At 39.9% G+C, this 72,089-nt stretch overlaps 2 protein-coding genes and 1 pseudogene across 2 annotated transcripts; 2 read left to right on the top strand and 1 right to left on the bottom strand.

Moving 5' to 3' along the window:
* The first annotated feature begins 15,606 nt into the window (after positions 1-15,606).
* Positions 15,607-20,452, top strand: IL22 (interleukin 22). The gene is made up of 5 exons (XM_059183632.1): positions 15,607-15,829; positions 16,262-16,327; positions 16,452-16,595; positions 17,523-17,588; positions 20,052-20,452. Exons 1-5 carry the CDS (start codon positions 15,647-15,649, stop codon positions 20,127-20,129), a joined length of 537 nt encoding a protein of 178 aa, XP_059039615.1. The 5' UTR covers positions 15,607-15,646; the 3' UTR covers positions 20,130-20,452.
* A 24,846-nt stretch (positions 20,453-45,298) lies between these two features.
* On the top strand, positions 45,299-62,727 carry IL26 (interleukin 26). Its single transcript, XM_059183631.1, has 5 exons — positions 45,299-45,538; positions 45,624-45,680; positions 45,853-45,987; positions 62,371-62,436; positions 62,523-62,727. Exons 1-5 carry the CDS (start codon positions 45,368-45,370, stop codon positions 62,607-62,609), a joined length of 516 nt encoding a protein of 171 aa, XP_059039614.1. The 5' UTR covers positions 45,299-45,367; the 3' UTR covers positions 62,610-62,727.
* On the bottom strand, positions 57,766-57,897 carry LOC131839964 (U4 spliceosomal RNA; annotated as a pseudogene).
* Positions 62,728-72,089: the final 9,362 nt, after the last annotated feature.

Raw genomic sequence — 72,089 nt, 5'->3', positions numbered from 1 at the left:
ATATATATGTATATATATAGAAAATAAATAAATCTTAAATGCATAGCTTGATATATTTTCACCAGATAAACAGACCCATACAATCAGTCAGATAAAGAAATGCATTGTTATGATCACCCCAGAAATCCCCTTTAATTCTTATTTCAGTGTCTAACCACCCCTGGAGGTGGTTGCTCTGTTCAACTTTGGTAGATATTTCAAAAACAATTTTCTAAAGTGGCTGTACCTGTAATGAGATATTATGTCAGAATGACTAGTATAAAAAAGGAGCAAAATAGCAAGTATGATGAGGATATGGAGAAAAACGAATCCTTGTGTACTAATGGTGGGGATGCAAACTGGTGCAGCCACTGTGGTAAACAGTAGGGCGTTTCCTCAGAAAGTTCAAAATAGAAATACTATATAATCTAGTAATTGCACCACTAGGTATTTACCCCAAGAAAATGAAAATATTGGGGCACCTGATGGTTCAGTGGGTTAAAGCCTCTCTGCCTTCAGCTCAAGTCATTGTCCTGGGGTTCTGGGATCGAGCCCCACATCAGGCTCTCTGCTCAGCAGGGAGCCTGCTTCCTTCTCTCTCTCTCTGCCTGCCTCTCTGCCTACTTGTGATCTCTCTCTGTCAAATAAATAAATAAAATCTTTAAAAAAGAAAATAAAAATATTAATTCAAAAAGATAGATGCACTTCTGTGTTTATTGCAGCATTACTTACAATAGCCAAGATATGAAAGCAACCCAAGTGTCCATCCATAGATGAATGGATAAAGAAGATGTGATACATATACACAATGGAATATTATTCAGGCATAAAAAATAATGACATCTTGCCATCTACAGCAACATGCTTGGATCTAGATGGTAAAAGTCTAAGTTAAATAAGTCAGACAGAGAAAGACAAATACCATATAATTTCCCTTATATCTGGAATCTAGAGAACAAAACAAACAAACAAAAACAGAAACAGACCTATAAATACAAAGAACAAACTGATGGTTGTCAGGGGAGAGGAGGTCAGGTGATGGACCACATGGGTGAAGGGGAGTGGGAAGTACAGGTTTCCAGTTATGAATTCAGTGAGTAAATCATGAGAAGAAATGGTACAGCGAAGGGAATGTAGTCAATGGTATTGTAATAGCATTGTATGGTGACAGTTGGTAGCTACGGTTGTGGTGAGTATAGCATAACATATAGACTTGTTGAACTGCTATGTTGTACATCTGCAGCTAATGTAGCATTGTGTGTCAACTATGCTTCAATAAAAAAAAAAATGACCCGGTTGTAGCAATGTATACTTCTAAAGTGGTTTACGTGAGTTTCATTTGCTCTAGTGCTTACCAACAATTGGTATTGTCTATCTTTCTCATGTTAGTCATTTTGGTGGGTGTGTGGCTTTAGTTTTGCCTTTCCTTATGCCTACTGAGGTCTAACCCCTTTCATGTTCTCTTTTGAAAAGCATCTGTTCAAGCATTTGTTTGTTTGTTCCTCTAGGGTCATTCTTATTTATTTGCAAGAACTCTTCATATATTTTGGATTTGAATCTTTTGTTAGATATGTTATGAATATTTTTTTTCTGGAGTTGTTTTTAAGAGCAATTCACACTTATGGTGGTCATACATTAAGTGGCAGTAGATATTCATGAAAAGATATTTATGAAAATAAGAGATGTTTCAAAGAAAAAAAAAAAAAAGGAAAGATTTAGGACAGTTTGACCATACTGGATGAAGGAGAAGAGATACTTATGCTAAAATCTAAAGTCAAGAGCAATATATATTAATTCATTCAACAGATTTGGTTTCTGCAAGGTAAACAAGTTACAGGATCTCTGTTTCCTAACTCTTGGCTACTTTATAACTATCGCCATTCCTTTCTCTTCCGTGTTCCATATTTTGTCCATGAAGAGGCTTGTTCTTGTTAATAACAAATGTTTTCTGAATATTACTGGGTTTCAGGCACTAGCCTAAGCACTTCAGATTTTTAAAGCTGTATGTAGTAGGTACAATTATTATTCTCTTTTACAAAACATTTGGCTAACTTAGCTAAGGTTATCTAGTTACTAAGTAGCAGAGCTAGATTCAGACCTAAGCAATCTGCCTGGAGAGACCATACTCTTCATGGCTGCCTCCCTGCTACACTATGTTGACCTCATGGGACTTCAGTTCTTTAATTCAAATTAAATATCAGTCTTATTACATGTATGGCCCAAAGTCATCATCAGCAATCAACTTGAAGAAACCAGACTTCAGAGGATGGAAAAAGAAAGAGGTAGATAAAGAGTAAAATCAGTGGTCATTGTATCAGAACAACTGACCTCAAATTCTGGCTTTTTTCATGATGACTCTGTGGCTTTGGGTACGTCACAAAGAAATCTTACTCTTCCCGGCTGTAAAGAGGGGGTACAACCACTTGTCTTTTCTACATTAGGGTGGCTTGGGGGTGGCTGCAAATATGAGAAGAGATAAAAGTGGTGAGAGTTATTGTCTCAATAAATATTCATTTGTCCCCTCAACTAAAAGAACAATTATTAAATGCCTACTGGATGCTAGGCACTGTGCTAGGAGCTTAATAAATTGAAAGGTCAAAATATAATGATGGCAAAAATAATCAGGTCACTGTTGCTTATAGTTCATTCAATCAATTGACTAGAATTTATCAAGGGCTTATGGTGGTCTAAGGATTATGCCAGATGGAGTCTGTGCTCTTATGGAGTTAATCTTACAGGGAATGAATGAATGAGTAAATGAATGAATAAAGCTTATTGCCCTCTTTTCTCTCATCCAGCACCCAATGGGCACCCTGTGAATATCTCTTTGATTCTGTTTTATTTCCTGGCAAACCTCACACAGACATTTCCTCTTACACTCCTGCCTTTAAGCTGTATATTCTAATAGATGATCCCACTTGTCTATGACTTAATTATTTATTGTAACTCCTCCCTTTGTCAGCCTGTTAAGTATTCCAAGCACCATTTCCATCCAGCTCTTATATTTAATTCCCTCTCTATTCATCCAAGGTCTTATAGATCTTCTAATTTTTTAAAAAATCAGGTTCATTAACTAATATGAGTGCAGTTTAAATTTCAGTTCTCTAATCAGTATTTAGGGACATTCTAGCTTTTCTCTAAAAAGTGAGCCCACTTCAGATTAACCCTAAGGCTGCTACAACACAATTACTATGTTACCTATTACTGTATTTCTTTGAGGTGTTAAACATGAGTCCAAAAACAGCTATGTGGTAAAATATTCAAACAGTAAAAAAAATAGGTATTTATTAAAAAGAATGAGATAGTATTAGCCTAGTTGATTTAGTTGTATGAGTTTGGAAGTGGTAACAAAATTCTACCTCTTTTAAAACATGCTTCACTTTGAACTTGCCATTGTTCAGAAGGACATATTTTTCCAACCAACTTAAATTACTGATACTTCACCTGATGCATAGCTCGCACACAACTTTTGAATTAGGACAGTGACAAAGAGAAAAGGAAAAAAGGCATTTCCTTAGGATGATGTTTATGATATTTTAAAACCAGTTAACTTCAGGATTGGAACTGTGTTTGATCACATGTTTTTTTTAAAAAGTTCAACAGGGTAGTGGAACCATAGGAAATACTGAGCTTACTTGGCCCCCAATTTTCCTCCAGAGACTAAGAGGATCTGGTAAATCTGCACCAAGAAACACAGTTTTGAAAAGGAATTTTTGAAAGTTATGCTTTAAAATAGTATTTAACCTATGCGAATGATTGTGAGAAACAGTAATAATTCTAAAATAGGTTAGAGAATTGGGATAAAAGCTATACTGATATTGGTTGATTAATGATGACTGAATATCTGGTGTTATAAGCAAGTGTGAATTATGATTTTTTAAAAACTTATTTACTTGTCAAAATAACAAATGAAATGAGAGCCTGGGATAGTCCCATCGATTTAAAAAAATATATGACAGCAGAGGGCAGACATCAGGGGCCCAATGCCAAATTCTGTTTGTATGTACTAGTGTAGGGAGACATTTGAATAAACATTGCTTTCTTCTATCATTCAAATTGATCTCAGGTCTTGGTTTTACTAGAGAGGAAAATAAACTCATTTATAGTACGACATATTGCTGTGGGTATAGTCTTCACCTTGAAAATGAGATCCAGTACAGATTCACAAGATTTCGTCCTCAGGAAGGAGAGAAAGTTGGCTATGGTTGACAAGTATCTTTGTGGGCAGGGTGTTAGCGGGGGTGGTAGGCATGGAAGAAAGTCAGCCTGGGTGTTGTCAGGGTCAACTTTGAACATAAGAAGAAAATAAAGTATCTCGGGCTTTGTTGGGGGCTACCTCTAACTCTCTGCTCTGCTGAACCTGAAAAAAGAAACACGTGCTCTTCATTTTCCCAGGGGATGACTGTCCCAATAACCCCAACTTGGTACTCTTTCACACCAAGATGAAAGAGATTAATAACAGTTTAAAATCTTACTTTTCCTATAAAGTGATTAGGAACTAAAAATAATGCACAAAGGGCACCAGGGTGGCTCAGATGGTCAAGCGTCTGCCTTCAGCTCAGGTCATGATCCCAGGGTCCTGGGATCAAGTCCCAGATCCAGTTCCTGCTCAGCAGGGAACCTGCTTCGCCCTCTCCATCTGCCTCTCCCTGGCCACACAATCTTTCTTGCTCTCTCAAATAAATGAATAAAATCTTTAAAAAAAAATAATACGTAAGACTCAATGAAGAAAATTTTGAAACACTATTAAAGGATATAAAAGATCTTAAGTAGCAGATAATAAATGCTCTTAGATGGAATGAGTTACTATTATAAAGATATTAATCCTCCTCAAGTTAAGTGATAGCCCAGAGTCTCTTCTGCATTTTTTTTTACAGGAACTTGAGAAATTTATTATAAAATTTCTGTAAAAAATATATGAAAAGTCCATAAATAGCTAAGTCAGCCTTATAAAAGAGCAAAGAGGGCAGACTTCCCTGTCCAGATATAAAGACATTCCTCATTAAAAAAACATTATGAAACTGGCTCAAGAACAAAAATAAAAATAAAATAAACCAATGGAACAAAACAGAGAGTTCAGAGATAGCTATTTGTATATGGAAATTCACATACAATAAAGGGCTCACTGGTGAACTGTGTTAGGAAAACTGGCTCACTATGTGGAGGAAAATAAACTGATTCCCTAATTTCCATGATATACAAAAAGTCATTAAAGACCAATTGTAAAAGGTAAAACCATAAATAGAGGAAAAGTTAGAAGAATACCTCTGTGACCTGGAGGCAGAAAGAGACTTTCTAAATAAAGCCTTGAAAAATACAAACCATGAAACAAAATAATGTCTTAGATGACATCCAAATTAAGTTTCTGTTAAAAAAAAAAAAAAAAAAAACCCAAGCAAAGTTAGTAGAATACAAATTGGGAGGAGAGTTTGTTATGCCTACAAGCAAAAAGAGAAGAATTACATAAAATATACAGAAAACTCTTATAAATCAACAACAATAAAAGACCAAAGCCCGCTGGAACAATGGGCAATTGATAAAAACAATCATTTCATAGAAGGGGAAACTCAAGTGGCTCCAAGTGTATTAAAAAAAAAAATCAAATCGCGACAATAATAAGATAGTATTTTAAACCTCCAAAAGCCGGCAAAAATCTGAGCTAGATAGTGGGTGTGGATGTAAGGAAACAAACCTGTATTCAATGATTTGAGAGAGTAATCACTGCCGTCTTTTGGAGAGCGGTTTGACAGTATCTAGGAAAAAATCAGTCAACTTTAAGACCCAGTGTACCTACTGATTGGGTAATTATTCCAAAAATATCCTCAAAAATATGCCATGACATGACTTGGATGAGGTTGCTTATGGCTGCAGGGTCTGTAGCGTGCTATTCGAGATGGATTAGGTGCCCATAGAAGGCAGAGCAAAAAGGTAAAATATGGAAACACTAAGGAATGGCATGTTAGAGAAAGGATCTACTTATGGTAACATGGACAGATTGCAAGAGCACAGTCCTGAAAGAAAGATTAAGAAAGAGAACCATTCCTATAAAATCAAATGACACTTTATGTTTTACAAGGATTCAGAAATGTATATAAATACATTAGAGCAGTGGCCAATGGCAGGTATAGAGGGGGCGGTGTGTGGTGGAGAAGGAAGGAGGGTAAGGAAAGTGAGGTCTCTCACACACACAGGGGACGAGGGAGACAGAGAGAAGGAATTGGCAGAGAACCATGATCATGTGTCTTGTACTGAAGAGTATGATGAATGTAAAGCTTTTTACCTGAGTTGCCTGACGTTGAATTTCTCCTGGAGAGATGTGTACTTCAAATGAATGCTGGGCACCTGGGTTGTTCAGTCAGTTAAACATCTGCCTTCGGCTCAGGTCATGGTCCCAGAGTCCTGGGATCCAGCCCTGCGCTGAGCCCCACATCAAGCCCCAGTTGGCCCCACAGTTGACTCCCAGCTCAATGGGGAGCCTGCTTTTCTCCCTCTCCCCTCTACTTGTGCTCTCTCTCACAGCTCTCTGCAACTCTCCTAATAACAAATGTTTTTGAGACTTCTTGTATCACTCTTCAGAAATCCCAGTGCAGATTTTCACTTGAGCGGGTTTGGTAAAAGCTCATGGAAGCCTAAGATCTTGTCTCCACTAACACTATCTGTCTGATGTTGGTCCATCAGGAGTTTATAAGGAATCAGACTGCTGCTGTTAAAGACTGGTTTGCAAAGTTCTGGCATTCTATTTTTGTTTCGCAGCTATTTATTCCCTATTCAGGAATGATAATGATGCTGGCAAGGAGGACCAAACCCTCACTTTAAAAGTACCATGGGGGGAGGAGTCAAGATGGCGGAGAAGTAGCAAGCTGAGACTGCTTCAGCTAGCCGGAGATCAGCTAGATAGCTTATCTAAAGATTGCAAACACCTGAAAATCCATCGGCAGATCGAAGAGAAGAAGAACAGCAATTCTGGAAACAGAAAAACAACCACTTTCTGAAAGGTAGGACCGGCGGAGAAGTGAATCCAAAGCGACGGGAAGATAGACCCCGGGGGGAGGGGCCGGCTCCCGGCAAGCGGCGGAGCAACCGCGCACAAAATCAGGACTTTTAAAAGTCTGTTCCGCGGAGGGACATCGCTCCAGAGGCTAAACCGGAGCGAAGCCCACGCGGGGTCAGCGTGGCCTCAGGTCCCGCAGGGTCACAGAAGGATCGGGGGTGTCTGAGTGTCGCAGAGCTTGCGGGTATTGGAACGGGAAAGCCGGCTACAGAGACAGAGCCGACAGTAAGCTCGCAGCTCCGTGTTACCTTGAACCGGTCGCAGGCTCGGTGAGCTCGGAGCGCGGCCGGAGGTCAGGCAGACGGGAGTAACTGGGCGCTGTTCTCTGAGGGCGCACTGAGGAGTGGGGCCCTGGGCTCTCGGCTCCTCCGGGCCGGAGACCAGGAGGCCGCCATTTGTATTCCCGTCCTCTGGAACTCTACGGAAAGCGCTCAGGGAACAAAAGCTCCTGAAAGCAAACCCGAGCTGATTACTCACCCCGGCCCCGGGTAAGGGCGGTGTAATTCCGCCTGGGGCAAAGACACTTGAAAATCACTACAACAGGCCCCTCCCCCAGAAGATCAACAAGAAATCCAGCCGAGACCAAGCTCACCTACCAAGGAGTGCGGTTTCAATACCAAGGAGAGCAGCAGAATTCCAGAGGAGGAGAAAGCCAAGCACGGAACTCATGGCTTTTTTCCTGTGATTTTTTTTAGTCTTGCAGTTAATTTAATTTTTTCTTTTTCATTTTTTTTTTTTTTTTTTCTCGCCTTCGGGTAAAACTTTTTTTTTTTTTAACTGTTACCTTTTTCTTTTTTAACGATTTTTTACTAGTTTATCTAATATATATATATATTTTTTTACATTTTTCTTAGGTGTTTTCTTTTTTAAAAAAAAATTCTTTTCTTTTTTTTTTTTTTTTTTCTTTTTTCTTTCTTCCTTTTTGAACCTCTTTTTATCCCCTTTCTCCCCACTCACGATTTTGGATCTCTTCTAATTTGGCTAAAGCATATTTTCCTGGGGTTGTTGCCACCCTTTTAGTATTTTACTTGCCCCTTCATTTACTCTTATCTGGACAAAATGACAAGACGTAAAAATTCACCACAAAAAAAAGAACAAGAGGCAGTACCGAAGGCTAGGGACCTAATCAATACAGACATCGGTAATATGTCAGATCTAGAGTTCAGAATGACAATTCTCAAGGTTCTAGCCGGGCTCGAAAAAGGCATGGAAGATATTAGAGAAACCCTCTCGAGAGATATAAAAGCCCTTTCTGGAGAAATAAAAGAACTAAAATCTAACCAAGTTGAAATCAAAAAAGCTATTAATGAGGTGCAATCAAAAATGGAGGCTCTCACTGCTAGGATAAATGAGGCAGAAGAAAGAATTAGTGATATAGAAGACCAAATGACAGAGAATAAAGAAGCTGATCAAAAGAGGGACAAACAGCTACTGGACCACGAGGGGAGAATTCGAGAAATAAGTGACACCATAAGACGAAACAACATTAGAATAATTGGGATTCCAGAAGAAGAAGAAAGTGAGAGGGGAGCAGAAGGTATACTGGAGAGAATTATTGGGGAGAATTTCCCCAATATGGCAAAGGGAACAAGCATCAAAATTCAGGAGGTTCAGAGAATGCCCCTCAAAATAAATAAGAATAGGCCCACACCCCGTCACATAATAGTAAAATTTACAAGTCTCAATGACAAAGAGAAAATCCTGAAAGCAGCCCGGGAAAAGAAGTCTGTAACATACAATGGTAAAAATATTAGATTGGCAGCTGACTTATCCACAGAGACCTGGCAGGCCAGAAAGAGCTGGCATGATATTTTCAGAGCACTAAACGAGAAAAACATGCAGCCAAGAATACTATATCCAGCTAGGCTATCATTGAAAATAGAAGGAGAGATTAAAAGCTTCCAGGACAAACAACAACTGAAAGAATTTGCAAATACCAAACCAGCTCTACAGGAAATATTGAAAGGGGTCCTCTAAGCAAAGAGAGAGCCTACAAGTGGTAGATCAGAAAGGAACAGAGACCATATACAGTAACAGTCACCTTACAGGCAATACAATGGCACTAAATTCATATCTCTCAATAGTTACCCTGAATGTGAATGGGCTAAATGCCCCTGTCAAAAGACACAGGGTATCAGAATGGATAAAAAAACAAAACCCATCTATATGTTGCCTCCAAGAAACACATTTTAAGCCCGAAGACACCTCCAGATTTAAAGTGAGGGGGTGGAAAAGAATTTACCATGCTAATGGACATCAGAAGAAAGCAGGAGTGGCAATCCTTATATCAGATCAATTAGATTTTAAGCCAAAGACTGTAATAAGAGATGAGGAAGGACACTATATCATACTCAAAGGGTCTGTCCAACAAGAAGATTTAACAATTTTAAATATCTATGCCCCCAACGTGGGAGCAGCCAACTATATAAACCAATTAATAACAAAATCAAAGAAACACATAAACAACAATACAATAATAGTAGGGGACTTTAATATTCCCCTCACTGAAATGGACAGGTCATCCAAGCAAAAGATCAGCAAGGAAATAAAGGCCTTAAATGACACACTGGACCAGATGGACATCACAGATATATTCAGAATATTTCATCCCAAAGCAACAGAATACACATTCTTCTCTAGTGCACATGGAACATTCTCCAGAATAGATCACATCCTCGGTCCTAAATCAGGACTCAACCGGTATCAAAAGATTGGGATCATTCCCTGCATATTTTCAGACCACAATGCTCTAAAGCTAGAACTCAACCACAAAAGGAAGTTTGGAAAGAACCCAAATACATGGAGACTAAACAGTATCCTTCTAAAGAATGAATGGGTCAACCGGGAAATTAAAGAAGAATTGAAAAAAATCATGGAAACAAATGATAATGAAAATACAACGGTTCAAAATCTGTGGGACACAACAAAGGCAGTCCTGAGAGGAAAATATATAGCGGTACAAGCCTTTCTCAAGAAACAAGAAAGGTCTCAGGTACACAACCTAACCCTACACCTAAAGGAGCTGGAGAAGGAACAAGAAAGAAACCCTAAGCCCAGCAGGAGAAGAGAAATCATAAAGATCAGAGCAGAAATCAATGAAATAGAAACCAAAAAAACAATAGAACAAATCAACGAAACTAGGAGCTGGTTCTTTGAAAGAATTAATAAAATTGATAAACCCCTGGCCCGACTTATCAAAAAGAAAAGAGAAAGGACCCAAATAAATAAAATAATGAATGAAAGAGGAGAGATCACAACTAACACCAAGGAAATACAAACTATTATAAGAACATACTATGAGCAACTCTACGGCAATAAATTTGACAATCTGGAAGAAATGGATGCATTCCTAGAAACATATAAACTACCACAACTGAACCATGAAGAAATAGAAAGCCTGAACAGACCCATAACCAGTAAGGAGATTGAAACAGTCATTAAAAATCTCCAAACAAACAAAAGCCCAGGGCCAGACGGCTTCCCGGGGGAATTCTACCAAACATTTAAAGAAGAACTAATTCCTATTCTCCTGAAACTGTTCCAAAAAATAGAAATGGAAGGAAAACTTCCAAACTCATTTTATGAGGCCAGCATCACCTTGATCCCAAAACCAGACAAGGATCCCACCAAAAAAGAGAGCTATAGACCGATATCCTTGATGAACACAGATGCGAAAATACTCAACAAAATACTAGCCAATCGGATTCAACAGTACATTAAAAAGATTATTCACCACGACCAAGTGGGATTTATTCCAGGGCTGCAAGGTTGGTTCAACATCCGCAAATCAGTCAATGTGATACAACACATCAATAAAAGTAAGAACAAGAACCATATGATACTCTCAATAGATGCTGAAAAAGCATTTGACAAAGTACAACATCCCTTCCTGATCAAAACTCTTCAAAGTGTAGGGATAGAGGGCACATACCTCAATATCATCAAAGCCATCTATGAAAAACCCACCGCAAATATCATTCTCAATGGAGAAAAACTGAAAGCTTTTCCGCTAAGGTCAGGAACACGGCAGGGATGTCCATTATCACCACTGCTATTCAACATCGTACTAGAGGTCCTAGCCTCAGCAATCAGACAACAAAAGGAAATTAAAGGCATCCAAATCGGCAAAGAAGAAGTCAAATTATCACTCTTCGCAGATGATATGATACTATATGTGGAAAACCCAAAAGACTCCACTCCAAAACTGCTAGAACTTATACAGGAATTCAGTAAAGTGTCAGGATATAAAATCAATGCACAGAAATCAGTTGCATTTCTCTACACCAACAGCAAGACAGAAGAAAGAGATATTAAGGAGTCAATCCCATTTACAATTGCATCCAAAACCATAAGATACCTAGGAATAAACCTAACCAAAGAGACACAGAATCTATACTCAGAAAACTATAAAGTACTCATGAAAGAAATTGAGGAAGACACAAAGAAATGGAAAAATGTTCCATGCTCCTGGATTGGAAGAATAAATATTGTGAAAATGTCTATGCTACCTAAAGCAATCTACACATTTAATGCAATTCCTATCAAAGTACCATCCATCTTTTTCAAAGAAATGGAACAAATAATTCTAAAATTTATATGGAACCAGAAAAGACCTCGAATAGCCAAAGGGATATTGAAAAAGAAAGCCAACGTTGGTGGCATCACAATTCCGGACTTCAAGCTCTATTACAAAGCTGTCATCATCAAGACAGCATGGTACTGGCACAAAAACAGACACATAGATCAATGGAACAGAATAGAGAGCCCAGAAATAGACCCTCAACTCTATGGTCAACTAATCTTCGACAAAGCAGGAAAGAATGTCCAATGGAAAAAAGACAGCCTTGTCAATAAATGGTGCTGGGAAAATTGGACAGCCACATGCAGAAAAATGAAATTGGACCATTTCCTTACACCACACACAAAAATAGACTCAAAATGGATGAAGGACCTCAATGTACGAAAGGAATCCATCAAAATCCTTGAGGAGAACACGGGCAGCAACCTCTTCGACCTCTGCCGCAGCAACATCTTCCTAGGAACAACGCAAAAGGCAAGGGAAGCAAGGGAAAAAATGAACTACTGGGATTTCATCAAGATCAAAAGCTTTTGCACAGCAAAGGAAACAGTTAACAAAATCAAAAGACAACTGACAGAATGGGAGAAGATATTTGCAAACGACATATCAGATAAAGGACTAGTGTCCAGAATCTATAAAGAACTTAGCAAACTCAACACCCAAAGAACAAATAATCCAATCAAGAAATGGGCAGAAGACATGAACAGACATTTCTGCAAAGAAGACATCCAGATGGCCAACAGACACATGAAAAAGTGCTCCATATCACTTGGCATCAGGGAAATACAAATCAAAACCACAATGAGATATCACCTCACACCAGTCAGAATGGCTAAAATCAACAAGTCAGGAAATGACAGATGCTGGCGAGGATGCGGAGAAAGGGGAACCCTCCTACACTGTTGGTGGGAATGCAAGCTGGTGCAGCCACTCTGGAAAACAGCATGGAGGTTCCTCAAAATGTTGAAAATAGAACTGCCCTATGACCCAGCAATTGCACTATTGGGTATTTACCCTAAAGATACAAATGTAGTGATCCAAAGGGACACATGCACCCGAATGTTTATAGCAGCAATGTCCACAATAGCCAAACTATGGAAAGAACCTAGATGTCCATCAACAGATGAATGGATCAAGAAGATGTGGTATATATACACAATGGAATACTATGCAGCCATCAAAAGAAATGAAATCTTGCCATTTGCAACAACATGGATGGAACTAGAGCGTATCATGCTTAGCGAAATAAGTCAAGCAGAGAAAGACAACTATCATATGATCTCCCTGATATGAGGAAGTGGTGATGCAACATGGAGGCTTAAGTGGGTAGAAGAATAAATGAAACAAGATGGGATTGGGAGGGAGACAAACCATAAGTGACTCTTAATCTCACAAAACAAACTGAGGGTTGCCGGGGGGAGGGGGTTGGGGAGAAGGGGGTGGGATTATGGACATTGGGGAGGGTATGTGATTTGGTGAGTGCTGTGAAGTGTGTAAACCTGGTGATTCACAGACCTGGGGATAAAAATATATGTATATAAAAAATATATGTTTATAAAAAATAAAAAATAAAAAATAAAAAATAATAATAAATAAAAAAAAAAAAAAAAAAAAAAAAAGTACCATGAAGGCAGTCCCAAATCACCTCCATGCATGTTCCCAAAGATACATAGTATGTTATTTAAATTGACAGATCTATATATCTATATATATCTATTCACTTGACATCTTTTTGTTGATTTCTTTCTATATGTCTGGCACTGTTTTAAGTGTTGGAGATAGAAAGATAAAAAAGACTAAGACTCTTGCCTGGAAAACACATAATTTGATGATGTCAAACTTATTTTCCATGGGAACAAAATTATGTGTGCTTGTCAGGTTCCCAGGCAAACCAACAAAAAGTGTATTTAATCCACAGGATAGCTTAACCCTAATGCTAATATAATTATTCAGAGTTTTAGACAAAAATGGCCATATCTGAGGCCCCTGGGTGGCTCAGTGGGTTAAGCCTCTGCCTTCAGCTCAGGTCATGATCTCAGGGTCCTGGGATCGAGCCCCGCTTTGGGCCCTCTGCTCAGCAGGGAGCTTGCTTCCTCCTCTCTCTCTCTCTGCCTGCTTGTGATCTCTCTCTCATTCTGTGTCAAATGAATAAATAAAATCTTTTTTAAAAATGGCCATATCTCGGGGCGCCTGGGTGGCTCAGTGGGTTAAGCCGCTGCCTTCGGCTCGGGTCATGATCTCAGGGTCCTGGGATCGAGTCCCGCATCGGGCTCTCTGCCCATCAGGGAGCCTGCTTCCTCCTCTCTCTCTCTGCCTACTTGTAATCTCTATCAAATAAATAAATAAAATCTTTAAAAAAAAAAAAAATGGCCATATCTCATATAATAGAAAATCGGATGAGAAAGCGTTTCCTCACCTTGAGCTCATTAACAACCTCAAGCAAGTGTTTGGAATGGGCCTTGCTTTTATTTACTTTCCTGAATCTTCCCTTTTGCATTTGTCTCCTAAGCCCCCTTCCCAAATGCTCAATGTCATCACGTTGTTCTAATCCTTCACTGTGGCTCCCCACCTGGGTATCTGCCATCTCACCAATGCACAAGATTCTATAATCATTTGCTTTCCTTCTTACAGTTCAAGACTCGTGATCTTGACTAGTTTTGAGGAGAAAAATCTGATCAAATAAATTTGCACATTCCCTCCCCTAGCAATAGGTCGGTGCACATGCTCCTTATTGTGGACACCCCTGGGGGAGAGTTTCCAGTCTAGTTTTTAGCTGTTGTTTAGAATTCAATGTATTTTTAATAATTCAAAGTCAATATATAACCACCTTATTGCCAGATTCTCTTCCATAGACATCCATGTACATAATAAAAATTGTTATAAGAATTTTGGGAATATTATTTTGAGACTTAATTTGTGTGCTGTTTAGAATGAGCACAGGTAAGATTTTAAGATGAGCCACTATAGCCACTATATTCTTAAAATACTCATATGTTAAAAAAAAATAGTGATTAGGTGGTTTAACTTTAGTATTTCCAAATCTAATTTGATTTTCTAAATCTAGATTGATGCTGGTAATAATTCAATAAAAAAAATTGTAAGTAATCTCTACACCCAATGTGGGGTGCAAACTCATCCCCCCAACATCAAGAGAGTCATATGCTCCACTTACTGAGCCAGCCAGGTACTCCCAATAAAAAAATGTTAAGATCTATTTGCATCCACCATAATTGTTTAGATCACATTAGAAAGTTACAGAATGAGAAGAAACCAGTGCTTAGATTAGTTAACACTGTTCTTTAAAAAATGTGAGTCTTCCTCAGGATTCAGTGTATTTAAAAAAAGATATAAAACTATTTTTAAAAATAGAGTTACCTCCAAATATCACTACTATGTATTTTAAAGCAGGGTATACAAACACGGGTCCTTTATTTCTGATCACCTTTAATGAGATAAGAATCTATGAAGCTGGTGGGAAAATGAGTCCATGACCAAACTGTTTACTCAGCTACTGCAGAAGATCAAAAAATATTATACAGAATCTGGAATCTACGAAGACAAAGCAATTGTTGTTGTTGTTGGTTTTTTTTTTTTTTTTTTTTTTTTGAAAAATAAGTGGGTTTTAGACAGTTTCTGGGATTTATCTGTAAAAACACCTTCAGGGCCCTAATAGTGACGTTTTAGGGAAACACTCGCATTTCAAAGTGGGAAAAATAGGAGGTGGCGTTTTGTGGGCTCCTGTGGTGGTTAGGTAGTTCTCAGAAGACAGTACTGGAAATTAGATATTTGCTGATGTCATATTTTTCACCAAAAAAATGTGTATTCTGGGGGCTATAAAAAGCAGCAGCTTCTACCTTCCCCTCACAAGCAGAATCATCGGAACAGTAAGTGTTTCTACACACTTGGGATGATGGGTTCATTTGAGGTGCTATACTTCTTGATACCTAATGGTTTGCCTTTATGTTTTTGCTTCTTGTTCTCTTGATACTAGGTTTTCCTTTTCTAGTCAATATTTGTTCCAGTTAGAGTTGTCTGCAATGGCTGCCCTGCAGAAATCTGTGAACTCTTCCCTTCTGGGAGCTCTGGCTGCCAGCTGCCTCCTCATTGCCCTGTGGGTGCAGGGAGGAGAAGCTGTGCCCATCGGCTCTCACTGCAGGCTTGCCAACTCCGACTTCGAGCAGCCCTATATCACCAACCGCACCTTCATGCTGGCTGGGGAGGTACTCATCTCAGTGTCTATCTCTCTTTCGCATCTTCTTTACTTGGAACCTGATAATAGTTACTCAAATTTTCTCCAAAGTGTTACTGAGATCTTTAAGAACCCATCATCTAGCCTTGCTGGTAGACCAGAAGATTATTTTTCTATGTCTCTTTAGAGACTCTTTGGAGATTGGTCTTTACCAGAAGACCTTCTGTTTTGGCCTTGATATGTACATTGAGTTTTACTCCAAAGAGGCCATTTATGAGCCCACCTGACTGTTTTCCCTCTTATTCCTCTGTGCATTATTTTAAACTCATGCATACATCTGAATTTTTTTTTTTTAAGTCTTCATGGGGTTGCTCTGGGGAGAGTGGATAGAGAGCATCTCTACTCACAGACTTTTCTACTAGCTCCTTGATGTCCAGGCACTTAGTCTTTTCTTCTCTTCCAGGCTAGTTTGGCAGATAACAACACAGATGTTCGTCTCATTGGGGATACACTATTCCACGGAGTCAATGTAAGCCATACTCATGATAAACAGGACAGTATGTCATCCTTGGTTATTTGGATACTGGTGATGATGGTTTGGGTCTTCTGGATGCCCTCTAATATGACCCCTGCTGTTTCACTTTTGCCTACAGAAAGAAGACCACTGCTATCTGATGAAGGAGGTATTGAACTTTACCCTTGAAGAAGTCCTGCTCCCCCAATCCCATAGATTCCAGCCCTATATGCAGGAGGTGGAGTCCTTCCTGACCAAGCTCAGCAACAGGCTAAGCCAATGTGTGAGTTCTTTTCTTAGCCTAACTCCAGACTCTCCTGCTTGCTTGCCTTCTTCCCTTCTCCTCTTTAGAGCCCTTCTCCACCAGCATTCCCTGCACCTTCCAAGGCTTGCAGCAAGAGGTGCCTCGGCAACACCATCACAAGTGATTTTGAATCACAGATATTTGTTTTTGCTTTAATTCAGTCACATTTTGAATATATGGTGGTGAAGGGGGTCTAATAGACAAGAGCACAGAAGGCTCCTTGTCCCTGGGAAAAAGCACCTCAGGTTATGTGAGATGAGAAGGGTGTTAGGAACTGTAGAGAAAAATGCCTAGATGCGGAAATGGATGCCCCGAGTATAGATAGAAGAGAAAAGAAAGAGAGACAGTAATAGGAAGATTTAATGTTCGGCACTGGGTAGGCAAAGATAGTTGCCTTTTGGATGGCGTGAGAAGTGACAATGGCAGAGGAATGTGACCTTGATGGCTCTAAACATTTTAAAATTATGAAAAAAGACTGGAGTGGAGTGAGCAGAGTGAAGGGACCTAGTATTTATGGAGGAGGGCCTCCTGTTCACACAAGACATTCTATGTCCATTTCTTGTTCTGAGAATGAATTTTTTTTTTTTTTTATAGAGTTAGGGTTTTATTCTTCACAGCATTTACAAAAACCACTCCACTCTTTCTATAAACTTAAACCTCAGTAGGATTTCCCAAAGTTGAAGAGAGGTCCCATGTAAGGGAAATGACTGGATTTTGGCGTCCAAGGGAATTCAAGAGTTCTGAATTCAAAATCTAGGTCACTGGTGAAATCTAGGTCATTGTGGGTAAAATTGCTAAGAACTTTTAACTCCAGGTGCATCGTAACACACCTCAGTTAGGGACGCTGAAGTTCACAAAACTTCAGTACAACAGTGTTAAAGTAAGTACTCTGTTTTCATTTTGTAGCATATCGACAGTGATGACCAGCATATTCAGAGAAATGTGCAAAATCTGAAGGACACAGTGAAAAAGGTACTACTAAAACTACTAATGCTAGCCTATTAATAGGAGAGACAAATGTTGTTTTTCTTTTCTTCCCTTTCTTTCTTTCTTTCTTTTTTTTCCCCTATGTATAATTTTCTACTTGATTCACCTGCATCAGTTTGATTATTTAGGTACATATGTATATATATCTGTATATTTATAAATAAATCTCCGAATTTTGTGAATTATAGAATGACCAGGAAGTTAGGTCCTCTAATCTCATCATCGCATGCTCTGGGCATGACCAGTAGCAGAGCCAGCGCTGGAATGCAGGTCTCTTGAATCCTGTCCAGCATTGTTTCCAGCAGCAATTTGTGTTAGTTTTACTATTATTAATTCTTCAGGAAATTTGAGATTTTTACTGATTCATGTAATATAAATAAGTAATTGTTCAAAAATAGAGAAGTACCTGGGGACAAATTTATTTGAAGTAATATTGGAAGCCATTGACTTGATGGTCTAAAACTTGGAGAAATAAATCCAGAACAACCATAACAGAAGAGTTGGACTTACCTATAAGATGAATTTCTGGAATGACTGATACTTCTGTTTAATTATTATAATATAATACCTAACAGCAATTGGTTTTAATTTAGAAGCAAGAGGGAGTCACCCCAATTTCTTTTATGCAGTTTTAATAGCATGGATTTATTAGAATGAACGCAAGTCTGAACTAAAAATCCTCTTTCATTCCTTTCCTTTCTAGTCTCCTCCTTCCCTCAACATATCCCCAGTGAGCATCTATCTGGTGTAGGTTAGTGTGCATTTGTACAGAGAATGATACTGTCACGTGGTCTATTTGGGGAAAGGAACACTAGTAGAAGGCTCAGACTAGCAATTGTGACTCATCCAAAAACCAGAGGAATGATTGCTAGCAGCGAAAGTGATGCTCTTGCAAGTGAGTACAGTTAAACCTCAGCAGCATCAAGGGTCTAGCTGACGGAATTTTTAGTAACAGGTGTAACCTCAATCTTCCCTTTTTTTCCACCTTGATATTTCTTTACAAAAAAACTATTTCTTCCCAATCATGATTTAATGAATGACCGTTTCTTTGATCATTGAAAGCTTTGTAGTCTTCCACTGTGAAGATAAATTCTCTTGTCATGGATCTCTTACTCAGGTGTGGAGGGCTGAATATTAGAATGCCATTGCCAAGAAGTGCTTTGCACTTCCAGTGTGAAGAATTCCTGATGTCAGTTAACTTTGTTGGTCTTAGAAAAATGCAGCGTGAGAGAGAAACATCTGAGGGGGATCCACATGGGGAAATAGATTTTAAAGATATTAACACATTTTGAGAGAATCGATTTTCACATTTGCAATAGGGTGTCATGTGGAAGAGTGGTTATGCTTTAAAACAAAACAAAACAAAACAAAACAAAAAAACAAAGAACAACAACAACAACAAAAACAAAGCAAAAACCAGTAGCTCCAGAATGCATAGGTGAGAGAGGAATGTTACTCCGGGGAAGCTCAACCTGAGGGGAAACTTGTCAGCACAAATTGAAATGGGAGGGTGGGCTTGGAGGTGTTAATTCCCGGCCACTGGAGGTAATAGCAGAGAGCAGGCTGTGGTAGAATGCATGATAGACAGTAGGGCAAGAGAACTGAGACATTCTTTATGCTCTTTGGCATCTTTGAGATATAAAATGTCTCGTTTGGCATTATGTGCAAGGGGGAAAGATGGAAGACAATAGGAAGAGAAAGGAGAACAAAGCATTGAGAACGATGATGGCTTACAGTTTTCCTTGAAAGAATCTAGAGCAAATTTAATAGATTAGAGAATTTCAAAGGAGGATGCTTTGGACTTGAATTTGCCTTCCCATCTTATGTAGTTGGAAAGCCTCTTTAGCATAGGACTTGGAAGGAGGAGGAGAGAAGAGGTGTTTAGAATGTGTACTCGGCTTTCTACTAATTTGAGCAACTGGATGGGACTTACTTGGTATATTCCCCACAAAAGTGAAAATCTGTATTTTTTCCCTTTGTTAGGGAGGTGGGAACAGAAAAAAAAAAAAAAAAAACACGTGTACTGGTAAATGTGCAGTTTTGATTCAATGCTGTGTGAGCTGAGCTGTTATAATTAGTTGGTCATAGATCATCGTGAAGGGGTGAGGCAGGGCACCAGCGGGGACGAGGGGGCAGCACTTGTTTCTGCAGATGCCTGCACAGCTTCAGTCCCCTTGCTCTAGTGAGCAAGTGACTTGAAACAGCTTGATACGTGTAGATCAGTGGAGAGTGGTGCTTGCTGGTGTTCTTTTCAGTTCAGTTAACCATAATTCTAAGGTCTATGGCAAATCATATTATTTTCTTGGTAAAAGGGTATTATTAGTAATCTTACAAAAGGCAAAAAACTCGGTTTCTGTCTCCAACAACCTAACCATCTTTTTCTGACTTGATCCTCTTTAAAAAGCATGGTATAAATGCTCAAATACTCATTTGTTCTTATTTTTACAGCTTGGAGAGGATGGAGAGATCAAAGCAATTGGAGAACTGAATTTGCTGTTTATAGCCCTGAGAGATGCCTGTATTTGACCAGAGCAAAGCTGGAAAATGGATGACTAACCCTTCTTGCCTGTTAGAAATAACAACAAGATCCCCTACAGGTTTTCTTTTACCAAAAGGAAAATGGGAAGCCAACATTTACAATCATGCGTGGATTCTAAATTAACCCCTGCTTAGCTTAAAAAAGAGAAAAATGTCATCTGTGTCTGGAAGACCAGAAGGCCAACCCTCCAAGCTTAATGAGAATTGCTGATAACATTTTATTGTAGTCGGTGTTTTATACGCAGAAATTTATTTTTTTAAAGCAATTGTCTATTCCCATCAAAAAGATTACTTCCTCTTCCTTTAGGAACAAAAAATCTTAAATAACTTAATATCCAGGATCAATATTTTGTATTTATGAATTTATTTATTATTGTCATTTTAATAATATAGACTTATTTATAGAAGCATTATATGGTATGTTACTTAAGTATAAAGCTAATATTTATATTTATGATAGTAATTATGGAGGTATGTTTATTTGACCTCAATAAACATTTCATTATCCTACATCTTGTGTCTTTGTGATTTGTGTCCCTTTTCTATCATCATCATCCTCATCATCACCTCCATCATCATTACCATCATCATGTAAACATTACCACTTGGTAAATGGGCCAAGGATCTCCACTTTGTTCTTGACTCTAAGTCAATGAGGTGACTGTTAGTATGAGCTCTATTTTAAAGATGAGAAAACAGTATCAGAGACATGTTACAAACATTGGGGTAACTACACATGGTAGACCTGTATCCAGAAGGTCTATCTGATTTCTGGGCTCTCTGCTATATTATTGCCTGTGTAGATGTATTATGTTGACTTAGCATGTAGTTCTGAAAGAAATACAGTAAGATACTGAAAAGAATCCATTGGCCTTATTAACAGTTGTGGATAAAAGAACAGAATGTTACTGTCAGCAGAGAAATACACATATAGTAGTTCTTACTGTGGAAGAATACTTTAACTCTAGTCTGAATCTATTAGGGCAGGCATTTTCAGTTTTCCTGTAAGTCAGGAAATAAAATAAAGGGGAAGTTGATGGAGTCTGGGGAGTCTTAAAATTTGTTCAGTGATAGAAGGAGTAGAGATAGTTGGACTGGTTCTATCTAGAAGAATGGACAAGTGACATTAGCATTTGGGAGTGTGCATTTTTTTTCCACAGAAAGTGAAAGTCAGGGTTCAGGAGAGGTCAGTGGGTCAATGGTCTACTGTCTATGGTGTTTTCTTCTCTGAAGAGTCAGGAACCCCAGGTTTATTGTACAGGTCACTCACCAATTGTTTGTCAAGTTCCTGCAGGAGTAGGTCAAGTCTGGTGGTTAAGGTGAGTGTATACGTAAATTGCAGTTTCACTCTTGGATAAAGGGAGTTAACATTTTTGAGTGCGGGTTCCAAATGCTGACAGGTCCCAAAGATAAGCTGCTTAGGTAATAGAATTATAATTATTTCTGGGAAGGGTTTAGGACTCTTTCCTCTCTTCTTCCGAATGCATCTCAGTGTAATAACTTAGCAGAAATTGGGGTTGTACTTATTTTTGGCTAATTACGGAGCAATCTTCTAGAAATTGAGCCTTAAATGGAAGAATGTCCTCAGAATTGGTTTCATGAATGCTTCCATCTGGGGCAAGGAGTCTGAAATGAAGAGATTTTAAAAATTCTGGTTGCTAATGAACATAAAACAAAAGGTAGCAGAATCTTCTTCAGTTCCGAAGGGCAGTGCTGGCAATTTTTTTTTTTTAAGATTTTATTTATTTATTTGACTGACAGGGATCACAAGTAGTCAGAGAGGCAGGCAGAGGCTTAACCCACTGAGCTGCCCAGGCGCCCCAATGCTGGCAAATTTTGCAACTATATGAGATAGTCCGAATTCCTCATAGGGAATCTTGACATAATCATCGGTACCTGCTGTAGCAATTCCTTTACACCAGTGGCAGAGGGCACCATTTAGCTGGTACTATCAACACTGGTCTTGTTCTTGGCATTGGCAGAGGCCTTGGGTATCTCCTCCCCCAGTAGCAGACGACAGCACCCAGCTGTTCAGGAAGACTAATCTGTGAGGTTGCATGAGACATAGGCTCCCAGGGACATCAACCAGCATGTCGGACCGATGAGAAGCCACTGCAGGGTTTCGAATGTGGGACAAACTTATTATGACTCATGTTCGAGAAAGAGCACTTTGGTGTTGGGTGGAAAGTAAGTCTAGGAGGGTTAAAACTAGAAGCAACTTCAGCACAATCCTTTATGGGGAAGGTGGCGATCACACTGGAGTGAATGGGAATGGAGCCAGAGAAAACTGGCATATGACCCTTTCTGTGACACTCAGTTTGGGTTGCCTGGGAAATAAGAGCTACATGTAGGTCAGATTCACTAAGAGGAATCATTTACACTGTATTATTCACTAGCATGCTGTTCTTCATATAAGTAAGGACATACAGGTAGTTCTGTTCTGAAAAGAGGTCAAGATTTTAAAGTTTGAGTGAAGATGCATATCAGATGAGAAACAGTGATACCAAAGGTTGAAAACTGTGGTCCTATTGTCTCTGAAGCAACCACAGCAATAGTGGCTTTATCTTTAAAATATACTTTCGGGGCACCCAGGTGGCTCAGTTGGTTAAGCGTCGGACTCTTGATTTCAACTTAGGTCATGATCTTAGGTCATGATCTCTGTGCTGAATGTGGAGCCTGCTTAAGATTCTCTCTTTCTCTCCCTCCGCTCCCCTCCTCCCTCTGCTTAAGCTCTTTTTCTCAAAAAAAAAAAAAAAAAAAAAAAAAAACCCCAAAACCAAAAAACAAAAAAAACCCTATATATATATATAATATACTATACATATATGTAAAAACTATATATATATATTTAGTTTCAATGAATGTTTAATGTTTATGGTTGAAAAAACAGGTGGAGGTTCCCAGGTGGCTCAGTTGGTTAAGCATCTTCCTTCCACTCAGATCATGATTCCAGAGTCCTGGGATGGAGTCCTGCATTGAGCTCCTTGCTCAGCCAGAAGTCTGCTTCTCCTTCTGCTCTTCCCCCTGCCCATGCCCTCTCTCACTGTATGTATCTTAAATAAATAAATAAAATATTTTAAAAGAAGAAAAAAACCAGGTGGAGAAGACTGGGATGATGGATCCTGATCACCAAAAGAAAATTGTACTGCTGCTACACCATGAGGGCTGGGTAGACAGTAACTAGATCAAGGACATGGACTAAGATTCAATAGGCTCACCAGTGGAGAACTGCGTCAGTTGAAAAAGACAGGATTGGGGCGCCTGGGTGACTCAGTTGTTAAGAGTCTGCCTTTGACTCAGGTCATGATCCTGGGGTCCTGGGATCAAGCCCCGCATCGGACTCCCTGCTCAGTGGGGAGTCTTCTTCTCTCTCTCCCATTCCCCCTGCTTTGTTCCCTGTCTCACTGTATCACTCTCTGTCAAATAAATAAATAAATAAATAAATGAACAGACAGGATCATCAAGAACTCCATTTCTATAGGAATGAGGGTTTAAGTCTCTATAGCCAGTAAAAACCCCATCCAATGGAGGAGAGGCAGAGAGTAAAGGGAAAATGGAATGAGCAGTGGAAGAAAGAATTCATGATTATTAACTTAGGTTATGTGAACAGCTATAAAAATAGAAACTGTAGCACATAAGCCAATAACGAGCTTAGTGAATTAATAGGATCTTGGCTCACTCTCCTGCTTTGGCCCTTCATCTAATATGAACTGGTAAGACAACTGCCTCTACACTCTGTACTCTAACTTTCTCTTTTTTGAGTTTGGGTGGCTGCCATCTACTAACACGTCCCACCACCAGATGTCTCACAAGAATTATGGGAAATGTGATGTTGCTAATGGCAGGGAGTGAAATCCATTCAAAAAGCTAAATACAAAACAATTAAATCGTTTTTGACACAAGCAGACAAGAGACCTCCAGAAGGATATACCCACTGTAAGAGACGCATCCACAGCCTACCTGGCCCATTTTGTTGATAACCTCTGACATGTGAAGTTTGCTAGAGAACCCTTGTTTCAAAGCCATGGTAGTATCATTCTGCATTCTCTGTCAATGGTTTTGTCAAAATCTCCATGTTTTGTTTTCATAGGGTGGTTCTAATGGACTGGGGCATGTCCCCAGAGTACGTGTAATCTGCTCTTCATCATCTCCACAGTCTTTGAACTGCAGATTCCTTGTTCTTCAAATGAGGAGAGTGATACCTACCTTCATGAAAGAATGATCACTCCATCAGGGCTAGAAGGAGAATTTTCTGAATTGAATTTTTTTAAATAAAGATTTTTATTTATTTATTTGACAGAGAGAGATCACAAATAGGCAGAGAGGCAGGCTGAGAGAGAGGAAGGGAAGCAGGCTCCCTGCTAAGCAGAGAGCCTGATGCAGGGCTCAATCCCAGGACCCCAGGATCATGACCTGAGCTGAAGGCAGAGGTTTAACCCACTGAGCCACCCAGGCACTCCCTGAATTGAATTTTTTTTTTTAAATTTCATTTTTATTCTTTTTTTATTATTAATTTTTTAAATTAACATATAATGTATTATTTGCTCCAGAGGTACAGGTCTGTGAATCATCAGGCTTACACACTTCAGACTTTTTTCTTTTTTTAAGTAGGTTCCATGCACAGTGTGGAGCCCAACATGGGGCTTGAATTCACGACCTTGAGCTCAAGACCTGAACTGAGATCAAGAGTCGGCCACTCACCTGACTGTGCCACCCAGGTGCCCCTAAATTGAATTTTAGTGATGTTCAGGAAAGAGAAATAAGGTGCAGCACCCTCTAATTTCCTTCTCTCTCCCCAAGTGTGGAGCCCAAAGAGGCACCTCTCTGCCCCACCTAAAAATTAGACACACCCCAAGCAGCCAGCTCTTGGGGTTTATAAAAATTATCTGTGAGTTTATAAAAACTCTTGGGGTTTATAAAAACAATGCGTGAGTCAGATTTGGGCTATAATTTACCAACTGCTGGGTTAGCTCATTCACACCTCATTTTCCATCATTAGGTACAAACAAAATTCTGTGTGAGTGGGATTAAAAGGGAATGGTTTTCTGGGCAACTAAAAGATCTGCTCTGAGCAACAGAATGGCCAATGTATTCAGCATTGAGTATAACCCGAAGTCAACAAAAATTATATTTAAAATTAAATTTCCCTGTCAACCATGAGTTGTTATAGCAAAACCATGAACTGTGATCATTACTATCGTACTGCTTTATCTTGCTAGCCATTACAAAAATAGACTTTATTTTATTAGAGTTTAGGTTCACAGCAAAATTGAGAGGAAGGTACAGAGATTTCCAATATAGGTCCTGTCCCCGCTGTTGGCATCCACAACTGGTTATCTACATTCTTATTAGCTATTTCTTGATGACAAAGAATATCCTTTATTACAATAAAAAGTAAATCTCTGTCTCCCATTTTATGGGCCATTTCAGAGTCTCTTGGCTTCTTTTGTTCCCAGCCGCTACTAGGGTGACCATTTCTGGTTCCTTTTGCAAACTTAGGCTCAGAAAAAGTGCCCTGGGGCAGACTCTGGAGTCTTTCTTCCCCTAAAGTGCTGAAGATGCCAGGTAATACTCAGAGGCACGGGAAGTTAATTCTCTGTTCCGAGAAAACATTTGCATATATATTGCATTTGAGAAGAATAAAAGAACCCATTGATTCAGGGCAGACCTCTGTAAGACATTAGCAACCAAACAAGTTTGTGGGAAGGATGAGACCCCTTACTAGCTGATTCTTATCATCAGACGGCACCCAGCCTTGCAATACAAAAAACAGAGGTGTGTTTTTTTGTATTGTGGTAAGGTGAAGAGCTGGTGTGTAGGAAGTAATGAGAAAAGATACAGAGCAAAAAGGAGTAGCCAGTGTTGGGTCCATGGTCAAAGGAGCGAGACTGATACAAAGCGAAGGTCAAGCAAAGCTTTATTTCGCGCCAAGCATTGAGAATCAAACTGACCGGCCAGGGATGTCTCTTGCAAAGAGGCGGCCCCTCCCAGCCTCACAGACTAACTTTTATAGAGTAAAGGCCATGTGGTTGAGCCTGGTCACACACAGGTGGCCAATTGAATTACAATTTACCCTATAGTAGTTATTTGAACTAGCCTATCACTTTGGTCAGAATTGGTGCCTAAAAGGCAGGGCCCACATTCTTGGGTGGTTAGGGAGGTGCTCTCCTGATTAGATGTCTCCACCTGGCTTGGCTCATTCTTACATTCTGGGCTCTGTTACCTCCCCCTGACCTGACACATCCTGGTATATGGGCTCTGTTATCAGGGGCTGGTCAGTCATATTTTCCTGGTTTCCCAGACTTGTTTCTAAGTTAAGTTTCTCTGGGGGGGCAGGGTCAATCTAAGTTTACTGCATAAACAACAAAATGGCTCGCTCTGGCTAAGCCCGCCCTTACAGCCAGCATCACTGAACACAGAGTGGCTGGCGAGCTTCCTGTCAGGCCCAGCGGTGAGTCAGCTGATCTGATTGGTCTATTCACTTCCTGGTGGGTCTGAAATGCAGAGGAGAGACAGGAAACAGCACGGAAAGCTGGGCGGGGGTGCCCACTGTGGGTTCTGTAGACCTTCTAGGCACCATTAGAAGATCAAGAGCTGCTTGTGGCTGCCCAGCAGAGCCCAGAAGTGGGTGGAGAAGAAACATCTGAGATACTGTCTCTGGAGAAGTTTATTGTGTCAGCGCCCAAATGATGAGGGAGCAGGAGGCTGGCTGAGGACAAAGCAAAAGCTGGCGCCTTGCACCCCCTCTTCACCCTTTCCCCTCCATAAGTGTAGCATCCCTCAGGCAGCCCTGACTGCCATGAACAATAAGCAAATAGTTAACTTGCAGAGCTCACAATCCTGCTAGACAGGAGTCTCCCTTGGCTTACAAATGTCCTAAATCTCACTAACAAAGACGATTGATAGCAGGATTGTGAGACCCCACCAAAAAGTCTCCCAAAGATCTTAATGTTAATGGCTGGTCTAAAGACAACATTGATCCAGCAGCAAGGGCAAGGCCTCCGGCAGGCCTGGAACATCCTGGCACCTTGTAGCCCCTCTTCAGCATATGAAAACTCCACTGACACCTCCCTTCCCCTCCCCTTCCCCCAACAGCAGGGTACATAACCTGCCATCCCTCACAACCCGGGGCAGCAGCTCTTCCTGCCCACGGGTCCTGTCCCGTGCTTTAATAAACCACCATTTTGCACCAAAGATGTCTCAAGAATTCTTTCTTGGTCATCGGCTCCGGACCTCAGCCCACCAAACCTCACCTAGGTTCTAGAACTTCATCACAAATGTCTTCTTCCCTCTTTCTCTGAACCCTGACTGCCTTTGGTCTTTCTTCCTTCATGGGGTGTTGGGTGGTGCATACACATGTTGGGGTGTATCCAATAACCCAATACTATTTATTGAACATATACTATGCACCAGGCGCTCTTTAGAACAGGTGTAATAGCGATGGATGAACAAGCAGACTAAAATTATTGCTCTGGGAGATGGGGCACCTGGGTTGCTCAGTGGGTTAGGCCTCTGCCTTTAGCTCAGGTTATGATCTCAGGGTCCTGGGATCGAGCCTCACATCTGGCTCTGTGATCAGCAGGGAGCCTGCTTCCCTCTTCCCCCTCTCTGTTTACTTGTGATCTCTCTCTCTCTGTCAAATAAATAAATAAAATCTTTTTAAAAAAAAATCCCTGCTCTGGGAGAGTATAGATTTTAGTGAAGGGAGATAGATGTGGTAAACAAAATGCATAAGTAGAATATATCGTACGTTGGATAATGACAAGGGCTTTGAAGAAAAGAGAACAGAAAATGGGTTAGAGGAGCTGAGGATGGGGTTACTTCTTTTTTTTTTTTAAGATTTTATTTATTTATTTGACAGAGAGAGATCACAAGTAGGCAGAGAGGCAGGCAGAGAGAGAGGGGGATGCAGGCTCCCTGCTGAGCAGAGAGCCTGACACGGGGCTCAATCCCAGGACCCTGAGACCATGACCTGAGCCAAAGGCAGAGGCTTTAACCCATTGAGCTACCCAGGCGCCCCTGAGGGTGGGGTTACTTCTATTAGGGTAGTGTATTAATTGGCTGGGGCTACCATAACAAAGCCCCACAGCCTGGGTGCTTCAACAACAGAAATTTATTTTCTCATCCTTCTGGAAGCTGGAAGCCAGACATCAAGGTATCAGGAAGATTGGTTTTGCCTCGGGCTCCCTCCTTGACTTGCAGATGGCCTCTATGTTGTCTGTGTCTTAATGCCCCTCTTCTTATGAAGACACAGTCTTACTGGATTAGGGCCTACCCAGAGGACTTCATTTTAACTAGGTTACATCTTTGCAGACCCTATCTCCAAATAGCATCCAACCCATTCTAGGGTTAGGATTTCAACAAATGAGTTTTGGGGGGTGGGGACAACATTCAGCTCTTAAAAGATATCCTGGGAAAGTCTTGCTGATAAAGTGGTATTTGAGTCAGATCTTGAAAGATTTGAAAGAGCTGGCCGTGCAGATATCTGGGGGGAAACGCATTTCTGGCAGAGGGAGCAGCAAGTACAAAGGCCTTAGATAAAGGTGTGCTTGGTGAGTTGGAAGAGCAACAAGGAGGTTTTGTGGCTAGATCAGGAGAGCAAGGGGACGGCAGTAGGAGAAAAGGACAAAAAGGTGAGGACAATGGGCAAAATCAGGTAGGCCTTTAGGCCACTGAAGGGCCTTTGGCTTTTACTCTGAATGTGAGGGGAAGTCTTTAAGGGAGCAATCATGTTGCTAGTGGTCTGCAAGTTCAGGTTCAAATGCATTGCTCAGTCTGAGTAAATTCTATCAGGTGTTTGTGCTGTTTGCTGCAGGGCCCTAGGACTGAAGAGACAGAACAATAATTAATCCGTCTTGATGGAAAAGGGACATCTATTTCTAGGACTCTCACAGTATGATTTCTAAACTCTGTCTCCATTCTTGCTATTACTACTGCAAACCTTGTATTTAACGCACTTTGAAAATGAGGTAGAAAAGCTGTTTTTAAGTCATATGTGCTTTGAAAAGACTTTGAAGTTCTGCCTTGTGTGCTTCCTTCTTCTCCCTTTTCTTCAGCTTCTTCCCTGGGCTCAGGAAGGGGACAGCAGCAGACATCTGCATTCAGTCATCCTTTGTGGTAGGATATGATAATCTGCTTCTAATTTTTGATTTTTTTTAATTTTTAATTTTTTAAAAGATTTTATTTATTTGAGAGAGAGAGAGCTCAAGTGAGTCCACAAGTAGGCAGAATGGCAGGCAGAGGGAGAGGGAGAAGCAGGCTCCCGCTGAGCCGGGAGCCTGATGCGGGGCTCGATCCCAGGACCCTGGGATCATGACCCCAGCTGAAGGTAGACGCTTGGCCAACTGAGTCACCCAGGCGCCCCGATTTTTGATTTTTTAAAGCGTGGTTAGGATATCATGTTCTTTGCAGGATTTATGGATGAGGTACATTCCATTGCCAGAGAATGAATGGCCAATATGGATGGTAACACAATGTTATGTCAAATCTGCAAATGCTAAGATAGCCAAAAATCTACAGAGCTATGTAGAAGATTGATACTGAAAAACAGTTATTGGTATGTCGAATGATTTTTTTTTTAATTTTTAATTTTTTATTTTTATAAACATATATTTTTATCCCCAGGGGTACAGGTCTGTGAATCACCAGGTTTACACACTTCACAGCACTCACCAAAACACATACCCTCCCCAGTGTCCATAACCCCAGCCCCCTTCTCCCAACCCCCCTCCCCCCAGCAACTCTCAGTTTGTTTTGTGAGATTAAGAGTCACTTATGGTTTGTCTCCCTCCCAATCCCATCTTGTTTCATTTATTCTTCTCCTACCCACTTAAGCTCCCATGTTGCATCACCATTTCCTCATATCAGGGAGATCATATGATAGTTGTCTTTCTCTGCTTGACTTATTTCTCTAAGTTCTACGCTCTAGTTCCACCCATGTTGTCGCAAATGGCAAGATTTCATTTCTTTTGATGGCTGCATAGTATTCCATTGTGTCCAATAATGTTTTAATACTAGGTTTATTTTTATATTTCCCTTCAGAAGACCATGGAGTCATGCATAAATCCTGTTTGCTTATAAACCCAGAGGCAAAATTGTCCAGTGGAAATACCATTGGGTTTGTTTCTCAAAAACAAGGGTCAAGGCTAGGTTTTCTCCTTTCTGGTTCTGTGCCTTCGAGAAAGTCATTTTACCTTTTTCCATCTCAGGTCTCCCACCTGCAAACTGGAAAAAACAAGACCTTTTTCACCTCTCAGAATATTGGGAAGAAACGTAAAGGAATAATACTTTGTGATGTTTAGTACAAAGTTAGATATTTTTATAATGTAAATGCAAAGGCTATCAAATACCACAAACAATTGTTTTGCTCTTCCTTACTTTTTTCTTCTTGTTCTTTTTTCCTCAGATCACCTTCCCACCTATTGTTGTCTGGTGTCCATCACAACCTCCGGCATGCCTTGTGTCCTATTCTCCAGTGTGGTTGGAGGTTGCACTGGCAGTAAGAACAGAGGGCTTTGGGGTCTCGTGAACATGGATGAAATCCCCTGCCTCTTTTATCTAAGGGTCACTTGGCTATATGATTAAACTTCCTTGGATTCTGTAAAATGGAGCAATACCAGATGCTCTAAAATTACCTACATTTTCAAATATAATGAGAAGTATTTAACTATCACCTCTATTTTAGGATATGAAAGTAGTCTCCTCCCAACCAGCCTATGGAATATTAAGGGGCCACACATGACAGTCAAGGCCTCTCTTAATTCCATGAATTCTAGGTTTAGTAGAAAAACAAGTAGCCTGGGCATGATTTCACCTCTTTAAGAAAGCATTCAGATGGATCTAAATATGTTTTAAAAATTGGATGAGGTAGGATTCTTTTCCACTTAAAAATGTTTTTCTGAGGAGTCAAGATGGCGGAGAAGTAGCAGGCTGAGACTACTTCAGCTAGCCGGAGATCAGCTAGATAGCTTATCTAAAGATTGCAAACACCTGAAAATCCATCGGCAGATTGAAGAGAAGAAGAACAGCAATTCTGGAAACAGAAAAACAACCACTTTCTGAAAGGTAGGACTGGCGGAGAAGTGAATCCAAAGCGACAGGAAGATAGACCCCGGGGAGAGGGGCCGGCTCCCGGCAAGCGGCGGAGCAACGGAGCACAAAATCAGGACTTTTAAAAGTCTGTTCCGCTGAGGCACATCGCTCCAGAGGATAAACTGGGGCGAAGCCCTTGCGGGGTCAGCGTGGCCTCAGGTCCCGCAGGGTCACAGAAGGATCGGGGGTGTCTGAGTGTCGCAGACCTTGTGGGTATTGGAACGGGAAAGCCGGCTACAGAGACAGAGCTGACAGTAAGCTCGCAGCTCGGTGTTACCTTGAACCGGTCGCAGGCTCAGTGAGCTCGGAGCGCGGCCGGAGGTCAGGCAGACGGGAGTAACTGGGCGCTGTTCTCTGAGGGCGCACTGAGGAGTGCGGCCCTGGGCTCTCGGCTCCTCTGGGCTGGAGACCAGGAGGCCGCCATTTGTATTCCTGTCCTCCAGAACTCTACGGAAAGCGCTCAGGGAACAAAAGCTCCTGAAAGCAAACCCAAGCGGATTACTCACCCCGGCCCTGGGTAAGGGCGGTGCAATTCCGCCTGGGGCAAAGACACTTGAGAATCACTACAACAGGCCCCTCCCCCAGAAGATCAACAAGAAATCCAGCCGAGACCAAGTTCACCTACCAAGGAGTGCGGTTTCAATACCAAGGAGAGCAGCAGAATTCCAGAGGAGGAGAAAGCCAAGCACGGAACTCATGGCTTTTTCCCTGTGATTTTTTTTTAGTCTTGCAGTTAATTTAATTTTTTTCTTTTTCATTTTTTGTTTTTTTTTCTCGCCTTCGGGTAAAATTTTTTTTTAACTGTTACCTTTTTCTTTTTTAACGATTTTTTACTAGTATATCTAATATATATATTTTTTCTTTTTTATATTTTTCTTAGGTGTTTTCTTTTTTTTAAATTCTTTTCTTTTTTTTTTTCTTTTTTTTCCCTTTCTTCCTTTTTTGAACCTCTTTTTATCCCCTTTCTCCCCCCACACGATTTGGGATCTCTTCTAATTTGGTTAAAGCATATTTTCCTGGGGTTGTTGCCACCCTTTTAGTATTTTACTTGCCCCTTCATATACTCTTATCTGGACAAAATGACAAGACGGAAAAATTCAACACAAAAAAAAGAACAAGAGGCAGTCCCTAAGGCTAGGGACCTAATCAGTACAGACATTGGTAATATGTCAGATCTAGAGTTCAGAATGACAATTCTCAAGGTTCTAGCCGGGCTCGAAAAAGGCATGGAAGATATTAGAGAAACCCTCTCGAGAGATATAAAAGCCCTTTCTGGAGAAATAAAAGAACTAAAATCTAACCAAGTTGAAATCAAAAAAGCTATTAATGAGGTGCAATAAAAAATGGAGGCTCTCACTGCTAGGATAAATGAGACAGAAGAAAGAATTAGTGATAAAGAAGACCAAATGACAGAGAATAAAGAAGCTGAGCAAAAGAGGGACAAACAGCTACTGGACCACGAAGGGGGGAATTCGAGAGATAAGTGACACCATAAGACGAAACAACATTAGAATAATTGGGATTCCAGAAGAAGAAGAAAGAGAGAGGGGAGCAGAAGGTATACTGGAGAGAATTATTGGGGAGAATTTCCCCAATATGGCAAAGGGAACGAGCATCAAAATTCAGGAGGTTCAGAGAACGCCCCTCAAAATCAATAAGAATAGGCCCACACCCCGTCACCTAATAGTAAAATTTACAAGTCTCAGTGACAAAGAGAAAATCCTGAAAGCAGCCCGGGAAAAGAAGTCTGTAACATACAATGGTAAAAATATTAGATTGGCAGCTGACTTATCCACAGAGACCTGGCAGGCCAGAAGAGCTGGCATGATATTTTCAGAGCACTAAACGAGAAAAACATGCAGCCAAGAATACTATATCCAGCTAGGCTATCATTGAAAATAGAAGGAGAGATTAAAAGCTTCCAGGACAAACAAAAACTGAAAGAATTTGCAAACACCACACCAGCTCTACAGGAAATCTTGAAAGGGGTCCTCTAAGCAAAGAGAGAGCCTACAAGTGGTAGATCAGAAAGGAACAGAGACCATATACAGTAACAGTCACCTTACAGGCAATACAATGGCCCTAAATTCATATCTCTCAATAGTTACCCTGAATGTTAATGGGCTAAATGCCCCTGTCAAAAGACACAGGGTATCAGAATGGATAAAAAAACAAAACCCATCTATATGTTGCCTCCAAGAAACTCATTTTAAGCCCGAAGACACCGCCAGATTTAAAGTGAGGGGGTGGAAACAAATTTACCATGCTAATGGACATCAGAAGAAAGCAGGAGTGGCAATCCTTATATCAGATCAATTAGATTTTAAGCCAAAGACTATAATAAGAGATGAGGAAGGACACTATATCATACTCAAAGGGTCTGTCCAACAAGAAGATTTAACAATTTTAAATATCTATGCCCCCAACGTGGGAGCAGACAACTATATAAACCAATTAATAACAAAATCAAAGAAACACATCAACAATAATACAATAATAGTAGGGGACTTTAACACTCCCCTCACTGAAATGGACAGATCATCCAAGCAAAAGATCAGCAAGGAAATAAAGGTCTTAAATGACACACTGGACCAGATGGACATCACAGATATATTCAGAACATCTCATCCCAAAGCAACAGAATACACATTCTTCTCTAGTGCACATGGAACATTCTCCAGAATAGATCACATCCTCCGTCCTAAATCAGTACTCAACCGGTATCAAAAGATTGGGATCATTCCCTGCATATTTTCAGACCACAATGCTCTAAAGCTAGAACTCAACCACAAAAGGAAGTTTGAAAAGAACCCAAATACATGGAGACTAAACAGCATCCTTCTAAAGAATGAATGGGTCAACCGGGAAATTAAAGAAGAATTGAAAAAAATCATGGAAACAAATGATAATGAAAATACAACAGTTCAAAATCTGTGGGACACAACAAAGGCAGTCCTGAGAGGAAAATATATAGCGGTACAAGCCTTTCTCAAGAAACAAGAAAGGTCTCAGGTACACAACCTAACCCTACACCTAAAGGAGCTGGAGAAAGAACAAGAAAGAAACCCTAAGCCCAGCAGGAGAAGAGAAATCATAAAGATCAGAGCAGAAATCAATGAAATAGAAACCAAAAAAACAATAGAACAAATCAACGAAAGTAGGAGCTGGTTCTTTGAAAGAATTAATAAAATTGATAAACCCCTGGCCTGACTTATCAAAAAGAAAAGAGAAAGGACCCAAATAAATAAAATCATGAATGAAAGAGGAGAGATCACAACTAACTTCAAAGAAATACAAACTATTATAAGAACATACTATGAGCAACTCTACGGCAATAAATTTGACAATCTGGAAGAAATGGATGCATTCCTAGAAACATATAAACTACCACAACTGAACCATGAAGAAATAGAAAGCCTGAACAGACCCATAACCAGTAAGGAGATTGAAACAGTCATTAAAAATCTCCAAACAAACAAAAGCCCATGGCCAGACGGCTTCCCAGGGGGAATTCTACCAAACACTTAAAGAAGAACTAATTCCTATACTCCTGAAACTGTTCCAAAAAATAGAAATGGAAGGAAAACTTCCAAACTCATTTTATGAGGCCAGCATCACCTTGATCCCAAAACCAGACAAGGATCCCACCAAAAAAGAAAGCTATAGACCAATATCCTTGATGAACACAGATGCGAAAATACTCAACAAAATACTAGCCAATAGGATTCAGTAGTACATTAAAAAGATTATTCACCACGACCAAGTGGGATTTATTCCAGGGCTGCAAGGTTGGTTCAACATCCACAAATCAGTCAATGTGATACAACACATCAATAAAAGAAAGAACAAGAACCATATGATACTCTCAATAGGTGCTGAAAAAGCATTTGACAAAGTACAGCATCCCTTCCTGATCAAAACTCTTCAAAGTGTAGGGATAGAGGGCACATACCTCAATATCATCAAAGCCATCTATGAAAAACCCACCGCAAATATTATTCTCAATGGAGAAAAACTGAAAGCTTTTCCACTAAGGTCAGGAACACGGCAGGGATGTCCATTATCACCACTGCTATTCAACATAGTACTAGAGGTCCTAGCCTCAGCAATCAGACAACAAAAGGAAATTAAAGGCATCCAAATCGGCAAAGAAGAAGTCAAATTATCACTCTTCGCAGATGATATGATACTATATGTGGAAAACCCAAAAGACTCCACTCCAAAACTGCTAGAACTTATACAGGAATTAAGTAAAGTGTCAGGATATAAAATCAATGCACAGAAATCAGTTGCATTTCTCTACACCAACAGCAAGACAGAAGAAAGAGAAATTAAGGAGTCAATCTTGTTCTTTCTCCATTTACAATTGCACCCAAAACCATAAGATACCTAGGAATAAACCTAACCAAAGAGACACAGAATCTATACTCAGAAAACTATAAAGTACTCATGAAAGAAATTGAGGAAGACACAAAGAAATGGAAAAATGTTCCATGCTCCTGGATTGGAAGAATAAATATTGTGAAAATGTCTATGCTACCTAAAGCAATCTACACATTTAATGCAATCCCTATCAAAGTACCATCCATCTTTTTCAAAGAAATGGAACAAATAATGCTAAAATTTATATGGAACCAGAAAAGACCTCGAATAGCCAAAGGGATATTGAAAAAGAAAGCCAATGTTGGTGGCATCACAATTCCGGACTTCAAGCTCTATTACAAAGCTGTCATCATCAAGACAGCATGGTACTGGCACAAAAACAGACACATAGATCAATGGAACAGAATAGAGAGCCCAGAAATAGACCCTCAACTCTATGGTCAACTAATCTTCGACAAAGCAGGATAGAATGTCTAATGGAAAAAAGACAGCCTCTTCAATAAATGGTGCTGGGAAAATTGGACAGCCACATGCAGAAAAATGAAATTGGACCATTTCCTTACACCACACACAAAAATAGACTCAAAATGGATGAAGGACCTCAATGTGCGAAAGGAATCCATCAAAATCCTTGAGGAGAACACAGGCAGCAACCTCTTTGACCTCTGCCGCAGCAACATCTTCCTAGGAACAACGCCAAAGGCAAGGGAAGCAAGGGCAAAAATGAACTATTGGGATTTCATCAAGATCAAAAGCTTTTGCACAGCAAAGGAAACAGTTAACAAAATCAAAAGACAACTGACAGTATGGGAGAAGATATTTGCAAACAACATATCAGATAAAGGACTAATGTCCAGAATCTATAAAGAACTTAGCAAACTCAACACCCAAAGAACAAATAATCCAATCAAGAAATGGGCAGAGGACATGAACAGACATTTCTGCAAAGAAGACATTCAGATGGCCAACAGACACATGAAAAAGTACTCCATATCACTCGGCATCAGGGAAATACAAATCAAAACCACAATGAGATATCACCTCACACCAGTCAGAATGGCTAAAATCAACAAGTCAGGAAATGACAGATGCTGGCGAAGATGTGGAGAAAGGGGAACCCTCCTACACTGTTGGTGGGAATGCAAGCTGGTGCAGTCACTCTGGAAAACAGCATGGAGGTTCCTCAAGATGTTGAAAATAGAACTGCCCTATGACCCAGCAATTGCACTATTGGGTATTTACCCTAAAGATACAAACGTAGTGATCCAAAGGGGCACGTGCACCCGAATGTTTATAGCAGCAATGTCCACAATAGCCAAACTATGGAAAGAACCTAGATGTCCATCAACAGATGAATGGATCAAGAAGATGTGGTATATATACACAATGGAATACTATGCAGCCATCAAAAGAAATGAAATCTTGCCATTTGCGACAACATGGATGGAACTAGAGCGTATCATGCTTAGCGAAATAAGTCAAGCAGAGAAAGACAACTATCATATGATCTCCCTGATATGAGGAAGTGGTGATGCAACATGGGGGCTTAAGTGGGTAGGAGAAGAATAAATGAAACAAGATGGGATTGGGAGGGAGACAAACCATAAGTGACTCTTAATTTCACAAAACAAACTGAGGGTTGCTGGGAGGAGGGGGTTTGGGAGAAGAGGGTGGGATTATGGACATTGGGGAGGGTATGTGCTTTGGTGAGTGCTGTGAAGTGTGTAAACCTGGTGATTCACAGACCTGTACCCCTGGGGATAAAAATATATGTTTATAAAAAATAAAAAATTAAGAAGATGAGAAAAAAAAATGTTTTTCTGGGGGCTCAGTGGATTAAGCCTCCGTCTTCAGGTCAGGCCATGATCTCAGGGTCCTGGGATCAAGCCCTGCATTGGGTTCTCTGTTCAGCAGGGAGCCTGCTTCCTCCTCTCTCTCTGCCTGCTTCTCTGCCTACTTGTGGTCTCTCTCTCTCTGTCAAATAAACAAATAAAATCTTAAAATATTGTTTTTCTGTAACTACTAAAATGTTCACATTTGCAATACAGTTTTAAATAAATTCCTTCTGGATTGAATAAGAAGGAAAGGAGCATGACATCAGACAAGACTTGGTGTAGCTATGACTCAGAGATAGCTTCTTTCCCTCCTGCTGCTTCAGCAGCTGGACTCTCCTTGTCTGTCTTTCTTTCTTTCTTTCTTTCTTTCCCTCATCCTCCTTTCCTTTCTTTTCCTATCCTTCCTATTTTTCTTTTATTGAGGTGAAAGTCACGTACAAATGAGCAATTCATTTGCATTGAGTACATTCATAATGTTGTGCAACCACGACTTCTATCCAGTTCCAAACCTGGATTACTCCCAAAAGGAGCCCAGCAATGACTCCCTATTCCCCCTTCTCTCAGCCCTGGCAACCATCAGACTGTTCTATGTCTTCAAGTATTTACCCATTCTGGATGTTTGCCAGAAGTGAAATCATACACTATGTGACATTTTGTGTTCAGGGTCTTTTATGCAGCGTATAGTTTTCGAGTTTATCCATAGTGTAGCATGTCAGTACTTCATTCCTTTTTATGACTCACATTCTGTTGTATGGATATCTTACACCTGGATTATCCATTCAGTCCTTCGCAGATATTTGGGTCCTGTTTTCTTTTTAAAGATCCTAGGCCATGGGCACTTGGGTGGCTCAGTTGGTTAAGTGATTGCCTTCAGCTCAGGTCATGATCCTGGGATCCTGGGATTGAGTCCCACATCAGGCTTTCCCTGCTCTGTGGGGAAGTACTTCTCCCTCTCCCTCTGCCTGCCACTCCCCCTGCTTGTGCTCTCTCTCTCTCTGTCAAATAAATAAATAAATAAATAAATAAGATCTTTAAAAAAATAAAGAACCTAGGTCAGATGATGTACCTCCTTTGTGCAAATCTTCCATATGACCAAGAGTGGAAGCTGAAGTCCCACTAATGGCTTTAAAGGCTCTGACCTGTGTCCACGTTTCCTCTTAGATGTCACATTTTTCCACCCCCCCTCACTTGCTCTGCTTTGATCACACAGGCTTCCTAGCTGTACTGAGTACACTAACCATGCACCTTCCTTAAGGTCTTTGCATTGACTGTAACTTGTGACTGAATAAGTATCCCCATGACTAACTCCTTTACTTCATTCTACTGTTGCTTAAATGTTACCTTTCCATTGAACCTTCTGTGATCATCCTGTTTACAGCCCATGCCCATCTGAGCCCTAACATCATCCTTATTTCATCCCATTTTCTCCGAAGCATCTATCATTTTCTAACTGTGTATAACTCATTTATAACTTACATACGTTTTACGTAAGTGTTTACATATTTTCTGTCCTCTCCTTCCTCCACTACCACAAGAATGCTGTATGAAATCAGTGATCTGTTTTGTTTATTGATGCATCCTAAGCCTCATTAAGCCTGAGAAATAACAAGCACTCAAACAATATTTGGTGACTGAATGGATTAATGATGCGAGGGAAAAACATGTAGAGTTCAAGCCACCTAGCACAGGGCAAGGAACACGGGCTGATTCTTAGAGGATTTTCATGCACTTTTCCTCTTCATGATGTTCCATGAGTCCAGCTTCCATGTCCATTTTCTTTCCCATCCAGATCATTTATAGCACTCTTCATTCTTTCTCTAGCCTGGTCTCATCCATCCTTCTGATGATGTAAACACAAGATAAACATGTTTCCTGGTGGAATTGACAGAGAGGGACCAACCTTTTCTGAAAGGACAAAATCAAGATATCACCATATTAAGTATTTTGATCAATTTATGACTATTTCTTATCTATATCTTCTGGCTCTATCCTAGAAAAGTCCTATTGGGATTTCAGAGCTGTTTATGGAACGACTGATTTTAAATATATCCACTTCTTATTTTTAACTATATGGATTTTAGGATTTATAATCCTAAGGAATTTCTCCAATCACTGAGGTCATTAAAGAAATTTAAGGTACCATACATTCAAAGTTGTTCCATTATTTTATTTATCACTAAGAGGAAAAAGTGCTGATAATTAAACTATTATGTGATGCTTTCTTCTCCTCCTCCTCTTCCTCCTTCTTCTTGAGATTTTAGTACTCCTTTATCAGTATGTGATAGAATAAATGACAAAATATCAATAAGCATATAGAAAATTTGAGTGACACTCTTCACCAACTTGACTGATATATTTAGGTGATCCCATAACCGTAGAATACACATTTACAAGTACACATTGAACATTCACCAAGATATATCCTGTGTTACTAAGCTATATATAAAACTAAGAAATAATACCATTTACAAGAAAATCAAAATGTAAACTACTTAGGAATAAATAAATTTTAAAAATGTGCAAAACCTATATAATGAAAACTACAAAATATTTTTCTTTATCTTTTTAAATGTTTTTTATTTTTTAATTTTTAAATTAACATGCAATGTATTATTTGTTTCAGGGATACAGGTCTGTGATTCATCAGTCTTACACAATTCACAGCCCTCACCATAGTGCATACCCTCCTCAGTGTCCATCACCCAGCCACCCCCTCCCTCCCACCTCCCTCCACTCTAGCAACCCTCAGTTTATTCCCTGAGATTAAGAGTCTCTTGTTGTTTGTCTCCCTCTCTCTTTCATCCACCCCATTTTATTTTTTCCTCTCTTCCCCCATGATCCTCTGTCTTGAAAACTACACAATATTATAGAGAGAAATTAAATATCTAATAAATGGAGTGGTAAATTGTTCATGGATCGGAAGTCTCTATTTTATCATTATGTCTTCCTCTATAAGTTGATCTCTAAAGTTATGACCATCCAGTCAGGGTTCCAGTTTATAAGCTGGTTATAAAGTTAATGAGAAATTCAAAGGCTATAGAAGAGTCAAAATGATCCTGAAAAAGAACAATATTGGAGGACTTCACTATCTGTTTTCAAGAATTAATAAGAAGCTCCACAGTCATCAAGATGGTGTAATATTGGTGTAAATAGATCAATGGAACACAATAGAATTCAAAAATAGACCCACACATATACAGTAATTGATTTTCATTAAAGTTGACAGGAAAATTCAATGGGGGAAAATAAGTCATGTCAAAAAATGTGACTAGAACAAGTAGGTACTATATGAAAAAATGTCATTGTATATTACATTCATAGTACATATTTATGACAAATTACAATTTTGAGTCTATGTTATACATACCCCACGAAATAAATTATGCATGCAACTGCTCTATAAGCTCTCTCAAATCTCAGGAGTCGCATTTATTCAGTGTGCATTATTAAAGAGTTGCAATTGCACCGAGGACACAAGGGCATCATTTAGAAAATAGTTTGAAGCTTTAAATACTATTTTATTTTCTCGGGGAATGTATGAATGACTTTCTATTTTTATTTATTGTTTTAAATTCAAATTGAATTAAGTAACATATAGTGTATTATAGGTTTCAGAGGTAGACTTCAGTGATTCATCAGTCTTTGCCTTCTTACCATTTAGCACTTGGTTGTGGCCCTGCAAGAAAATACGTAATTTTAGTCATTCTTCCAAAGATAAATATTTGCTTCTCCAACAGCAGATTTGCATCCCACTGCTGTTCTGTGCCTTTCTGTGAACACAGTAACTTTTATTTCATTGCTGAATCATAGTGCAGTCTTTCTAAAGATATTTGAAAGGCCATGAAAAATGCATGTAGTAACAGCCAGACACACAATTCCAAGGAGGAACATGATGGGAAGGAGGCACTACTGCACCAGGGGCTGACTTGGTGATGTCATCATGAGTCTCTATGGATCATAAAACAGATTGTAATTTCAGAGCTATTAAAATGTGGGGGGAAAAATCCAAACCACAAATGTGTCTTAGAGTCAACAAAATGGTTTAGTAATTTGGGAATCCCAATTGGTTTTTTTGTTTGTTTGTTTGTTTTGTTTTGTTTTGTTCTTATTTATTTTTTTTTAAAAGATTTTATTTATTTATCAGAGAGAGAGAGGGGGAGAGAGCGAGCACAGGCAGACAGAATGGCAGGCAGAGGCAGAGGGAGAAGCAGGCTCCCTGCTGAGCAAGGAGCCTGATGTGGGACTCGATCCCAGGACGCTGGGATCATGACCTGAGCCGAAGGCAGCTGCTTAACCAACTGAGCCACCCAGGTGTCCCCCCAATTGTTTTTTTTGGTTTGGTTTTGTTTTGATTTGTTTTGTTTTCCCCTCCTACAGAGGAACAGATACAAAGTTGCACCACTGAGATCTCCAAGTGAGCTGTGATTCTCCCTTTGCTCATTGGAAATGCTTGACCATCAGAGAAAACAGCTAGCGTTCTCTTGGGTGTGTGGGGGTGGAAATGAATTTTAAGGGATTCAGGGGATGCTGGCATTGAGGAATTGGAGTAGCCAATTGTGCTTTTGGCCAGATCAATTGTTTTCATGTTCTTCCATACATTATCTGGGAGTGGCAGTTCTAAAATGCCCACCTAACGGTCCTAGTCTGCTTTCTGGATGTGTGGGGAAACTGACCTCCTCATGCCCACATACTCTTTGAAATATTGCCAGATCATCGTGCACCCTTAACTTTTCTCACTTTCTTCAACCATTTCTCCAAAATTCTGAAAGCTGGTAATAAACTTTAACATTATTCAGTATTTATTGCACATTTACTGCACATACGATGGTCCAAATGTTTATGTCTCCCTCCCTTCTTAGATTCATATGTTGAAACCTAACCCCCAAAGTGATGGCATTAGGTGGGGCCTCTGAGACACGGTTAGGTCACGAGGGCTGCATCCTCATGAATGGGATTCGAATCTTTATAAGAGAGGCTCCAGAGAGATCCCTTGCCCCTTTTACCTTGTGAGGACACAGAAACAGGTTGACTGCAACCCAGAAGAGAGCCTTCACCAAAGTGCGACCATGCTGACATGTGGATCTAGGACTTCCCAGCCTTCAGAACATTGCTAAATACATTTCTTTGGCTTAGAAGATATCCAGTCTGTGGTATTTTGTTATGGTGACTGAACAGACTGAGACACATTTATTGTTTGAAAAATAGTGATGCTAAGTTACCACTTCTAGAGTGCATCTGTGGCTGGCCTTGTGTGGAGGGTTTTACTGATACTACCCTATTTGTTGCTCATCACAGGCCTGTGAAGTAGGTACAATTATTGCACCATTTGAATGATGACAAAAATTGAAGCTCAGAGAGGATTAGAAACTTTACCGTAGCTATACAACTCGTAGCATAGCTCTGTCAAAACCGACTCTTCTTGTAATTAGTAGCCATTTTTATACAGTTCTGCATAAGGAGCTTGTGCAAATGATGTCAAAAAAATACAAACACATGAGCAGAGACTTTGTTTCAAACTGGTGCCCCAAAGACATTATGTACTTATTCTAATGGTTTTTCTGTTACTTGGGACACTTTTGGAACACCCTTTGGGAATTGTCTTTAGGACCTGTGTTCTGAGTATCATCTTTTAATCAATCACGATTCATCCTTCGAGGTCGGATTTGACTGAAGGACCCTAATGAGGCAGATCTACCTACTCGGGCTTTGGATGACTATGATCAATGGGACAATAGAGTTTTCAGTCATAAGAAAATGACCAGTTTCCTTGTGTCTCTTGTCAACCAAAGCAGAGGCCTCCTTGGGATGTGTGTGATCCTCCTTGGGTCATAACAGTTTGAGAGACATGAGACATTTATGTAAATGCAACTAGGAGGAATTAAAAAATAGAACACACATCGCCTTCATTTATCAATATTAGCAATTTGTGTCACACTTATGTTTCGTTGGTACACACCAGGGACCTCAAATTAGCTGCTCAAGGCAATGAACAGCTCCTGGAAGTATTTTGTGTGGTCCTTTTAGTGCAACCACACAGTGTGTTAATGGGCTATAATTAGGGAGATTTTAGGCTTGGTGGCAAAATAAGCAATTCAGTTCCGGTTGTCCTATACCCACCCACTCACGGTGTTTATGTTAATCCCACACCTTCTGAAGGCATCTTGGCTTTTGACTCCTGGTGTTCACACTCTTTTGTCTAAAGGAATTCTGAACAGGCATTTACTCAGTTCAGAAAAACAAAAAAATGACACACCTTAGGGTACTTCATGTCCCAGTTCAAACTTAAAGTTTAAGCTTCTCCCAGCTAAAAATAATTCTCCCTTTTCCTGAATTTTTCTAAAATTTCAGTGAACTCCCCTTTGCACTCCCAATCAGTTCTTTGTGGAACAGTTCTCTTGAGGGGGTGTGTCTTTGTCAGCAGAGGTGGTCTTGCGGAGATGAGGCTGGGGCTTTTCCAAATCTACTTTTTTGAAAAAGCAGGAAATATCCCTAAGCGTTTGGACCTTTCCTTTATACTTTCTCCTTGCCCCTTTGCTAGCCTGGTTGTCTTGATTTTGACATGGTTCTTGGATTCTGAGGCTTGTTATCGACTCTGCTGAGTTTTCAGGCATCTCTTGCTCATGCCAGATTCCTAGTATTGCCTTGCCCAGGTACTTCATTAACTCTATGCCTCCTAGGCTTGGTGGTCTGTCTCTGCTTCTCATTATACAATTCTGGGCTATGCCCATTTCCTCTTGGGGCTGCTACCTCAAATGAATCATACCTACCACGATAAGAAGAACTGGGACAAAACTGAGGACAGTGTTCTCTGGAGCTTCTGCCCCCTAATATGGAGCACTGTCTTTGTATAGGCAGAGCCTTGACAGAAATTTGTTGATGAAATAATTTTTTTTTTAAATGCAGTTACAATAGCATTTCATGATGTGGAAAGTAAAGTATTCAGTGAACTAATATTGGATGTACTTCTTTAGAAGAGGCACCATGGAAGGTGCAGAGGAATCAGAGATGGAAAGTTTGGGTCTCTTTCCTTAAGAAATGTACATGTTACTCAAAGTCTAGAGCTTGAGGGCAAGTCTGGGTGGTCATTTTGGAAAGAGATGATAGAGAATTTACTATTTGTGCCAAGCAAATCTTGACTATGTTAAGGGAGTTATAATTTCTGAGCTGGAAAGATTCTTGAGAAAAATTGGGGAAGTCCTCTCTTGGGTTTTGATGCTGGCTGAAGAATGGTGGTCCCTGAGGGCGGAAGGGGGTCCTGGAGAAGGGCTTAGCAAGGGAGATGTGTAAAGCCCATATGAATTCACGAGCAGGTTTCCCAGGGCTGTCCATTCTACCTTTGGTTAATTTTGGGGGTGGGATATTGGTTAGGGAGGTTTGGGTTTTTGTTGTTGTTGTTGTTTTGTTTTATTTTGTTTTTTTACATGGCAATTTTATTTTATTTTTAAAAAAATTTTATTGTGTTGTGTTAATCACCATAAAACACATCCATAAAAATACATCATTAGTTTTTGATGCAGTGTTCCCTATGGGAATTTTTTAAAATCACACAGCCTCCTGGAGATTAGTCTATTTTACTGGCTTAGCACCACTTTTAAAAATAATGAATCTGTTGTGATATGCAACTGAAATTCTGACTTCTTTTTTTAAAGGGGGGCCCCAACCTTACCAGTAAACCTGAACTTTTTCTTAATGTCACAGTTGCTGTGGTCAAAGTAGTTTTGGTTATGAAGCGAGTTCTAAAAAAATAGAACAACCAAAGGGATCTTCCTCTATAGACACTGTAAGTTATCTACCACAGCATCTCATTGGTGAGGTGGACTTGAGAGCTCCAGTAAGTAGGTTGTCCAATCATCTAACCAGCACAAGGAACTCTCTGGCTGCTACCAGTGACACGAGCCCAGAGTGGGGTGGAGGGAAATGCAGGTGAATTGCATTTGGAGGTCTGGGTTGCTGTTTGCTGTTCTGTCTCTTGCCTTTGCCAAGCACAAGCCATCTTCCTCCGCGAAAGGTTGTTACCCAAGGGGAACACTGTCCCAAGCTGTTGACACACTGTACGTCAAGGCAGCATGGTTCAAAACAACGATTCCAGTAAGTATTAGGCTCTGCTTAAGATGATGGCTGAAAGGACATTTGTCATTATGGATGAAACTTATTTCCCTTTGTTTTACTGTAGGAAGACCGCATAAAAAACATACGATTATTAAAAAAGAAAACAAAAAAGCTATTTATGGTAAGCCAGAGGATTTTTGTCTCTTTCATTTTTCTACTCGTCCGATGCTTTCTCTCCAGCATTTTAATTTTTCCAGATAGCCATCAAGTAATAATCGGGTGGGTGTTTCAGCAACATTTTACCAAAGCTCTTCATGCTTTACCTTAGGCAATTTCCTATATGTCATTTACAGAAAAACTGCAGGTTCCAAGAACAGCTTCTGTCCTTCTTCATGGAAGATGTTTTTGGTCAACTCCAAGTACAAGTCTGCAGGGAAATACATTTTGTGGAAGAACTTCACAGTCTTAGGCAGCTGTTGAGCCGCTGTGTAAGTATATCCATCTGGCAAATATGGTGAGTTTGAACCTAGAAACCTACCTAACAAGTAGGAAGCTATCTCTGCCCCGAAGGGTGAGTAACAGGGGCTTTCTAACTGTTGGCTTGTGGTCCCAGTGGACAGTTTATCATCAGTGAACCAGCACTGAATAAATATGTAGCAGGTGTCTTTTTCTTTAAATCCTTCCTTCCTTCCTTCCTTGCTTTCTCATACTGATGAGGGCTTTTAGATTACTTTTTTCTTAATTATCTAACCTTTTTTGGTGACTCCTTTTTTAAGGCATACTCTCCGTCAAAACTTTAAAAAAGGGTGGTATGTCTTCTTTGGGACTTAAATGGCATCATGCTATGGTATGGTCACCATCGGTCACCACAAGCAATGAGGAATTCATTAGGAAGGTAAAAGTGACCATATTTCTCCATAAACATCCACAGTAATAAAGACCAGTACAGAAAAATGAAACCAAGCACACCAAAATAATTAAGCCAGGACACGTGCAGTAGTAGTTGACTTGCCTCTGTGGGGAGTGGTGGATCTTTTCCGTAAACTTGTTCAGGGTCCAAGGATGCTTTCCCAGCCTATTGTGACTGCACTTTGCAGGAGGTGTAAGCACGGAATGGTGATGATTGCTAGGTTGCCAGATGGAAACAAGCTCTCCACTCTAGGGATTATGGTCATTGAGACTTAAATGCTGGGCAGTTGGAGGCAGATTTTTATTTCTTAAGAGCTAGAATGTCTTTTCCTTGTGGTCCTTAAAAGTGCTCCAGATCTCAAGTTGCAGACCAAGGCACAGAGGCATTTTATGTGGGTGAGCTGGTCAGTTAAGTAAAGACTTCCAATGAATTTGCCTTCCCCTTTGCTTTGGTTAGTTTGTGTTTAAGTTATGTCCTTGTTTGAGACGTGGGTTGCATGGTCTTCCATAAACTCTCTTATTCCATCCAGAGAAGTGCAATGAGAAAAATTACAAACTGGACCTTTGTAGAAGACAGCAAATGCTCTGGGCCAGCTCCCTTGCCTAAACCAGGGGAAAGAAACTTACTTATCTTTAGCTGTTTCTATACTTGAGCTATGAGCTCATCTTATTAAGACAGTGAATGGTATAAATAGTCTCTTAAAATTAAGCTGAATTATCACATAATTCATATATTTCATCCCCCCGCAACTGGTTAACTCATAAGTACTCCTACTAGAGCATTTTCACCACTGAAAGATGGAAGAGGGGAAGATCCCTTGAAGGACTTGATATAGGGGAAATAATGCCATGTAAGGCAGCCACTGTAAGCTAGAGTGAGTCTAAAGGAATAAGTGAGCGGCTCCCTGAATTTCAGTGTCAGGTGAGAGGCATCCTTTTCAGCCTGGCTTTGTTTGTTTGTTTGTTTTGACTTTTAAATGCATTCTGTTTCTCTCCATGTTTTTGTTTGAACCCTGGTTCCTCTGCGTAGGTGCTGGCCTTTGCATTAGCCATCAGATTTAATCTAACGTTCTTTTAAATGAAGTTGTTAATGATGGGGGTGGGGGGCACTGGAATAAATCCTTGCCTGGTACTGTAGTGGGTGTCTGGACATCTGGAACCCCGAAGCCATGTCTGTTTTCCCATCAATTCGGTTTCCTAGGCTCAAGTAGTGAGAACATGTAATGAGCTGTAACAAAAATCAAGCAATGTTCTAAAGGAAAGATTTAGAAAACATACAACTATCTAGGGACTCTGGTTTGCCTCGATTTGTTTTTGGATTAGTTTGTTTTTGTTTACTCCTGAAAAGACCTGTCAATCAAGACGCTTCTGTCCAAAGGGATGTTTCTTTTAGGGATGCGGGCCACACAGCAGACCAGCGGCCGGGCGCCCCTCGTGCGGGTTTGGCTGCTTACCAAGGTGGCTGTCACCCCCTTGTGGCCATATACGAGCATACAGCCAATCAACCTCCCAAGGGCCACCTAATTCTGGGCTTTCTTTCTTTCTCCCTCCTGAAGCCCACCGTTGCTAGCTCCAGTTAATTTGTCTCACAAACTGTGGAGGTTATGCCTTGGGGTAAAACTAACACTATTGTGAAACCGAAAAGGAAAACCAGAGGATGAACCGGAGCTTTGGAAAGCCTTGTCAGACACTGCTTTAGGGAAATAGGTGTTTCTTTGCGTTTAATCTTTTGGCCAGTCATAATTTTGTATTTTTGATAATAGAAGCTGGTATCTGTTTCATTCAAACTTACTGAGCATCTGCTCTCATGAATAACAAGGGAAGTGAAACAGACAAAATCGGATTTTTCTGAAAATGGTGTTGTAAGGACAAACAAAAACACAAACGCCTGAAACCAAATGGCTGAAAGAAACGAGTTGGTTTTGCAAATTGACTTTTTGCAGGTCGGCTTACAGCAGGGTGGCCTGCTTCTCTATTTTCTAGGTCCTGGGCTGGATGAGGAAGGTCAGTAGGATTTGGTCTGTGCTCTCAGGAGGGGCAGGAATAACAGGGGAGAAGCTTGAATAAAGGCTTGATGGTATGAAAGGACACACCCTATTCAGGAAGCTTCGAGTAATGAGTGGGAATGTGAAGCGGCTTGGGGAGTGGGAAGAGGAGGCTGGTTGGTTAGATTTTAGCGAGGAAATGCTGCTAAGGACCTGGTTAAGAAAGACATGATAACGCAGACCTCTTTGGTGAGGGTAGAGGGGTGGAGGGTGGGTGGTGAGGCTCGAGGGATTAAAAACAATGAGAAGAGCCTTGTAATAATGTGCCTGGGGTAAAGTGGTGGTGCTCTGGTGTCCTGGGAAAGGAGAGTGAGGAAGAAAGTAGAGTCTGCAATGAGGCAAAGGTTCTTACTTGGGGGGTTGAATCAGGGGCGGTTGCTCATTAACAGTATAGACGGAGGAAGTTTGGAGAAAGGTAAATAAGTAGCTTTAGACCTGCTAAAAATTTCAGAGTCCCATGCATCAGCATAATCATAAGACTAGTATGTACATTTCCCATATATATTTTGTGTGTGCTTAATATTTGTGATGTACTTGTTAACAGTGTTGAGATAGAGTTGATATACAACTGAAAATGTTTTAAGTGTATAATTTGGTAGTTTAGACATGCGTACACACCTCTGAAGCCATCACCACAATTAAGATAATGAATATATCCATCAGTCCCCAAAGTTTCTTTGTGCCCCTTGGTGATTCCCTACCTCTCTTTCCCGTCCCCAGGGAACCGCTGATCTGCCTTTTGTCACTATAGATTTGTTTTCATATCCTAGAATTTAACATAAATGGTGTATTGTTATATTCTTTTGTGTCAGTTTTTTTACACCAAGCATAGTTACTTTGAGATTCACTCCTGCTATTAGTGTATCAGTCATTTATACTTTTTTATTGCCAAGTAGTATTCCATCACAATGATATACTATAATTTACATATCGATTCACCTACTGTTGGTTATTTTTCTTTTTTTTAAGATTTTATTTATTTATTTGACAGACAGAGATCACAGGTAGGCAGAGAGGCAGGCAGAGAGAGAGGAGGAAGCAGGCTCCCTGCGGAGCAGAGAGCCCGAAATGGGGCTCGATCCCAGGACCCTGGGATCATGACCTGAGCCGAAGGCAGAGGCTTTAACCCACTGAGCCACCCAGGCGCCCCTGTTGGTTATTTTTCTCCAGTTTCTGTCTCTCACAAATAAAGCCATTATGAATACTCACATCCAGGTCTTTGGACAGATATGTTCATTTCTCTTGGGTAGATACCTAGGAATGAACTATAGGTTAGGTGTACGTCTTATAAAAAAGATGGCTAAACTGCTTTCTAAAGCAGTTTATCATTTTACATGTTCATCAATAGTGTGTGAGAGTTCAGTATCCTTGCTCTTACTTGGTAGAGTCAATGTTTATAGATGCCAGCCAGTGTAGTTGGAGGGTGATGTTATCGCATTGTGTTTTCCATTTGCATCTCCCCATTACCGAGGTTGAGCATCTCTTTATTTGCCTGTTTACCAACAATGTATCTTCTTTGATTTTGATATTTTGCCCATGGAAAAAAAATGAGGTTGGTTATTTTCTTACTGAGTTTTGAGTATGTGTCTTTTAAAATATATTCTTCATGCAAATCTTTGATCAGATATATAATTTCAAAATATTTTTTCCTGTTCTATGACATCTCATTATTTTAAAAGTTTCTTTTGAAGAGAGAAGATATTTTACATTTTTAAAAAGATTTTATTTTTATTTATTTCAGAGAAAGCAAGAGAGAGAGTGGGGTAGAGGGGAAGGGAGAAACAGGGAGCCTGCTTCAGAGCTTGATCCCAGACCCCAGGATCATGATCTGAGTCGAAGGCAGATACTTAACCAACTGGGCCACCCAGGTGCCCTGACATTTTACATTTGGATGATGTCCAATTTATCAATTTTTTTCTTCAATGAGTCATACCTTTCATGCCATATTTAAGAAATTTTTATTTAACACAAGGTCAAAAGAATGTTTACTATGTTTTCATCTAGAATTTTTCTAGTTTTAGGCCTCACATTTAGGTCAATGACTTTTGCATCTATTGGGATGATCATGTGATTTTTGTCTTTAGGAGAACTGATACAGATTACACTGATTGATCTTTAAAGTTAAGCCAACTTTGGATTTCTGGGATAAACTCTATCTGGTAATAATGTGTTATCCTTATCAGGTATTGTTAGGTTCCATTTGCTAAAATTTTGTTAATAATTTTTGCATCTACATTTATGAGGGACATTAGTCTGTTGTTTTCTTGACTTGTAATCTTTGTCTCGTTTTTGGAATTAGTATGATGCTGGTCTCATTAAGTAAGTTGGAAAGTATTCTCTCCTCTTCTATTTTCTGGAAGGATTTGCATAGAATTGGTCCTTTGAAGCCATTTTTGAAGCCAATGGTCCAGTGAAGCCATTTTTGCCTAGAGTTTTTTTTATGGGAAGATTTTAAGCTAAATATTCTATTTTTTAATAGATACAAGGCTACTCAAGTTATCGATTTCTCCTTGAGTGAGCTTTGATAGCTTGTGTTTTTCAATGATTTTTATTCATTTTGTCAATTCTACCAAATCTTACCCACCAATTATCTATGCTATTTTCTCACTATCTTTTTAATGTTTTGTAGAGTACAGGTTGTTGTCACTTCTCTCATTCCAAATATTGGTATTATTTTCGTCTTCACCCTTTTTTTCCCTAAAATTTTATTGAAATGCATCAATTTTACTGATTTCTGAAAGAGCCAGTTTTAGTTTAATTAATATTCTCTATTATGTTCCGCTTCGGTTTCCCTGATTTCCATTCTGAACTTTATTATTCCTTTCTTCTGTCACTTTTGAGTTTTATCTACTTTTTTCTTTCTGATTTCCTACGGTGAAAGCTCGGGTCACTAACTCAATGTCTTTCAGTGTTTTCTTAAGGTGGAAACTGAGATTATCAGTTTGAGGGTTTTTTTTTTTTTTTTTAATTTTTTCTGTGTAGGAATTCAGTGTTATAAACTTCCTTTTCAGTACAACTTTAGCTACATCCCACAACTTTTGCTATGTTGTGTTTTATTTTCACTCACTTTGAAGTACTTTCCAGTTTCCTTTTTGGTTTCTTCTTTGACCCGTCAGTTATTTGGAAGGGTGTCATTCAGTGTCTATATATTTGGGATTGTTCCAGATGACTTTTTGATTTTGATTTCCAATATTTTACTTTGGTCAGAGATCCTCCTTTATATGACTCAAGTTCTCTATTATATTTGTTGAGCCAAATTATGTGGCCCAGAATCTGGTTAATTTTGGTAAATATATTTTGTGTATTTGAAAAAGAGTAGATGTCTTGCTGGGTGGGGTATTCTAGAAGTGTCCACTAGATCGATTGATCATTACTGTTTTTCAACTTTTTTTTAAAAATTTTTTATTTTTTATAAACATATATTTTTATCCCCAGGGGTACAGGTCTGTGAATCACGAGGTTTACACACTTCACAGCACTCACCAAAGCATGAACCCTCCCCAATGTCCATAATCCCACCCCCTTCTCCCAAACCCCCTCCCCCCAGCAACCCTCAGTTTGTTTTGTGAGATTAAGAGTCACTTATGGTTTGTCTCCCTCCCAATTCCATCTTGTTTCATTTCAACTTTCTTTATCTTTGGTGACTTTCTACTTATTTTCTCAATTATTGACATCTCTGACATTAATTGTGGAGTCTTCCGTTTCTCCTTGAAGTTCTATCAGTACTCATGGAGTTCATATATTTTGAGGTTCTGCTATTAGGTGCATAAATATTTATGATTGCAGTGTTATCTTGATGAATTGACCCCTTTATTTTATAAAAGTGCCCTATTGTCCTTAAGAATATTCTTTGTTCTGAAACCTACTTTTTCTGATACAAATAGAACCACTTCGGTTTTCTTTTGGTTAGTATTAGTATGATATATTTCTCTGTCCTTTTAACTTAAAAGGTGCTTTTAGTTAAAGTGCATTTTTTTCCTTTTTAAAAACATTTATTTCTTTTCAGCATAACAGAATTCTTTGTTTATGCACCACACCCAGTGCTCCATGCAATACGTGCCCTCCTTAATACCCACCACCTGGCTCCCCCAACCTCCCACCCCCCGCCCCTTCAAAACCCTCAGATTGTTTTTCAGAGTCCATAGTCTTTCATTGTTCATCTCCCCTTCCAATTTCTCTTAACTCCCTTCTCCTCTCCATCTCCCCATGTCCTCTATGTTATTTGTTATGCTCCACAAATAAGTGAAACCATATGATAATTGACTCTCTCTGCTTGGTTTATTTCACTCAGCATAATCTCTTCCAGTCCCGTCCATGTTGATACAAAAGTTGGATATTCATCCTTTCAGATGGAGGCATAATACTCTATAGTGTATATGGACCACATCTTTCTTATTCATTCATCCATTGAAGGGCATCTTGGTTCTTTCCACAGTTTGATGACTGTGGCCACTGCTGCTATAAACATTGGGGTACAGAGGGCCCTTCTTTTCACTACATCTGTATCTTTGGGGTAAATACCCAGTAGTGCAATGGCAGGGTCATAGGGAAACTCTATTTTTAATTTCTTAAGGAATCTCCACACCGTTCTCCAAAGTGGCTGCACCAACTTGCATTCCCACCAACAGTGTAACACCATTTATTGAAGAGACTGTCTTTTTTTCTCCACATCCTCTCCAACACACATTGTTTCCTGTCTTGTTAATTTTGGCCATTCTAACTGGTGTAAGGTGGTATCTCAATGTGGTTTTAATTTGAATCTCCCTGATGGCTAACGATGATGAACATTTTTTCATGTGTCTAATAGCCATTTGTATGTCTTCATTGGAGAAGTGTCTGTTCATGTCTTCTGCCCATTTTTTGACATGATTATCTGTTTTGTGTGTGTTGAGTTTGAGAAGTTCTTTATAGATCCTGGATATCAACCTTTTGTCTGTACTGTCATTTGCAAATATCTTCTCCCATTCCGTGGGTTGCCTCTTTGTTTTGTTGACTGTTTCCTTTGCAGTGCAGAAGCTTTTGATCTTGATGAAGTCCCAAAAGTTCATTTTCCCTTTTGTTTCCTTTGCCTTTGGAGACATATCTTGAAAGAAGTTACTGTGGCTGATATCAAAGAGGTTACTGCCTATGTTCTCCTTTAGGATTCTAATGGATTCCTGTCTCACGTTGAGGTCTTTTATCCATTTCGAGTTTATCTTTGTGTATGGTGTAAGAGAATGGTCGAGTTTCATTCTTCTACATATAGCTGTCCAACTTTCCCAGCACCATTTATTGAAAAGACTGTCTTTTTTCCACTGTATATTTTTTCCTGCTTTGTCAAAGATTATTTGACCAGAGAGTTGAGGGTCCATATCTGGGCTCTCTACTCTGTTCCACTGGTCTATGTGTCTGTTTTTATGCCAGTACCATGCTGTCCTGGTGGTCACAGCTTTGTAGTAAAGCTTGAAATCAGGTAATGTGATGTCCCCAGTTTTGTTTTTCTTTTTCAACATTTCCTTAGCAATTCAGGGTCTCTTCTGATTCTATACAAATTTTAGGATTATTTGCTCCAGCTCTTTGAAAAATACTCGTGGAATTTTGATTGGAATGGCATTAAAGGTATAGATTGCTCTAGGCAGTATAGACAAATCAATAAGAAAAAAGAGAAGAACCACATGGTCCTCTCAATTGATGCAGAAAAAGCATTTGGCAAAATCCAGCATCCGTTCCTGATTAAAACACTTCAGAGTATAGGGATAGAGGGAAGATTCCTGAACTTCATAAAATCTATCTCTGAAAAACCCACAGCAAATATCATCCTCAATGGGAATAAGTTCACGGCCTTCCCGTTGAGATCAGGAACATGACAAGGATGCCCACTCTCACCACTCTTGTTCAACAGTATTAGAAGTCCTAGCAACAGCAATCAAACAACAAAGAGAAATAAAAGGTATCCAAATTGGCAATGAAGAAGTCAAACTCTCTCTCTTCGCAGATGACATGATACTTTATATGGAAAACCCAAAACACTCCACCCCCAAACAGAACTCATACAGCAATTCAGTAATGTGGTAGGATACAAAGTCAATGTACAGAAATCAGTTACTTTCTTATACACTAGCAATGAAAATACAGAAAGGGAAATTAGAGAATTGATTCCATTTACTATAGCACCAAGAACCATAAGATACCTGGAAATAAACCTAACCAAAGAGGTAAAGGACCTGTACTTGAGGAACTACAGAACACTCATGAAAGAAATTGAAGAAGACACAGAAAGATGGAAGACCACTCCATGCTCTTGGATCGGAAGAATAAACATTGTTAAAATGTCTAAAGTGCATTTTTTTCAAAGATTTTATTTATTTATCTGACAGAGGGAGAGAGATCATAAGTAGGCAGAGGCAGGCAGAGAGGGAGGGGGAAGCAGACTCCCCACTGAGCAAGGAGCTCGATCCAAGGACCCTGAGATCTGACCTGAGCCAAAGGCAGAGGCTTAACCCACTGAGCCACCCAGGTGCCCCTAAAGTGCATTTCTTACAAGCAGCACATATTTAGGCTCTGTGTGTTTATCCACTCTATCTTTTTATTGGTAGGTTTAGATCATTTACTTTTAAGTGATTGGGTTTTAATATGTTTGGTGTTGAATCTACCACCCTGCCTCTTCTTTTTACCCAGCCTGTTGTTGGTTCCACTTCCCTCTTTTTCTGGCTTCTTTTTGATTGATGTTAAAAATGATTCCATTTTATCCTTTTTGTTAACTTAATAGTTATAAGTTAACCATGTTCTGCCATGTTCTGCCATTTTTGAAACTCTTCATTCCATTGCGTAGAACCACGTTTCTATCTGGTATCTTCCTTTTCTTTGAAGGATTTCCTTTAACATATCTTGTAGTAGAGTTCTACTGGGGATTAATTCTTTCAGATTTTTTCTTTCCTCCTCTTCTTCCTTCTTCTTGTTATTTATTTATTAAAGATATTGGGACATTTGCCTTACAAAGTTTCTCATAGTCTGTATTTTGATGCTTGAATTGTCATAGATTCATTCAACATTTTTTAAAAATTTTCCATACATAGATAATTATGCATAGGTTCTTGATCAAATTCAGGCTTGATGTTTTGGCTGAATCAATTTATTTGTAGTTTTGTGTATTTTTCATCAGAGAGGCATATTGTATATGGCATTTATATTTACCATGTTAGCAGTCATGAATTATTATAATTATATTTATAAATATTATAATATATAATATATTGAATATATAAATATACAATTATAAATAAATAATATAATTATAATTATAAAATTATAATTACTTTATAAATATATATTTATATAGTTTATATTATAGTTATATATAAAAATAAATATAAGTAAATAAATAAATCAAATATGTATAAAAATGTATGAATATAATACATAAATATATATAATTGTATATATAATATATTATTTATATATATTATAATTTAAAATATTATATTTATATTATATATTTATAAGTTTTTAAATATATTATGTTTAATAAATATATAATACATAATATATAACTATATATAAATAAAAATAATAATAACTATGAATATATAAATAAATATATAATATATAATATATTAATATAAGTATATTGTATTATAATTTAATATATAATTTTATTTTATAAATATATATTTATATATTTATTAGTTATTATATATAATTATATACATTTATAAATGATATAATTTTATAATTATATTATGATACTTTACAAATTCTATTATACCTTCTTTATTTATAAGTGGGGGTAATTCTGTGAATATCACTTACCCCTTACTAGTTGGCTGTCTTGAGAGACTTATCATATAAAAAAAGCAGCACAAGTAGTTAATTATTTTTCTTTATTTACCAGTTTTCAATATAAGGAATTGCTTTTCTAACATTCTTTCAGGGTGATCAATGAGTTGTTATTTTATCCCAGTGTTATTATTAACTCATGGACTTATATTATTTTTCATTTTTGAGGAGTCTTTCTGACTTCTGCAAGCTTCCTGCCTTTAGGGATTCTTTGTATGTCCACTAAGACTGGCATTTTATTGAGTCACTCCTAAGAGACAGCACCATGATAATTATCATGGTAGACCATTTGGTCTGGAAAAAAAAAAGACAAATTAAAAAACAAAAAGAGATGGTACAATCAAGTCTAAAGTCATATACTGAGGTCAATATAAGACTTTACGTATGATTTTGTATTCTCCCAGAGGTTGTGAAAATGCTGTAAATGTTTATGATAGATGTAACATAATAGAACTCTTCAGAGAAAGAATTTGAGGTTGTTCTTTTGAGAAAACACTACAAACAGTTAGTTCTCTGCAGGACTGTACTGCGTATAACTTTCTAGTCCTTGACGCCCATTTTTCATTTCCTCAGAATGATCAGTAGAGACAGATTTTCCATTTGTGCTTTAGTGGTCATACACAGTACACATTTGTATGATTATTCAAAACATGAGGAGATTGCAGTCACAATACTATGGATTGCATCTGTCTACCCAATTGCCTTTAACAAACCAAAATGCTCACCAATGCCCAGGACATGATTCTATTAGGGTACGGAGTCGACCACCCCTCAATTAGACAGAGAACACTCTCGATAATGCAAGTCACATAGTGAGGTTTATTTCCAGCTAGCTGGGGTCCAAGTATCTGCCCGGTGCAGCGAGTTTCAACAAGGACCCTGAGCACTCAAAGCCAAGGGTTTATATAGCATTTTCAAGGCACTTCTTCATGGCTACATACATATCTTGTGCCCCACTTTGACAGGTTAACTTTGTTTAACCTTTTGCCACCCCAGCGTCACCCTGGCGGTTGAGTGAGATGTAGGTTTAGAAGAACTTTCACCTTAACTACATTTCCTTCTGCCTCAGCCTCCCACAGTTTTGTGGTGGGGAGGGCGACCTTTGACCTCGAGGCACTGAGCCATTTGTCTCTGGAAATTGGGTCATTGAAGAGATGGCCTTTTTGTTGTAAATCACCAGTACATTTGCAAACCAAGGGAGATTCCTGTCTTGCTGGATTGTGATCTCTGCAAGTTAACTATTTGTTTTTCTTTAACATTTGGTCCCTGTAGAGCCATCACTTAACTGCCCTGGTGGCATATGATTAAGTTGTTTTTTCAGGTTTTAGCTACTTTCTCTTGTCTCACGTCACATACGCTCTGTGGGCTGGTTAGGGATGCTCAGTAAAATGGCTTCCCGGCCTTCAAGATGGCTATTCTTATATTAACCCACTCTTACAATTCATTCTGTTATTAAACTAGGCTTTGTGAAGCCTGAAGCCATAAGCTGGTGCTTGCATTGTATTCACTGATTCATTCGTTCAATGAACATTTAGTGAGCATCTAATATTTGCTGAACACTATTTCAATTAGCAACAATCGCGCCTCAGATAAACCTCATTGGCTACCACAAGGCCACTGTGCAAAGCTACTGCTGAGCCCTATTCCAGATGCTGGAACAACAAAAACTGCCAGGTAACGTCTCTGTCCTTTTAGAACTCCTTGGAAGGAGTATCTACCGGGCAGATACAGTCTCCACTTCTGCTGGGGGCTGTGTAGGAAGCAGATGCAGGAGGAGCTGGGGCAGGGCTGGAGGCTAGGGGCCTGAACGCAAGACATGGACTCCAGCCATTTTAGGTGAGACCGGCATGGTGTCCAAATCATCTCTGCTCCTTTCAGTCTGGAGTACTGACCTTCCTCTGCCTACTTGTCCCTTCTACCTGCTCCTGCCACTTTATCTTACTTACCTTTCAAGGTGCAACTAATTGGTTTTCTTCTGGAAGCTTTCTGGGATCCCACAGTCAGGCTGTCTCTGCTATCTTAGAGCAATTGTTTTTTTTTTTTTTAAATCACAGTATATATCACATAGTATTTGCATCACCGTCTGTCTCCTGTTGTGAGCCATCACTTGTGCCCCAAGGCCATTTTTATCTTGCCTTTAAATCTTTACCTTTAAAGATTAAATCAGTCAGGATACCTGGGAGGTTCACTTAGTTAAGTGTCTGATTTTTGGTTTCAGCTCAGGTCACAGTCTCAGGGTCATGAGATCGGTCTCAGGGTCATGAGATCGAGCCCCATGAAATCCAGTGGGGCTCATTGCTTAGCAGGGAGTCTGCTGGAGATTCTCTCTCCTTCTGTCTCCATCTGTCCCTAGCTCATGCTCTTTCTCTGTCTCCCTCTCTCAAATAAAGTTGAAGAGTTGCCTGGTGTTAGTTTTTTCACGACTATCTCACACTTTTCTTTGAGCTCTAGTTATTCTAGTCCTATGACAAATGGCCTAGAGTTTAGATCATATCTGCTTTGGTCAAATGTGTCAAATCATACAGCCATTCTTACAGTAAAACAACTACACACTGAAATAGAAGGTAAAGGAAATCGTTCCTTCAGAAATCTCTCTTTCCGAGGAATGTCATTTGAATTGTGACTGTAAAACCTGCCTGTTTTCCTGGGTCTGTAGACATGTTTACAACAGTGAAGAAAAGGAAACCTGGGTAGAATCTCTAGTAGGAGGTCATTTATAGTAAATGGAACTCTTGGCACCAGAAAACATCCCATAAACCAACACAGCCTTAGTGGCAACGCCAGCAGCTGTAAGTGCTTCCTACTGTTACTGTTGGGATGGTTGTTGTTGTTGTTGTTTTGTTGTTGTTTTGACAAACCTTGTTTTCTCCTTTCCTACTCTTCTTGTCGTTCCTTGATGGAGTGATGCCTTTCTTGTCCTTCCCACCCTGGTGTAGGATGAAGTTGGAGTTTGGAGTTCTCTGGGCAGAGCCGTAGTGAGCAGGAATGCCTTAATGATATTTAACTTCTGTAATGTCCAGATTTTGGTTAGTTTCTTTGGCTTCCTAATTTCGGTGTTTAATCTTTAATTCCCAGTTCCTGCATGCTTGACCCTGGGCCATGTGACTTGCTTCTGGGCTTTGTAGTTGATTCTTTGCATCTGGGAACTTGCATACAGTGCCTTGGAGTTAGGCACGTTTTGATTCTCTTGATGACGTTCTCTTTCATTCACTTGCAAGATTTGGACCAACTACTTTTATATTAGACGATTTAAGGTTAGAAGGAATGAGCATCTAATCATACTCTCTATTTATAAATAGGAAGACTTCTCTAAATTCTTTCCATAGCTACGATCTTGGCTGAACCTAGACTTGGTTATTTCTAGAATTTTCTTTTGTAGTTCCAGTCTGAAAAACAAATGATTTTGAAGGGGCTGGGAGTGGGAGGTTGGGGGAGACTGGTGGTGGGTATTATGGAGGGCACTTATTGCATGGAGCACTGGGTGTGGCGCATAAACAATGAATTCTGTTACACTGAAAATAAATAAAATTAAAAAAAAATTTAAAAAGTGTACACACACACACATACACACACCCGCCAACCGTGGGATTTCTTCTGTTTATTTTCACAACATCCATTTTTGAGTTGAAATCTCCATCTCTGTCTCTGCCAGTTGGCTTAACCCTTTAAAGCCATCTCCAGCATTTCTCTTCTGTAATGCAGAGCAGAGATCTTCGAGCTAATCTGTCTTTGGAACTGGATTTTGAATGTTTTCAACAAGAGACTGGCTTAGTTGGAATATATTTTCTAAGTTATGCTGGTTTTTGTTGTTGTTGTTTTGTTTTTGTTTTAGTATAATGGAGTGGTTTTAAGCACAGACTCTGGACGCTGAATATCTGGGTTCGGGTCTCAACTCTTCCACTTACTGTGTGAACATAGGCAGAATATTAACTTCTGTGCTTCAGTTTCCTAATCTGTAAAATGAGGATAGCAATAACACCTCTTTTATAGGATTGTGGGGAGGACAGAGGATATAAATATGGTCGGAGCCTTCAGATTAGTGCCTGACACCTGCTGACTATTATTATTTTCCTCTAACAATCTTCTCAGTATTTTTGTCTTCACTTGAAGGGGAATTGAGATAAAGGAGAAAGCTCCTAGACCTGCTAAATTTTTATCTTCTAAAGTGATCTGGTATTTCATCAATTTTCCTATCCACAACTCCTATTTAGTAACTTTTTGTTCATCATCATGTCTTTAGTGTCTAGCCCTAAAGGTTGACATACAGTAGGCCCTTCATCAACATGTGCTTAATGAAGGAATGGATTCTTTCTGACTTTTCTCTCTGACATTGGTTACCACTGTCCTGGATCTGTCATGCACTGTTTTGACCTCCCTGGATCTGGTCTGGGTTGAAATGTCTTCTTTTTTTTTTTTCTTTTTAAGATTATTTATTTATTTATTTATTTGACAGATAGAGACCACAGGTAGGCAGAGAGGCAGGCAGAGAGAGAGAGAGAGAGGAGGAAGCAGTTTCCCCGCTGAGCAGAAAGCCCGATGTGGGGCTCCATCCCAGGACCCTGGGAACATGACCTGAGCCGAAGGCAGAGGCCTTAATCCACTGAGCCACCCAGGTGCCCCGAAATTCAGGTCTCTTATCACAGGGCAGTCTAATGCCATGATTGTGAATCCTGCAAACCAGACCTTTACCAGAACATTCTGTGTCTACAGCTCTTCTGTGCTTAATCAGGGAAGCCTGACAAGAAGGATTTCTTCCTTACTATGCAGGGTCTGACCTGAAAGCAGAGTCCCCATTTGGGCAGCTGTGACACCATCACCACCTTTATGCCCCATAGTAGCATCTGGGATATAGCTGTCAATCATTTTAGTTGTCTCCTCTTGATAAGGAAGAGACTACATGCTGCCCATTCTCCCTGCTCTCCTCCTGATTGTGTTCTGCGCTAGAGGGATGTATTGGTTGACATTGGCCATGTTTTTATTTTTTTCAACAAATGTTGTCATTTATTTGCTTCCATTTTGTGAGTTTTAATCATTATCTTTGTTGATGTCCCTGGCCCTATTTTATCACTAGGAAAGGACCTCCTGTGACACCTTCAGCAAGTGACTTAACCACTGGGCCTTGTTTCCTTTTCTGTAAATTGAGAAGAGCTGACTTATACAATCTCTTTGGTCTATTCCAGCACTAAGCTTCTATGGGTAAAAACTAAAGAGATAAATTAGACATTTTCACCTTTTTCTTCCATTTTTTTTAATGAAGCCTGTGGAAATGTGTGGGCACATAAAGGACAAAGTTAATGTCCTCCCACTTGATTTCTAAGTGATTTCTGTGCTCAGACAGGGACTGGAAATTCATCTCCACAAAGGAGATAGGCCGTTTCTCCTGCCTGGCTACTAGCCATCTTCTTTAAAATGCCAACCTGCTCCTTCTTTTGAAGAAACTAATATTTCCTGGTCCATTCTCCTGACAATCAACACCTGAGTATTGTACTCTGCAATGCACATAGCAGACAGAGTGATTTTTCAGAAAAGGGAATTTTTTCTTGTTGGTTCCCACATCTTCCATGTTTCCTACATCTCCCTTCTTGGATTGGCCTCGCCAAGTTCTTCTTTTAGTTTCTGGGAAGCACTAAGCCTTTCCGCCTCAGGGCCTTTGCACACCTTCCCCTTTCCCTGAGTTATTCTCTCCTGTGCATCCTCCTCAACACCCTCTTTCTTTTTTTCACTTCCTCATAAAACTGGATCCTTCTTATTTTTCAGATCTCAATTTAAATGTCATTTTTCAGAAATGCCTTCTCAGATCACCCCATTGAAAGCAGGTCATTCCTGTAAATTCTTTTCATAGAGCCCTAGGCAATACAAACACAGATTTCATTGTAGTTTGTTACTTACTGTTTTTAAATTGATTACCTGCTTATATACTTGCTTCTCCCATGAAACTGTAACTAACCTCGGTGATAACAGAAACCCAACTATTATTGACCTGCCAGTGCACACCTATGACCAGCACATTACACCTGCTCACTATATGTTTACTGAATGGATGGAAAAGTATTATTAGAGCCTCTTCAATAATCTAATCTGTGTTTTCTGTTGATTTATTAGATTTCCTGTGCTTCCTCAGCTAGAGAGATGAAAACAATTACCAGAATGAAAAGAACATTTTATGGGGTAAATATTTCAAGTCATTGTTTTTGAGTACTCTGTTTTTTAAAATGTGAAAATTTTCTGCTTTTATATCTTCACTTTATCTGCAGATTGGAAACAAAGGAATCTACAAAGCCATCAGTGAACTGGATATTCTTCTTTCCTGGATTAAACAATTCTTGGAAAGCATTAAGTAATGCAAGGAGCCAAATGCATGGATTGGATTGCTAATTTGGAATATAATGTGAACCCCTGGAAATACATTTGTAAGAGTCTATTTCTTTAAAAAAGTTTTTGTGCAAGTTAAATGATGCAGAATAGACTATGGGAATTTAACATAATAAAGTTCTGGAGATAAGTAAATTGTCACTAATATGTACGTTTTCTTTATTTTCAAAGAATGCTCTTACCTTGAACATGTTTTGTTATTCCCAAATACATTGTATAAACTTAATTTAAAGCTGTATCATCAGAATTAATTCACGTAATATTTGTGGAGGAAAAAATGACAGCTTTCTGGGATACAATCTAATGTTATTGTGACTTACATAGATGCTATGTGCATGATTATTACCTACTGAAGGGTTTGATGGTTATCAATTATGCCTGGTATGAACTTAGCTTTTAACAGATTTTTATTTTAATTAAATACACTGTGTTTCTTTCTCCTGGATGTCCTTTCTATGAGAGCATGCTGGAACTTTATGGAGTACAACGGGTGACAACCAGATCAGATCACGTAGGACAGACATGTAAACAAACTGCCTGGAAACGTTCACCAGGGAGGGCTTTGACAGATAACTCAAGCCTCAAAGACCACAAGTATCCAAGCTGAGATGATGTTGGAGCTTGATAATGCTCTTTCCAGGTGCTGGGCAGTTAGGAAAGTCGATAGGGGTCAACTAAAAGCCTCAGTGCAGTTCAGATTCCTCCACAGGAAACCTATCGGTGCTTAAAAGCCTTCTTTGCTCAGCTAGCTCTTCAGTTAAATGAATAAAACGGCCTGAGCTTTGTTTTTGCTTTACGTGGACTTGGCCTCTCAGCGATGGTGTGCTTGGCAAGGGCTGTTGCAGACAGCAGTGTATGGGATGGCCAGTTGGCTTCCACAAAGCATTCCTTGTGCCCCTACAGCATGCAGACAAGACAATTGTCTTGTGTTGATTCGGTGTTTTGTGATAACATTAGTCACGGCTTCCTCCAGGCCTGTGTGGATTTTGGCACCTCTTCTTTTTTTTTAAACTAAATTAAAATGTTTTTAATTAAAAAAATTTTTTTAGAAGATTTATTTATTTGAGAGAGAGCATTGAGAGAGAGAGAGAGATCACAAGTCAGGGGGAGGGTAGAGGGAGAAGCAGACTCCCTGCTGAGCAGGGAGCTGGATTCAGGACGTGATCCCAGGACTCTGGGATCATGGCCTGAGCCGAAGGCAGAACCATAACTGACTGAGCCTCCCAGGCACCACTGGCTCTTCTTCTTTATTGCTTTCCCACCAACCAGTTCTTCTTTTCAATCATAAGGTGATTATTCTATTCACTAGGGACTATGCTCTCTTGGATTATCTCATATTCCAAAATTACTTCTTTGTTTCCTGCTCCTTGTTCTCTCCACCTTCCCCATCAACACCCTGTGGTCCCATATTTTATCTCTACTGGGGACTCCCTTATCAGACCAATCCACAGTGGAGAGCAGAGGGGAATGGTGAGGGGGAGATGGAGGACCCTGTCTGCATCTCACAGTATTGACCTAGGGCTTCCCAGTGCAGCCTTAGGCCAACAGTAATGGGAGGCCTACTTTGTTTGTTTGTTTATTTATTTATATTGAAGTATACTTGACACACAATGTTATGTTAGTTTCAGGTGTTTTGAGAAGCTTATACATTGTGCTATGCTCATCACAATTGTAGCTACCATCTGTGTCACCACACAATGCAATTACAATACATTTGATCATATTCCCTTTGCTGTGCCTTTCATTCCCAGGACTTATTCATTTCATAACCCACTCCCCTTCACCCATTTTCCCAATCCTCAACCCCTCTCCTCTGGCAACCATCAGTTTGTTCTCTGTATTTAGTTATAGTTCTGTTTTGGGCACCTTACTTCCCTTTTTTTCTAAAGATTTTTTATTTATTTGAGAGAGAGAGAGCACGCATGCACACATGTGTGAGGAGGAGGAGGGACAGAGGGGGAGAGAGAGCACACTCCCCAACAGAGCCAAATGCAGGGCTTGATCTCACAACACTGAGATCATGACCTGAGCCAAAATCCAGAATCAGATGCTTAATCAACTGATTTACCCAAGCACCCCTGAACACCTTAATTTCTTGGGGAACACTTGGAAGAGCTAGGACCCTGGGGGCAGGAATATATATACCCTGGCTTTGCCATGGACTTGAGAGGATGTGGTGTACCCACTGTCCCCCTTTTAGGGCACCTTGTCTTCTAGAGGCACCTTCACGGTTCAGTCTAACTGTGCCGCACTTTCACAGAGCCCGAGTCTCGAGTCTTCGTTACACACCATTCCTATGCTGCCGCCATACTTATGGACTTCAGACATGAGAGGGGTTGTGAAATATTCATTTGATGGTCCTTAGGAAAAAATAAAATAAAATTCACTTGTGCCCCCCAAATATTTCTGGCAAATGAATTCAATGTTTTTGTCTACTTCCCAGAAAAAAAGCCTGCTAAACTCAGTCAGAAGCACTCCAGGAATGTGAAGGTCATTATCCAGTAAGAAACCAATATCCATATGTTGGTGCCTATTCCCAGACTTTTTAAATGCCAAGGGAAAAAATGTGGTTTTGGTGTGTTTGACTAAGACTGGCATTCTGAAAAGGCAGCTAAGAACAGAGAAGTTGGTGTCCTTCTGCATAGTGAGAAAAAAGTATTTGGTGGGGTCACTGGGCTCTAGATGAAGAATTCTCTTGAGTTTACAGGTCTTATTCTGGACTCTGTCAGAACCAGAGATGGTTACATTTTGGGAAATGGCCATACACCCCCAAATTCCCACACGATGCTCTGTGAACCCTAAAACCATTTAACATTTATAGGTGGAGATTTCTTCCAATAGATCCTTCCTGGATCATCCTACATCCCGGATATAGCCTGGGAGACTACATTTCTTTTGAAAATGTGTATGCCAGCATATGATTAGAGCTAAAGGAGTTGCATCTGCTCTTAGCATGGGGTAGAACAGAAGAAGCCTGGGATACCAGTGAGCAGCATAGAGTGGTGGGTAGAGCCCTCATTGAGGTTAAGAGACGCAACTAGTCCCAACTTCTTGCAGACCTCTGCCCACAGCACCAGATGGTCACCCATACAAAGTATCAACCCCCTCCCTAGCCATCCTCTCTCCCCTCATCACTGATCTAAACCACTTCTCTCCCACTAACATGCTTCTATTGACTTGTTTATTGGCTATCTCCACCATATGAGAATATAGGTTCTGTGGGGCAGGATGTTGTCTGTTTTGTTCCCTGGAGGATTCCCAGTGCCCAGAACAGGGCCCAAATACAGGACTCTAACTGAGCATGTGGTAAATGTATGGACCCAGGAGAGAATAGATTGAGGCCTCGGTCCCACTGCTGTTAGGATGTATGGCCAATGTCAGGTCACTTCACTTCTTGGACCTCCATTTCTGGATCGGTCCCGATTGAAATTAACTACCACAGGTGATCTGTACTGGTGTCTGCATAATGAGGGATTAAGATTGTCCTTTACTCCAGTTCCACTCCCTCCTCTAGGTCTCACACACCTTCTTGCGTCTCTTCCCACCTCCTGCCTCCAGTACCGTCCCCAAACCCCAGTTGGCCTGGTTAATTTCTTCTGATCCTTTAAGATTTCATTCAAACATTATTCAGAAGTTAATGGTTTCATACATGCTTTACTTCTTCACAGAACCTATCATAATTATAATTCCTCTGTATATCTGTTTCTCCCACTAGATTCTCTTTCTCTGATTCATTGCACCTCTACTCAGACCCTAACACATAGTAAGTGCCCAATAAATATTTGCTGAATGAATATTCAGTGAGTAAAATATCGAATTGAATTAGATAGTCTCCAAGATTTCTTCTGGCTCTGGCATATCTCCTACTATAATTTTTACTGGTTGGTATGAATCTTGAGGAATGTAATGTAACAGTGCTTCTTGACCGGAGTCCTCTAAGAGTGCCTATATTATTATTTGCATAACAATGGATTTAAATCAACTTACTATTTTACTTGCCCCCAGTAAAAAAAGGTAACTGCAAATAAATATATGACTCTTAACTTGAACAGATACATTTTTTAAACATTATTTATTTATTTATTTATTTGAGAGACAGAGTGAGTGTAAGCAGGGTGCGGGGTGGGGAGAGACAGAGGGAGAAGCCCACTCCCCAATGAGCAGGGAGCCCCGTTTGGGGGCCCAATCCCAGGACTCTGGGGTCATGACCCAAAAGAAAGCCAGACGGTTAACCGACTGAGCCACCCAGGCGCCCCTTAAACAGATACACTCTTAACTAATATATGTTCATTTGCATACCATGTAGAATCATCTTGCAAACCCCAGGCGGAATGTGTCTTACACATTGGGAAACACTGCATTATAATGAATTTCCACTGCCTCATTCTGGTCCAACTTAGAAATTAGAACCTGATCATTTTAACCTGCCCACAGATACCAGTGTAGAAAAAGTCAAGCCACGACGTTCAGGTTTCAAACTGGTTTCAGAGTTCCTGTCATTGTTTCCAGACATAGAGGCACGAAAGCACACTCACCCCGTCAGTCATTCCGCGGGGCTTCTGACTGGGCTCTCCGCAGAGGATGCCGGGATAGCAGTATGGCGCCGGTCCTTCCTTCGGCAGCGTCTGGGAGAGCGGCGTCAGCCGGGGGAGCCCTGGCGGATGGATGCCCCGGGGGATGCAGCTTCCCAGGGAGGAAAGCCCCTGTCCTTCCTCACAGGGAGGCTTCTGGAGCGCTCAGATGTGTTATACACGTGGTGGCAACAAAAAGCGAAAGCTCAGTCGGGCTGAGCAGAACATCTCAAAAGCAGACGTGGAATGTGCTGTGAATTACTAACATCAGAGGAACTCGTAAGAATGGAGTCCTTCACCGGGGCTGTGAGTTACTTACAATGAAAACCAGTCAATTCTATGACTGCTGATTGTATACTAACTGCTTGCCACACGGTCACGGCTGAGGTAATAAGGACAAAGGAAACCCAGTTTCTCTGGCAAGTTAGGACCTAGGAAAGGAGATAGGTAGGGGGATAATCACATAATGAAATACAAGCAAAACAGAGGAATATACGAAGTGCAGTGGGGGTAGAGGGAAGGACCACGCTGCACTGAGGTGAAGTCTGAGGTGATTTATCCTTTGAGACTCAACTCAGGTGTCACCTCTTCCAGGAAGCTTTCCTTGCTTGATTCCCTTCTCCAAGCCCCCATTCCCTTTCAGAATAGCATTTAGCACATCGGATCAAATTTTTTGTTTGCTTGCTTATTTCTTTTTCTGAAGGCACAGACTGAGTCTTATTCAGTGTGGTGTCCTCAGTGTTTAACATGCTGCTTGTCATGGAACAGTCATTCTGGAAATATTTTTGGAATGAAATACTGGAGAAAAAAAAAAAAAAAACAATGACAGCGAGGCTGAAGAGAGGGAATGGATTTGGGAGATATTTAGCAGGTAAAATGTATAGAACCTGGAGATCACTGGTTGAGGGGGGATCGGCACTGACGAAGTAGTCTAGGATGACTCTGGGTTTTACATTTTTTACTGATTTGTAGTAAATGAGGACTCAGAAAAATGCACTGTAATAAACAGAAGTTCATTGCTTTTTGGCCGAACACAGAAATGCTTTGAAATTTGGACTTCATAGGAGTGTAGAATCTCATTATTTGAAAGGATCAATCAAACCACATTGTCCAGTCTTGCATCTTATACAAGAACCTTCTTTATACGCTTCTCATCTAGCACGTGCTTGAGCACTTGCACTTAAGAGAGACAAATTACTTCTGCCCTATCTTGAAATAATCCTGCCTTTTAGAAATGTGTTTAAATCCTCTTGAAAATGTCCTTCTATTTTTCCTAGTCCCCAGATTTGAGGTTTCAAGTACTTCTGTCCCATCTTTTATGGGACAGGTGGATTAGTTAGGAAGGTTTTTTAAGAGATTTTATTATTTATTTGAGAGAGAGCGCGCACATCCACAGAGGGAGAGTGTAAGAGCACAGATGGAGAGGGAGAAGCAGACTCTCTGCTGAGCAGAGAGCTTGATGTGGGGACTTGATCCAAGGACTCTGAGATCATGACCTGAGCCGAAGGCAGACACTTACCCAATTGTGCTACCCAGGAGCCCTAGTTAGGAGGTATGTTGGAGAAGAGGAGGCTCTGCCCGTTCCTTTTAAAGGTTCAGCCTGGATGTTAACATGCACCATCTGTGTGCACAGACGAGGTCCACAATTTAGTTACATAGTCACACCCAGCTCTAAGGGAGGTGGAAAATGCAGCCACCTAAAAATCAAGGGTCCTGTCCTGTGAGAGAGGGGGAGGAAATGGACATTAGTGAAACACCCACATACGAAACACTTGCGAGCAGCAATCATTTCCTCTTGTTTTCACTTCAGCTTCATCATCTCTTCCCACGTAATCTCTTTTCTGGGCAACATGGCTTCACATTTCCCCACCTGTTTTCCAGCGGCATGCTTTTGGATGCTTTCAATACTTGAGACTAATTCTCTTCCAAATGTGTTCCCAACTGTTCTAAATGAATCCCTGTTGGGTTCTTGGGCCATGTTTTCTCGCACTCATTCCCTCACTTATCTTTTTTATACTTTATAACATTTTAAAAAATTATAAAAATAATGTATGTTGTTGTAGAATTGAAATAATATCTAACAAGGCATATAAAGAAAATCATCATCTCTCTCTGCCTCTCTACCTCCACCTTCCCAGTGAGCCAATGATGTTGGTTTGCTAGCTTTTGCCATATTTTTCTATTTTCGTCAATAACAACAATGAAAAATATCTATACACTTATATCTTTCCTTTTTTTAGAATCAGAAATAGTATCCCATTATTTATTTGTACCCTTCAACTTTTTTCCACTCAACCACTCAGGGGGACAGATAAATATATATAAAATTCGGAAAGATATTCATTTTAATAGTTATAAAATATTCCATAGAATGAGTACAGGATAATTTACTCAACCATTCCAGTTTGCTGTTTTGGTTTTTATCCATACATAGAAGGCTGTAATGAGCATTCTTGTATGTATATCCTGTTTTTATTTTTATAGGAATGCTTTCTAGAAGCAGGATTACAGGGTCACAAGGTATGATAAATATGACCAAATTATTTCTTATAATTCTTATATTGTTAATTTCCCCCAAATTCTTGCTAGCACTGGCTACTATCAGTATTTTTCCATTTTTGCCTGACTGATGGTTGAAACAGCATCACATTTTCATAGCTTTCCTTTCCGTGACAACTTGTCAGATTGATCATCTTTTCATATGTGTACTCCATTTACACTTTTTCTGAGATACATACCCGAAAACATCCTGTGGGCCATTTATTTAATAAGTCTGAAATCTTATCCAGGTCTAACTAAAACAGTACATTGCAATTGGTTTTAACATTTCAAATAGTTTAATAGAGAGAAGCATGCCCTGGAAAATACATTGTGCTTTCTCTTTACCCATCCGAAGTCCACTCTGCTCAGCAAGACATTGCTGAGCAGTGGTTTTTTTCCCCGTCACCCCCAAGGTGAGATGGGAGGGGGGGTTACTACACCACAGCTGCCTGCTGCTCTGAGTGTTCCAGGGAGAGGGAGAAATGCTGCTCTAAACTCAGATGTTTGCATATGCTGTGGGAAGTAGAGATGGGGACTGAGCATTCTCTAGGGGGAAGGAGAACCCACTTGCCTATTCAGCTCCTATCCAAAGCTTCCTCCAACTCCTTCTGCTCCCCACCCTTCAAAACTAGACGACCCATATCCCAGGTGATTTAGGATGAATCATGTTTGTTCCACTTTCTTAAGAATGAACTCTGATCTATATAATTCTAGCAACCTTTGAAGACCAGGGATGGTACATTGATGTCCTTTGAAACCCCACCTCTCCCCTTGCATCAAATGCCTTCATACATCACTGGTTGGAAAAATTCTTCACAAATAAAGGTAGCTGGCAAAGAAAAAAGTGTCTAAGAGAAGTGGCCATCCTCTTTAAAATTGCATACCTCCTACCATGGCACTCCACATTCTTTTTCCTCCCTCTCCATAGCTTGTATCACCATTAACATACTATACAAATGATTACCATATTATTTCTATTTAGTGTTGCCTGTCTCCTTCTACTAGAATTTAAGTTTCAAGATGGAAGGAATTTTGTATGATTTTTTTACTATTGTGTCTCCTGTACCTAACCAGTGCCATACCCAAGTAGGAACTCAATAAATTGCTGTTGAATGAATCAACGGGTAAGTGAATGGTGTATTCAAAGATAAGGGCTAACTATTGTGTCTCCTGTTCCAAGTAGGAACTCAATAAATTGCTGTTGAATGAATCAACGGGTAAGTGAATAGTGTATTCAAAGATAAGGGCAAAGAGCCAAATGAGTCCTGTTGTCAAGAATTCTGGAAATCCTAACCGTGGCTGGTTCCTAACCTTACCCTCTATGACAAGATAGCAAGAGAGTGGGTGAAATGGCTTCCCAACCTTGTGGTTGCATTTCTTTTAAACAGAAGTCTTTCCAAAACAGTTAATGTGAAGTGAGGCTCTGGTGATTTTTGATTTTCCATTTACCCGTAACATGTGTGATCAAGTCCTGCCCCATTCAGATCAAGCTTAGAGTAGCTTAGACTGAGAAGGCAGATTTGGGGCTTAGATATGGACAGCCATGACTGCCAGCAGCCTTGGCAGAGTAAGATAATCTTTTGACTCTTTGCTACTGATGAGAAGGCATTCTCTTTGTAGAAATCAGGTCCCTGAAGAACCTTCTAGCCATGGTGATTTGGAAACTCTGGTGAGAATGTCAAGTACAAGCTATAGTGGATGGTGGAGTCCCAGCTTTTCATTTCTATATTAGGGCTCCTTAGTTACAGTGATTGATACAGAATTCTGGAATGAGCCCATGATCCAAGAAGGTCCAGTCAGAGTGAATTCTAGGATTCTCTACCCGGACATGGGGGAGCAGTGTGGGAATGGAGGGAGAGTCTCTCTTTTCTCTATGAGCCGTAAGTTTGAAAAGATATGGGCTGAACTACTGTAGCCATGTTACCACAATGAGGACAGAGCCTGGCTGAGAATCAAGCTAATACTTTAATCACCTAGATTTTGGAAATCCACAACCCCCTGGGGTTCTTTCTACCTTACTTGGATACTGCTTCTCAGGCCCTTAAGTTAGTTGCTATGTGAAAATCACAAATTAGAGGACCCCAGGGCTTGGCTTTGGGACTGTGCTAATCCTTGTGAGAGATTGCTATGAGATACAGCCAATTCTACCCCAAGGCTTGAAATACTGTGTGCAGTTGACTCTATTGATGACTCCAGACTGACCTTTCCCCTGAATTCCATACTCACACATCCAGGAGTATACTTGACATTTCCATATAAGGTATCGCATCAGAATGTCAAAAGTGAAAATTTTATTTCCTCTTCTAAAATCAGTTCATCCTTTAGTCTTCTGCAACT

Source organism: Mustela lutreola, chromosome 8 (assembly GCF_030435805.1).
Source record: "Mustela lutreola isolate mMusLut2 chromosome 8, mMusLut2.pri, whole genome shotgun sequence".
In the NCBI taxonomy this organism is placed as follows: domain Eukaryota; kingdom Metazoa; phylum Chordata; class Mammalia; order Carnivora; family Mustelidae; genus Mustela; species Mustela lutreola.
The sequence above is the reverse complement of the archived record's forward strand: the minus strand, read 5'-3'. Positions and strand labels throughout refer to the sequence as shown.

Bases quoted from the DNA above. Each gene is read 5' to 3' on its own strand.
- IL22 (XM_059183632.1), top strand. From the start codon at position 15,647: ATGGCTGCCCTGCAGAAATCTGTGAACTCTTCCCTTCTGGGAGCTCTG. The intron at 15,830-16,261 runs GTACTCATCTCA...CTTCTCTTCCAG, and splicing joins CCTTCATGCTGGCTGGGGAG to GCTAGTTTGGCAGATAACAA. The intron at 17,589-20,051 runs GTACTACTAAAA...TTATTTTTACAG, and splicing joins TGAAGGACACAGTGAAAAAG to CTTGGAGAGGATGGAGAGAT.
- IL26 (XM_059183631.1), top strand. From the start codon at position 45,368: ATGCAGGTGAATTGCATTTGGAGGTCTGGGTTGCTGTTTGCTGTTCTG. The intron at 45,539-45,623 runs GTAAGTATTAGG...GTTTTACTGTAG, and splicing joins GGTTCAAAACAACGATTCCA to GAAGACCGCATAAAAAACAT. The intron at 45,988-62,370 runs GTAAGTATATCC...TTGATTTATTAG, and splicing joins GGCAGCTGTTGAGCCGCTGT to ATTTCCTGTGCTTCCTCAGC.